The sequence below is a fragment of the Euphorbia lathyris genome, chromosome 5, assembly GCF_963576675.1.
Source record: "Euphorbia lathyris chromosome 5, ddEupLath1.1, whole genome shotgun sequence".
Lineage (NCBI taxonomy): Eukaryota > Viridiplantae > Streptophyta > Magnoliopsida > Malpighiales > Euphorbiaceae > Euphorbia > Euphorbia lathyris.
Genome location: NC_088914.1, coordinates 94,651,864 through 94,723,952, shown reverse-complemented (window position 1 = coordinate 94,723,952; position 72,089 = coordinate 94,651,864). Strand labels below are relative to the sequence as shown.

At 39.1% G+C, this 72,089-nt stretch overlaps 1 long non-coding RNA gene and 1 other non-coding gene across 3 annotated transcripts; one reads left to right on the top strand and one right to left on the bottom strand.

Moving 5' to 3' along the window:
- Positions 1-111: 111 nt before the first annotated feature.
- Positions 112-218, bottom strand: LOC136231563 (small nucleolar RNA R71). Its single transcript, XR_010689936.1, has one exon. It is a non-coding gene; the product is annotated as a small nucleolar RNA R71 (small nucleolar RNA).
- Positions 219-53,349: 53,131 nt separating this feature from the next.
- On the top strand, positions 53,350-57,157 carry LOC136230380 (uncharacterized). 2 transcript variants are annotated; one of them, XR_010689360.1, is made up of 3 exons: positions 53,350-53,411; positions 56,062-56,229; positions 56,354-57,157. It is a non-coding gene; the product is annotated as an uncharacterized lncRNA (long non-coding RNA). The 2 variants fall into 2 exon arrangements; XR_010689359.1 differs by having other exon boundaries at positions 53,385-53,491.
- The last annotated feature ends 14,932 nt before the right edge of the window (positions 57,158-72,089 follow it).

Genomic DNA, 72,089 nt, shown 5'->3' with positions numbered 1-72,089 from the left:
AAGGATCGAGCCAAAGAATGGTTAACTTCTATGCCAGCCGCAACTTTTGCCACTTGGGAACAATTAGCCCAAGCGTTTTTATCTAAATATTTCCCTTTAGCAAAAACCGCAAGAGTCATAAAAGAGTTAACATCTTTTTCTCAAAATGATAATGAGACTCTTTATGAAACTTGGGAATGTTTTAAAGAACTTCAACGTTTATGCCCACACCACCAATTACCCGCTGAACTTTTAATGCAAACATTTTACAATGGACTAAATCCTACAACTAGGGGTTCATTAGATGCTATGTCGGGAGGGCTATTTATGAAGAAAACATCAGCCCAAGCGAGAGAACTTTTGGAGGAAATGGCAATCAACAGCAGTATGTGGCCCGCGGAACGTGGACATATGCCGGGGGCAAAACCATCATCCTCAACCACATCATCAGTTAAAGGTATAGTTGAACTTGATCCAGTCGCGATGCTACAAGCCTAATTTTCTGCGTTATCGCACAAAATTGACAAATTTATGGCACCACGTGATACTAATGGTAATCCAATCCAAACAGATGTGGATTACGAAAATATGAGTGAGATCGAACATGTAAATTTTGTCCAAGGGCAAAACCAAACTAATAATCCTTATTCTAATACCTATAATGCTGGATGGAGGAATCATCCTAACTTTAACTGGAAAGATAACAATAACAATAATACAAGTGCTAATCAAAATCGTACCACTAATTATCAAAATCAGTCAAGAGATACGATTAGCACTTTATCTTCTAAAATCGACAAGTTTATAGATGCTATCAGTGGAAAAATAAGTAATCACGACGATGGTTTTAAACGGATCGAAAGTAAATTCGATCAGCTTATTAAAAACCACTCATCTAGCATCCATAATTTGGAGGTTCAAATTGGTCAACTTGCTAAATCAATTCCATCCCGAAAAGAGGGAAGTCTTCCCAGCCATACGGAAGAAAATCCGAAAGAGCAGGTGAAAGCTATTACTCTTCGTTCAGGAAAAAATTATCAAGGGCCTGAAATGCCCAAAGATGCAACATTACCAGGAACTGATTTACCAAAGTCCAAAGAAGATATCTTAAACACAAATAGTTCACCATTTGACACAAGTACCAAAACTTTTGTACCCAAGCCACCTTTTCCGCACAAAGTCCAAAATAAGGACTATGATAAACAACTTCTAACGTTTTTGGATAAATTTAAAAATTTTCACATCAATTTGACATTTATGGATGCAATCACACAAATTCCTAACTATGGTAAGTTTTTTAAAGGATTTGATTTCGAAGAAAATTAGTTGGGAAGGAATTTCATCCATTTCGTTAACTGAAGACTGTAGTTCAATAGTATCAAGTAATTTGCCCACTAAACTCAAAGATCCCGGATGTTTTACTATTCCGTGTAAATTGGGAGATATTGAATTCCCAAGTTGTCTTTGTGATTTAGGAGCAAGTATAAACTTAATGCCATTGTCTATTTTTAACAAGTTAGGTTTAGAAGAAGATATCAAACGTACCAATATGGTTTTGCAATTAGCGGATCAAACCACTAAGAGGCCATATGGTATAATTGAAGATGTTTTAGTCAAAGTCGATAAATTTATTTTTCCTACCGATTTTGTTATATTAGACTTTGCATATGATATAAATTGCCCTTTAATTTTTGGTAGACCGTTTATGAACACGGGACGCGCTCTAGTAGATGTGTCGGAAGGGAAGGTAGTTTTAAGGATAGGAGAAGATAAGGTCGAGTTTAATATGAACAAAGCGATGAAATACCCTATGGAGGAATTCGCTTGTATGAAACTTGATTTAGTCGAGGAATGTGTCAATGATGTTATTCAGAGTGAAGAAATAATTGAACCTATAATAGGTGAGGAATTAGAAGATAAGGACCCATAGCCTTTGATTCGAGAAGATGGACCAGTTCCGCCTTCAATTGTAACACCCCCTAAATTAGAACTTAAAGAGTTACCCAGTCATTTGAGGTACGCTTTCTTAGGCGAAGCCGATTCTCTACCTATAATTATTTCTAACAAATTAACAAACGATCAAGAAGAAAAATTGAAAGAAGTTGTTAGAAATAGGATAGGAAGTATGGGTGTTATCTTGCATTTTAATATAGTTTTTAATATATTTTAATTATAATAATCATACATGTTAAGATAGTTTTTAATATTTTTTTAATTGTTTTATGTTTAGTTTTGTGTTTCAAGAACTAATGCTTGTTCCATATGTTTTTAGGTATTATTTGGGGCAAAAATGCAATTATGGAATCATTATTCAAGTAAATAAAGTTGCACAGTTAGAACTCCTTCTAGTTGGTGACCTCGTAGCAGTTGAAGAATGAAGACTCGTGACTCTTTAAATAAATCCTTATTGTCATAAATTCCTTAAATAACTATCCAAGGAATGTTATGAAAGTTAAAGAGTCTTTTGAATGCTCAAGAAGGAGTTACACTACTCAATGCTCCCTTTAATTACATGAAAGTTAAAAAGTTGCAAAGAAGAATTCAACTCTCCATATGTTTAAGAAGTTAAAGCAAAGAATTCAATCCTCCATTAATCTTCTCTTTAATAGCATTAAAGTTGGAGGTTACAATGAATGCATGAAGGCATGTGCAACTATAAATACCTACATTGGGAAGCATGAAAGCAGACCTGGAACAATGGAACAGGCCTCACCACACTCTCTTAGCTCTCTCTTTTAGATTTTTTATAGTTTCTTTTTGTTCATTTTCTTTCTACCTTTGTAACTGATTCTAGTTTTATTTCAAAGTTTATTCTCCTTCATCTTTTCTTTTCTTTTCTTTAATTATGTTTTCTAGTTTGTTTTCTATTAAATTTCTTGTTTTCTTTCCATCTACCATGAACTAACTCCTCCATAGCTAGAGCTATGGCGGATCCTAATCGAAGTAGATGATTTACTTTCAATCCTATTTCAGGTTCATGATTTATTAATTAGAGAATTAAACTATGGAGCTTAATTTCCTAGTTAGATATCTGATCAATATTTAGCTAAATTACAATTAATGATTTTGGTTGACCGACACTAAGATAATTAATGGAACTACATAGTTTAGACCTGTGTCTATGCGGTGCGGTTTTTCAGGGTTTAGTTTCACGACTTAACTTTGGGGTTATTTCAGAGAACTTAATGCTTTCATTATACCTTTATTCTTGACTGGGCCAAAGCTAGGATAATTGTATGTGAAATAGGATTAAACTTGACTAGACCAAAGCTTGGTTAATTACTTTAGGAAATAATCACCGTCTCTAGATTAAAACTTAAGAACTTGGATAGGATTGAGTGTGGATTATATACATTAGGGTAGGTGAAGCCTTGCTCTAGTGATTTACATCGTATTTAAATTCATTTTATTTCCCTTCTTTATTTACTTTATTTAATTGTTTTAAATTTATTAGTTTAATATCACAACCAATTCAAGTTTTGATTGCTTAGATAATAGAAATTCACAAAAATCAATAGATATAAACACAATCCTCGAGGGAATGATACTCTACTTATTCTTTATTACTTGATCACGATGGGGTGCACTTGCCTTTAGTTTTGCACGATACATATTTCGTCCATCAAGTTTTTGGCGCCGTTGCCGGGGATTGTTTGTTTTATAATTTTGATTTAGTTGAAGTTCTATTAATTTAAGCATTTTTTTATATTTTGTTCCTTTTTATCTTTTTTATTTTATGTTTATTTTGCAAGGTGATGGACAAAAATAGTTATCCATGGTGGTTGAATGCTCCAACATTCAACAACCACTTAGAGATGCAAGCTCAAGCCAATGAGGATAAATTTTTGATGTTTATGAAGGATAACTTTCCAGATGTCTCTCTTCGCGATGCGGCATGTATACATTGCGGGGGTTTACATTTTGAACTGGATTGTCAATATCAAAATTCAAATCTTTATACACATTCTTGCTATATGGATGATCAATATGAGCTGCCTAGAGAAGAAATTTCAAGCACGTTTTCCCCATATTGGGAGAATGGTTATGTGTGTCATCAAGATTTTCAAACCTTATCACCAAATTTTGAGCATGAGAAGGATCCACAATGGAATGAAATAATCGATATTATTGAGCAGATAAATAATAAATTCTCTTCATTGAAGACTTTTACCAAAAATATCGATGCTTCTCAGAGAAATATAATGAAAACTTTAGAAGATCTGATTGCAATTACGTCAATTGATGAACCATATTCAGATTTTTCGAGTGAAGCATATAACTTGATTGAACCTCAACATGAAGAAGTCCTTGAGGAATGTTTAGATATATGTTTGGTGATAAGTTGTGAAGATAAATCAATAGGAGAAAAGGAGCTGGAAATTTCAAATCAAGTGGAAAGTTCCATCACCCGAATAGATGAGATCACCACACCTGAACTTGTGGTGCAGAAATCCATGATTGAAGAGTTTGAAACAATCCCGACTGAAGAATTTTACGTGTTATATGACTTACCAAAAGAGTCAAAAAGGGAGACATCTAAACTCTTTCATAACTTTTATAAATTTATGTCATGGATTTTGTTGATTTATTTTGAAGCTAAAAATCCAATTTGCATTCATAGAATATTTATTAAAGAATTTGGATTCCTTATAAGGCTTCATTCATTTACATAAAATGGAGGTTTGTAGTCAAGCTAAACGACTATAATCTTAGCGCTTCCGGGAGGCAACCCGAGTTTTTTTTTTTTAATTTCTCTTTTATTTACAATATTTCTTTAAGTAAGTTTTATTTTTATTTTATTTTATTTATTTATTTTGCAGGTAAACCAAAAAAAAAAAAAAAAAAAAAACTGGAAAAACAAACAAATTGGCCCCACAGTTAAAGTGAACGATCTCTACCACATTCGGTTTAAGGGAGTTTTTCTTTAACCCTTTTACTTTTTCACTTTACCTTTTATCGCATTTTTGGGAGTAAATGCATGCTCTAAAGTGTGAGGAAGGGTAAAAAGGGTTTTATCTATCTTAGTTTAAGTTTTTTTTTATTTTTTATTTATTGTTTATGTTTGTGTTTATTGTTTTTTTAGGATAATTTCATTTAGTTGCATGCTTCCTTACATGTTAAAATCATTGTCTTTGCTTTTCAAGGATTTGAGATGGACTTAGAAAGAAAACTCGTAAACAATTGACCCTTAATAGGATGAAACTTCACCATGGCAGTCATAAATTTTGAAATTACATTTTTTTTATAGAATTACGAAACTAAGGAACTTTGGATTAAAATGGGAGTTCCGGAGACTACACTTGTGGACTGAAAATAAGCATTGAACTTGTCATTTGGTTAAACGTTTTGGTACAAATATTAACCCGAACATATGTGAGATTTTGAGACCAAATATTTGAGCATTTTATTACACATTGCTCGGTTTGTTTTTTTCTTGAGTGTGCTCATACTTGCTATTGTCTATAGAATTTGCATCAAATGCTAGTCGAAACCTCGTGCATCCAGTTGGAACTTGGCGTGATCAAGGCAATTAAGTGTAGCCCTTTGTTAATGTTAAAACTTATTTTTTCTTGTTTAAACCCAAAACCCTTTTACATCGTGTTTAGTTAAGCCCCGTTGAAGCCTACGTATACCACTTTCTTTGTTTCACCACATTACAAACCCCTAACGTCTTAAATACCATTTTCACACCCGTGAATTTACAATTATTGTGCACAAATAAGAATGTTTTAGGGAGCTCAAGATTTGTGGAAAATAGGAAGCCGAGAATTATTTTTGCTACTTTATGTGCTATTGCTCAAAAAAAAAAAGAGGAAAAAAATAATAATAAAGAAAAAGACTCAAAAAAAAAGAAAAAAAAAGAAAAAGAATTGGGTTGAGTCATTTAGTTCGAGCTTGAGATTCATGCACAATCGATCTAAAAAAATGCATTTGAAGCAAGGAATTGTAATCTGTAATAATAAGATAAGAACAAGGATAAACGAGTGAATACTCAACATTATTGGTTGCAGTCTTGGAGATAGAAGTGAGTAAGAAAAAAAAAGCGATTCTCATGCGCTTTCTTATGGAACTCTTGCTTCTGGTCTTGTTCTGGAATCAACACCTAATAAAGGAAAAAAAAAGGGAAAATTGTTTTCTCATCAGTAGCACATGTTATGTTTATCGGCTAATCTTTGAAGAGCTTCGAGTCTTATTGTATCTATTTTGCACAACTAGTTGTTTATTCACTTTCCACATATTTTCCTTATCCAAACCTGTCCCTAAACCAACATTACAACCCGTAAAAGACCTTGGGATCTTGTTTCTGACTAGATAAGCATAATGGTAACGACTGGATGACAATGCAAATTCAACATAGTCAAAGCTAGTATAGAGCTTGAGAGACAAAATTTACACCTAAACACTTGAGTGAAATGAGTGACCACTAGTGAGGTACCAAAATAGTTTGCCTTTTGATGTTGTGATATGATTGAAGATATGTTTACTTGTGTTGGTTTGCGGAGAAACGATTAGAATCTTTTAGCGTCCAAACCTTTTGTTTTTCATCCAAACTTGTGAAATTGAGATCTATGAATGCCAAGTGAAGTAAATCGTGTTATTGTGTGAATTATTTATAGTGAGTATTCTAAAGTTTGTTTTGAGTCTAAGGCTTGCTTGAGGACAAGCAAGGTTCAAAGTGTGAGGAAGTAATGCATAGAATCATTTATGAATTTCAGACTTAAAAGGAATAAATCCTAGTATAGTAATGCATAGAATTCACTTAGAAGAGGATAAGCCACCTAAAGCGGATAGGCAAAGACGCTTAAATCCGAACATGAAAGAAGTAGTCAAAAATGAGATTACTAAACTTTTAGACAATGGAATCATTTATCCGATCTCGGATAGTGAATGGATTAGTCCAATCCATTGTGTACCCAAAAAAGGAGGCATAACTGTTGTAAGAAATGATGAAGGTGAACTGATACCTACACGAACCACCACCGGTTGGAGGGTTTGTATAGACTATAGGAACCTAAACAAAGCAACTAGGAAAGATCATTTTCCTCTACCTTTCATTGATCAAATGATCGAAAGGATAGCCGGTCATGCATTTTATTGTTTCCTAGACGGTTATTCCGGATTCTTTCAAATTTACATTTACCCGGATGACCAAGACAAAACAACCTTCACGTGTCCTTACGGAACATTTGCATATAGGAGAATGCCTTTTGGTCTATGTAATGCACCAACAACATTTCAACGATGTATGACAGCAATATTTAATGACTTTATTGAAGACATAATGGAAGTTTTCATGGATGATTTTTCAGTTTATGGAGATTCTTTCGATGCATGTTTACAGAACTTAGATAAAGTATTGTCTAGATGTGAGGAAACGAATTTAGTATTAAATTGGGAAAAATGTCATTTTATGGTAGACGAAGGAATTGTTCTAGGTCATAAGATATCTGAAAAAGGTTTAGAAGTGGACAAAGCAAAGACTTCAGTTATAGAAAAATTACCCCCACCAACCACTGTTAAGGGAGTAAGATCATTTTTAGGTCATGCAGGTTTTTACAGAAGGTTTATAAAGAACTTTTCTGTAATCTCCAAACCACTTACTAATTTGCTTATGAAAGATTCAACTTTTGATTTTAATAAAGATTGTTTACAAGCTTTCAATACTCTGAAAACAGCTTTAGTCAGTACACCTATAATATCGAAACCCGATTGGAATTTACCTTTCGAAATTATGTGTGATGCGAGTGACTTAGCTGTAGGATGTGTATTAGGTCAAAGGAAGGATAAGAAACTTCATGTTATATATTATGCGAGTCACACATTTTCCGGTGCACAGTTAAATTACACCACAACTGAAAAAGAAATGTTAGCAGTAGTTTTTGCATGTGATAAGTTCCGATCTTATTTGTTAGGTTCTAAAGTCATCATTTATACAGATCATGCAGCTTTACGATATTTATTTGCTAAGAAAGATGCAAAACCACGTCTTATTAGATGGGTTTTACTATTCCAAGAATTTGACATTGAGATTAAAGACAAAAAAGGAGTAGAAAACCTGGTCGCCGATCATCTATCAAGACTTGAGGATGAAAATGGTCCCATCGGTGAAACATCAGGCATTCGAGATGATTTCCCCGATGAACATCTCATGCAAGTACAAAGTGTCATAGCTCCATGGTACGCGGACATTGCCAATTACTTAGCTGCATATGTTGTGCCAGATGGATTGACTTCTCAGCAAAAGAAGAAATTCTTTTCAGAAGCTAAGAAATATTTTTGGGAAGATCCATTCTTGTTCAAAACATGCGGCGATGGAATACTTAGGAGATGTGTTAGTGAGTTTGAATATGACTCTATAATGTTAGAATGTCATGCTAGCGTTTACGGAGGTCATAATAGCGTAAGCAAAATAGCAGCTAGAATACTTGAATGCAGATTCTTTTGGCCTACTCTGTTTAAAGATGTCCGTTCATTTATTACCCGCTGTGATAAATGTCAAAGAACAGGGAATATAGGAAGGAAAGATGAGATGCCTCTTACGAACATATTGGAAGTTGAAATCTTCGACGTATGGGGAATTGATTTCATGGGTCCTTTTCCTCCTTCTTTTGGCAAAAATTATATATTAGTAGCCGTAGATTATGTTTCAAAGTGGGTTGAAGCAATTGCAACCCCGACAAATGATTCTAAAGTAGTTGTTAAGTTTTTAAATTCAATATTCTGTCGATTTGGAGTTCCTAGAGTTATGGTAAGTGACGGTGGTACTCATTTCGTAAATAGAGCTTTTGAGTCACTTATGAAAAAATACGGAGTACACCACTGTATCTCTACACCGTACCATCCTTAAACGAATGGTCAGGCAGAAATTTCAAATAGAGAACTCAAATGGATACTTGAGAAAACAGTTTCGTCTTCTAGAAGAGACTGGGCACATAAACTTAACGATGCATTATGGGCATACCGTACTGCATTTAAAACACCTATCGGAATGACACCTTATAGATTAGTCTATGGTAAAGCTTGTCATTTGCCGGTTGAATTAGAACATAAAGCATATTGGGCTATAAGAACCCTTAATTATGATTTGCAAAGCGCAGGGAAAAAGCGTTTGTTCGACTTAAACGAGTTGGATGAATTACGCTATTTGTCCTACGAAAATGCAAGAATTTATAAGGAAAAAATTAAAAAGTGGCATGATGCCAAAATCAAAATTAAGAACTTTAATATTGGGGATAAAGTCTTACTTTTTAATTCGAGATTAAAGTTATTTCCAGGTAAGCTAAAATCTAGATGGGCTGGACCATTTTTGGTTGTTAAAACATTTGATTACGGAACTTTGGAGCTAGAAAAGTCTAATGGCGATCGATTTAAGGTTAATGGTAATCGTTGCAAGATTTATTTCGACGGAGCTCCAATTCAAGCAATTGAATCCGTGGATAAATTCTACGAAAATTAATTTATTTAGTTTTCATGTTTTAAATTTATAGTTTTTTCTTGTTTTATGTTCATCATTCTTATTCTTTTTCTTTTTAATTTATTTATTTTTATTTTTAATTTATTTACTTTAATTTTTATTTTTGTATTTATTTTTGTGTATAAATGAGTTTTGTTAACATTAAAATTTTAATTTAGTCATGTTTTGAAAGTTTCATTAAGTTTTAAGTGTTATTGAGAAATTAAATATGCAGAAATCTCAGTTGAGATTTTCCATGTTTCAGGATTTGGAAATCTCAGTTGAAATTCCGAAAATCTCAGTTGAGATTTTCTGTTTTTTTGCATTTGAAATAACTGTAAGGGATTACAGTCTTCTTTCTTGCAATTTCTGTCAGTTGAATCAAAGAGGTATCACTTTGGCACCTTTTTCTTTTTAACAGACACAACCTTTCACTTATAGGTCTTATATATTCCTGTAGGATCAGACTTCAATCATTTCATTTTATCTTTCTGACTTTCTTTCTAAAATTCTCAAATCCTACAGACTTCATTTTCTTCTCTCTCACAGACATGACTAAGTCTTTGAAAAATGTTCAAAAGCACACTTCTGCTCAAAGCGGGAAAGTTGATATCTCCGATCGTTATGGTGCATGGTTTCCCATTTATAACCATGACGAGGGGAAACACTTTCTGCAATTCAGATATGCTCAATTCTTTAGCATGATGTATCTGGACGAGTTTCTGAACGAGGAACTCGGGATAAGCGAAGACATTGATCGTTATCTGACTAATTTGGGTTGGACAAAATTTGTTTCTATGAAATTTCCTATTATTGGAAATTGGGTTCTGGAATTTTTTTCCACCGTTAGGTTCGTCAACAAGAGACGTGTTCGTCTCAGTTTTCGTTGTGAGGGGGAGGTATTCACTTTTGGATATCCAGAACTACATAATTGGTTTGGATTTCCACCCCGAGACACAACTCAGCACCATCCTGGAAGGGATATGACTTCTAGGGATATATGGAGGATGTTAACAGGATTTTGGCGATTCAATCCACGTCTTGCCTTCAACAAATCCATCAATTCTAATTCCATGCTGTATCTGCATAAATTCCTCTGTCACAGCCTTTTTGGTCGAGTCAGTAGCAATATTGTGAAAGATACTGATCTTTATGTGTTGGGCGACATTTTCCAAGGCAACTCAGTGAACTCCTCGAAGATTCTAATGGAGGGGTTAGTTGCTGCTTCCCGTTCGAAGAAACGGAAGATTGGGTTCGCCAACATCATTTGTGGAATAATTTTAGGATCCAAGGGAACCATTTCTATCCCTTGGACTGATACAGAACCATTCCCTATTCTAGACTACGAGTTCTTGGAGAACGAGGGGCTTGTCAAACGAGTTTTCCGTTCTGGTCCAACATTCCTTTCTACACCAGAGAGGCAAGTCTTCATTCAAACAAAGATTAACCGGGCCACTGCACGTCGTCTGTCAACTACTTAGGGATATATTATGCGTTTCTGTTTGTTGTTTTATTATATGAGTGTTTTGTTTTTATGAGTAAGATGTTCTTATGTAATATATAATATGGTATTGCTTATATTTTGTTTATAATTAATAAAAGTACATCAATTCATTAGTTTATTTCTTTTATTTAAGGAACAACCTTTGGTTTTTCTTTAATTTAATGTTTCAGTTTTGTTTATCTCAGTTTCAGGGATTAATATTCACATTAATGTCACTTAATTATAAGAGGAATTGGTTTAGAAGTGTTAAAATCATCAAAAACAGTCCCAATTTTATCCAGATTTTCCAAAATCTCAGTTGAGACAGCAGAGGACAAAATTCAGCAAAAATTCGTCCCCCTACCTACTTGCTATCGCGACTGAGATTTTGAAAATCTCAGTCGCGACTTACGACCTACAGGGACGGGATTGGGGGCGAATTTTGGTTCTTTTCCTATTCCTACTCTAAATACTTACCTATTCAACTATCCTAATCAATACTTATTACTTACACCTATTTAAATCACCTCTTTTTACACCAATCAATCATCTTTTCTCTTCCCAATACCAAGATTCACTCATCTTCCCCATAAATCTTTACCCTATTCATCTTCTTCTTCCCCAATTCACCACCATTATCTTTTACTCTTACTTTTATCCTTTCATATTTTCTTCATCCCATTCACCAACTTTCACTTCAAAAAATGCCTAGACAAAAGACCGTTGCTAACAAAGCTAAGGCCACCGAAGTCAATCGATTACGGGTTCAATATGGAGCACCGTTCGATATTGCGACGGAAGCCGAAGGACGCAAATTTCATCGTTTTTCTAATAGCCAAATAGAGTTCGTCGACATGCTTTTTCTTGACACCGACACGGTAAATACACTTTCTTTTACCGAACGTATTGATGAATTTCTTTCCGTTCTTGGTTGGAAACAATTTGCTAGTATGCGTTTTCCGAGTCTTAAATCACATATTATTGAGTTTTTGGTTACTCTAACATATGACAAGAAGAAAGGAGTTATCTCTTTTCGGAGTGATGGAGTTCGTTATGATGTTGGGTATGCGGCCATGAACCGTTGGTTTGGTTTTCCTACTCGGAATTTTTATTCTAAGCCAAAGCCTTTTAATTCACACACGGTTTGGCAATCTTTAACCGGTTTAGATGTTTTTAGTCCAAAGAATACATCTAGTAAGCTACTTAAGGATGATTGTATCTTCTTCTTTCACAAGTTTTTATCATTCTCCTTATTTGGTCGGGTTGAAAGTTCCAAAGTGCAAGTTCGTGATTTGGTTGTGTTAGATGCTATTTTTAAGGGTTTGACCATTGATAGTATTGAGATGATATTCGATCTTCCAAGTCCCGCAATAAGCAAGTGCCTATGGGTAATTTAATTACCGGCATTGTTTTGGGCGCTCGAGGTGAATTAGCGGATTATCAAAACATGCCTCATGTTGGTTTACCTTTCTTGGATCTCACGGCACTTCAAAGGGCCAATTTATTGAAGAAAATGGGACCACCCTCCTTTATCTCTTATGCGGATCGCACAAGACGTGTTTTTGCTACCATGGGTAGTGAAGCCTTGGGTTCTCAAGGTTTAGGTGCCCAAGATGATGATGAGGACGATGAAGAGGAGTTTGATGACGAGGAAGCGGAGGAGGAGCATGTTGATGTTAATGCCAACGAGCAAGCAAATGTAGAACCGAATGTTGATGACCAAGTTGGATGGCAACGTGTTTTGACACAAATGAACGAGCATAACCGTCACATGCATTTGCGGTTAGATGAAGTTGTTGCTACTGTTAGACAAGGTGCCGAACGGCCTAATCTCCCGGGCGGACCGGGGGTTGGACACCTCATGGCGACGTAAGCGGTGATTGGCGCCGAAAGCAACCAATCGTGGAATCAAGCTGCTCGGCAGGACCGGAGCTCGGAGTATGGAAGAGTCGCCACCCACGAATGGGAAAATGAACACCGATCCCTTGCGGGAGACCGGTGAGGGTTTGGGAAACTTAGGTACGAGCCGAGAAGGCTATCTCCTTTCCGGAGAAAGGCTACTAGGCACCCCGACATCGCTCGGTTATGAACCACCGGCCTCCTACTCAGCGTGTTAGGCGATAACGGACTAATCGCATATTTCTTTAAGTTTAAAATTCATTTGAAACCTTTTCTTTCTCGCTTTGAAAACTGTTTTGAACATGTTATTGAAAGCCATTTTATTAAAGAATCACCCATTTTGCATGAATTTAAAGCGTATAGGAGAGAGAAGGGGAGAAGAAAGAATTGATTTATTCACGGTGTGATTTATGCTTCAATTTATACATTAACTCTAAACTAACCTCATTCCCCAAAAACGAGTTTATTTACACGGTTCGTACCTTAATCGCCGTTGGAACGATTTAGGTACGTTTCAAAACCCCGTTAATTTACATGACATCGACTCGAATCGTCGTTGGAACGACTCGAGCGTTTGAAAACGTGGGATAAGAAGTTTTAACGAAAAACGTGATTAAGCATACAAGTCCATTTCTTTTTCTACAAAACCGTTTAGTTTGGAAAACCATTCAAAACTCTATTATTTAGAAAGAACAACGATTTTAATTACAAGATTCGCTTAATCCGTCGTTGGAACGAATTAAGGTTTTAAAACGTGATATTTTGGAAATCAATTGAAAGTGATAACGAACCCGAAATCTTTTATTTATTAGAAAAACCTATAGAGTACTTTTTAATTAAAAACTCAAATTAAAACCCCCTTTTTTACCTTTTAACTCCTCCCTTTAGACTTGAGCCCCTCTTTATCTAATTAAACCCCATGAATGTAATTACAATATATAACCCATTAGACCCACAAATCACCTAGTCCATAATTACCCAAAAATATATACTTATATAGTCTAAGAATAAAAGTAACTAGTAAATATACACATAATAAAAAATAATAATTATAACTATAAGTTAATAATGAAAATAGAGTAAAGGAATGATATATACTATAGATATATGTGTATAAATAAAAGTAAAAATATGGCTATGTATATTGTACTTTAATCCAAATAAAAATATGTGAAAATACTAAATAATATTAATAGATAGAAAAACTAATATTTGACCCAAAACACCCCCAAAATAGTATTTGTACATAAAATGTGCCAAAAATAATCAAGTAAATACACCCTCAATATTAATAAACCCAAAAATGCTAATACCATAAAAATATCAATTAATTAATTAACCCAAAAATAATTAAAATGAAAAGATAGAAAAAGCAACCTCATCCATACCAAAAAAATATATGTATGGACAACCCTAAAATTGAGAATAAAATGTATTAAGTATCCTATCATACCCATATCCCTATATTTACAATATTTCAACCCACCAAGACATACCCAAATAATTAATAAAGACTTAATAACCTAAAAAGTATAAAGAAAAACTCATAAACAGTCCCTATTTTAACTAAGAATCTCAAATGAACCCAAAATAATGACTATAAAAAAATCCATAAATAAATAACTAATTATATAATAATGATAAACTAAATACACCCATCACCCCGCCATATATATATACTTAACATAATAAACTAATTCCCCCACCTCTGCCGTATATATATGTATAATGGCAAATATCAGGATCAGTCCCTGATTTATTTAAAAATTCAGAAAAGGACCCAAAACACAATAAAACAAAAAGATAAAAATATCAGAAACAGTCCTTTTGAAGTTTCAGATTTATAAAAAATATTAGATCTAGTCTATTTTGTCATTTTAGCCCCCCAACTACCCAAATCGGGTCATGGCTTGTAACGGAGGATTCTAAAACGACGTTTTATTGAAAACAATGGTTCAAAACATTTGTAAACACACGGATCTACGACATTTGGATCCCGAACTACCCTTAAATCGGGTCACGGTTCGTATTGGGATCCAAACGAAGTTTTTTATTTCAAAACCAAAACCAAATATTTGTTCAAATGCAAAACGAAAAATTAATTTAACAAATCAAAATAATCAAAGTGCAAAAACAAATAAATAAGTAGATCTAAACAATAAAAATGTAATAAAGAATGAAATGGGTCTAGTTCCTCGGATTGTTACCTTTCAATCGGTAACGGAGTCCAAATCAAGTCGATTGATTAGTGTTTTAGAGTCGGATTTTTTGGTTTTTTTGAGAGGATTCGGGTCTCGATGAAATTTGCCAGGGGTTCGGGTCTCAATTTCCCCTCCCCAATGCTTTGGGCTCCATCCTATTTATAGGCATGGAGCCTTAATAATTAAGCTACCTTGGCTTGGAGCCAAGGGTAGGCTCCAAGCAAAGCTAAATTAGCTTACAAGGTAAGCTAATTTGGCTTAATTTCATTTATTGTATTTTACTCTTTGTCTTTTTCTTTTTCTTTTTCTTTTTTTTTTTAAATTAGTGCACTTGGCATTCGGCCAAGTGCAGCAAAATACACTTGGCCGAAGCCAAGTGCCATGGGGCTGGGCTTGGGCGGCCCAGCCCCCGTCACGGGCCGTCCAACGGCCCGTGACGAAAAAACGGCCCCCCAATATATAAATAAATAAAAATAAACTTAACTAAAACTAAAAAAATGATTTTTATCAAAAACGATTTTTACCAAAACTGATTTTATAAAATTAGCTTTTATAAAATCGGTCTTTTTACAAAACTCTCTTTTTATTTTTCGAGTTTTAAAACAAAACCCTTATTGACCCGAAATTTTATTAATAATAAAATTAATAAGAAAATGACATGAAATACTCCGAACTCGACGAGACGATTTAAGATTTCATTTGCGGAACCGATTCGACCGTCGCTCGATTTAATTTCCGAATTCAATCAAGCCAGCCTCCACGGTTCCTTCGAACAACGTTTTTTTATTTATTATTTTTATCGACTCATATTTTAATCGACTGATTCGGATCCCTTTTTATAATTTTTCTTCATCGGTCCTCCGACCCCGGTGTCTACAGTTGCCCCTACTTTTCTATTTTTGACAGTGACGTGTGTGCTTTTTCGAAAACCATTTTCGTAAATTCAACACATGCAATGCGAAATATATTAAAGTAAAAGACACCTATAGAGTGGGAGGAGAAATACCTGATCTTCATGTCGCAAGTTCCTATCTTGTCTTCAATCTTCACTTTGGCTGTCCCGTCATTGCCTATGAATCGGCTGCCGGCGAACGCTCCTTCTGGGGCCCCTAGTCTCTAAATCGACCGCATGTAAAATGGCTCTTTCTAGCAACCCTAGTCTAAATCGACCGCAGGTAAATGGCTTTTTCTAGCGACCCTAGTCTAAATCGACCGCAGGTAAATAGCTTTTTCTAGTGACCCTAGTCTAAATCGACCGCAGGTAAATGGCTTTTTCTAGCGACCCTAGTCTTCACATCGACCGCAGGTAAAGTTGCTTTTTCTAGCGACCCTAGTCTTTATCTCGACCGCAGGTAAAGTTGCTTTTTCTAGCGACCCTAGTCTTTATCTCGACCGCAGGTAAAGTTGCTTTTTCTAGCGACCCTAGTCTTTATCTCGACCGCATGTACTCTTTCATTTTGAAATTAATCATTCAACCCTAATCTCTACATCGATCGCAGGCATTTTCATGTATTGCAGACCTCCAAATCGAACATCCGACCCTAATCTATACATCGATCACAGGCGTCCTTTCGTTTGCATATCTCCAAATCCATCGTTCGACCCTAATCTCTACATCGATCGCAGGCGTTTCCTTGTATTGCAGATCTCCAAATCGAACATCTGACCTTAATCTATACATCGATCACAGGCGTTTGCTTGTTTCGCATATCTCCAAATTAACCGTTCGACCTTAATCTCTATATCGATCGTAGGTGCTCTTCGTTGATGATAGCTGGGCTTTATCACTCGTCCGAGAGTTGGAATTGAGACCTCGTCCAAGAGGTTTTGACCGCAGTCGCTTTGATATTTGGGCTTTATCACTCGTCCGAGAGTTTGTGACCGCAGTCGCTTCATGCCGTAGACTAGAGTCCGTAGTGGGGCCTGTGCCCATTGATAATGCCGTAGACCGCAGTCCGTAGCGAGGCCTATGCCCATTGATAATGCCATAGACCGCAGTCCGTAGCGGGGCATGTGCTCATTGACGATGCCATGGACCGCAGTCCGTAGTGGGGCCTGTGCCCATAGATCGAATCCTAATTTGCCTATCGAAGCCTGCCTAGACTTGCACAAATTTCGTGGAGCTATCCAAGTATTTATGCGTGCGGCTTGACTTAAGTCACGCCCATCATCTGGTGAGTATTGTATAACCTAGTGTAGTGATATGTATGCACATGATTATGAATGAATGTATGTATATTTTCTCTCTTTTTTTGTTTTTTCTTCTTTCTCTTTTTTACATTGCTTCCCTCCTATTTTTCTTTACAGGGAGGCCTCCATTCTATGGACCGAAGAGTACAAGAGGGCGTGGCGGCCGGGCGAGGAGAGTCACTACGGAATGATGATGCTCAGATCGTACATCGTTATCGAGAGATGGAGGATGAGTGCTCCAGCTGGGAGGAGCGAGGCCGGGCAACCGAGGAGAGGAGCCGTGTGGGTATAGAGGTCCAGTGAGCTGCTGAGGAGAGTTTGCGGATTGCGGTAAAGGGTCATCGGGTTGCCGAGGAGGCCTTAGCCGAGGAGTGGGCACCTTACTTTAGAGGCTTTGATTCGCTTGAGGGCTTTTGGGACTTTGGGGTTCCTCCTCCTTGATAGTCCCGTCATTGTTTTGGTTTACGACTTTATTAGTACTACCGTCATGTATAGTGGGTATATGTGAAAAAGATGTTTGTGTAGGCTTTTTATTTGGTGGTGGGGAAAAGAAATGTATAACTCATGACTTGTAATACCATACATTCAGTCGATCATAATCATTTCAAACATTCTCTTCGAATATATTCATGCCTTTATTTATTTACAAGCAACAGAAATACTTAGCCACTTACACATTATTTCCATAATTGCTCAAGATATAACTACTGTTACCAGGACCCGCCTTTTTTCGGTTTTCAGATCCCAGCGATTTTTCAACTCTCCTTTTATTATCCCGGAATTTTCAAATGAGCGCCCTCTTGGGTTTTCACTCATTGGGATGTCCCTTATTGTTGCATAGATCGCCCTTTGCGGGTTTTCAACCTATCGGGAATTTTTATTTCTTTTTTTTTTCTTTTTTTTTTTACGAAAAGTATTTCTTAAGCCTATCCCGATTGGTAGGTTCGAAGAACTCCATGCCGTCCATAGTAGTAAGCTTCACCGCCCCTTTGCTTAGGATTTTCTTCACGAGGAATGGTCCTTCCCAGTTTGGCCTGAACTTGCCCCTAGGGTCGGTGTGCGTCACTCGGATCTGTTTCGGCACCAGGTCCCCTTCTTTGATAGGGCTGGCCTTGACCTTTTTGTTGAAGGCTCGGGCCATCCTTCTCTGATATAACTGCACATGGTAAAGGGCCTCCATCCTTTTCTCGTCCACCAATGCTAACTGCTCATATCGCTTCTTCACCCATTCCGTCTCAGGAATCTCTGCTTCTACTGCGATTCTTAACGATCGCTTTTCAATCTCAATTGGGAGGACGACTTCGGCCCCATATACCAAGGAGAACGGCGTTGCCCCGGTAGATGTTCTAATGGTGGTGCGATAGGCCCACAAAGCAAGTGGAAGCTGCTCGTGCCAATTCCGATGCGACTCCACTGTCTTTACAAGGATCCTCTTAAGGTTCTTATTTGCCGCTTCTACTGCCCCGTTAGCTTGCGGGCGATATGGAGAAGACCTATGATGCTCAATACCGTATTCTTGGAATAGACTTCTCACTTCTCCTTGAAACTGGACCCCATTATCCGTGATCATGTGATGAGGCACTCCGAACCTGGTGATCAAGTGCTTTTCAATGAACTTCCTCATCTGTTTAGACCCCAACTTGTTAAATGATTCTGCCTCTACCCACTTGGTGAAGTAATCAATGGCGACTGCAATGAATTTGTGTCCGCTTGACGCATTAGGCCTCACCTCCCCGATGATATCAATGCCCAAGCCGCAAACGGCCAAATGGGTGCTAACACGTGCAGTTCCATAGCTGGTAAGTGATTATAATCTCCGTGTGACAATCATGGCATTTTTTCGCATATTCGTTACAATCTCTTTCCATGGTGAGCCAATAGAAGCCTTGCCTTATGATTTTCCTTGCTAATACTGCTCCTCCCATATGGGCTCCACAAATTCCCGAGTGTACTGTCTTCATTGCCTCACGGGCTTCTCCCGCATCCAAGCACCTCAATTGTAAACCATCGGCATGTCTTTTGTAAAGCAAGTCATTGTGGATGACAAATTGCTGAGCTAACCTTCTGATCACAGCCTGATCCCTAAGTTCTGATTCTGCCAAGTATGTTCCACTTTTCATGAAGTTTACGATATCGAAATACCAAGGCTTTTCATCTGCCCCCAACAGCTTTACATCTTCGTAGCATGGTTTGTGAGACCTCCTCAATGCCAAAGGCTTTGAGGCAAGATTCCGGGGATTATCCCATACCGACACCAAAGTGGCCAAAGCATCCGCTGCCTGATTCTGTGCTCGAGGAATGTGGTAAAAACGACACTCGATGAATCTCTGCGCCAATCCCTCCAACTGGTCTAGGTATGGATGCAACCTTTCTTTCCTTACTTCCCAGTTTCCCTGTGCTTGTTTGATAATCAGTTTTGAGTCGCCCCAGATTTCAACATATGATGCTGCCAGCGCTGCTAACGACTCTAACCCGTAGATGCATGCTTCATACTCGGCCATATTATTGGTGAGAGGGAAGGATAACTTCTTTGTCATTGGGACCCTTTCTCCTTCTGGTGAGATAAGTAGCACTCCTACCCCGGCTCCATTTGAGTTAACCGCTCCATCGAAGAACATTTTCCACGGTATAACTTCTATTGCGTTCAAGTGCTCATCGGGGAAATCATAGTTTATCTCCTCCTCTTCTGCGTTCAGAGGCTGATTGGCCAGAAATTCTGCTACGGCTCTCCCCTTAATAACCTTCTTCGTTACATATTCGATATCAAATTCGGACAAGAGCAACAACCATCGGGCTAGCTTCCCTGTTAGAGACGGAGTTCGGTATAGATACTTCACGGGATCCATCCGAGAAATAATGATCACTTCGTAAGATTGAAAATAGTGCCATAGTTTCTTTGTTAGCCATACTACTACCACGCACGTCTTTTCGATCATGTTATACTTAAGCTCATATTCCAGGAACTTCTTACTCAGATAATACACCGCGTGCTCCACACCGGTGTCCCTTTCCTGGGCCAGCATTGCCCCAATTGATCGCTCCTCGATTGCCACATATAGAAGAAGTGGTTTCCCGAGTTTAGGTGGCCTCAAAACTGGTGGATTAGTCAAATAGGTGCGGACACTCTCCAACGCATGCTGACACTTATCGTTCCAAACCGTGGGTTGATCTTTCCGTAGCAGCTTAAAGATGGGTTCGCAGATTGTGGTGAGTCATGTTATAAATCGACTGATATACTGAACCTGCCCCAGGAATCCTCTCACTTCTTTCTCATTCTTCGGTGCTGGCATTTCCTGTATGGCTTTTACTTTATCGGGATCCAACTCAATCCCTTTGTTACTGATTACGTAGCCTAGGATTTTCTCCGACGAAACGCCAAAGAAACACTTCTTCGGGTTCAACCTTAGCTTGAATTCTGCGATTCGGGCTAAAAACTTCTCAAGTGCTACGAAGTGCCCTTCTCTTGTATCCGAATTGACCATTATGTCATCCACATAGACCTCCACCTCTTTGTGTATCATGTCGTGGAACAGTGCCGTAGCCATTTGCTGATAAGTTGCCCCGGTGTTTTTTTTTTAACCAAATGGCACTACTCTATAGCAACATGTCCCCCACTCAGTAGTGAACGAGGTCTTTGCTTTGTGCTTCTTGGCCATCTGAACCTGTATGTAGCCCATGAAGCCACCCACATTCGTGTGCAAGACGCTTAATGTTGCACTATCGATCAATACATCGATGTGAGGCAATGCGAATTCATCTTCAAGCCTTGTTGAGATCTCTATAGTCGACGCACATTCGCACCTTACCGTCCTTCTTTGCAATGGCACTACATTTGCCACCCAAGGGGGATAGTCGATTACTTCGATGAACCATGCTTCTAACTGTTTCTTCACTTCCTCTCTGATCTTATCCGCCCATTCCGGCCTCATGCATCGAAGTTTCTGTTTTACGGGCTTAGCATCGGGGTATGTTGGAATACGGTGAGTTACGATTGATTGATCGATTCCTGGCATGTCTTCGTACGTCCAAGCAAACACTGTTTCATATTTTTTTTTGATTATTCTCTCAAATTCTTTTCTCTCTTCAATAGTTAATTCTTGAGCAATTTGTATAAGTTTAGGATTTTCATCCGTGCCAAGATTTAAAGTTGACATTTCTATTGCATTGATTTCAAATGTAGGCATGTTATATGAATGAGAATGCATGGAATGATCATAATCAACATTAAGCAAGTAAGCAAAATCAGAATTCATTTCATTGATAGTTTTGGTGAGTACATCATCGGATTCAAACAAAGCAGTAACATAGTTGTCATCATCGGGGTTCTCGGGGTTTTCATGGGCCTTGGAGGTGTTTGGTTCATCCACCGCCCCCACGGTTATCTATGTAGTGATAACTTGCTCCTCAGCATTCAGGTCAAGCATCATGATCCCCTCTATGAAGCAGCTTGCCTTTCCTTTGCCCCAGTCAGTAACATCGTTGAAGATCTTAAATCCGGGCAGATTCTTTCCCTCGGTGCCTCGGCCCGACTCTACCATTACGGCAATTTCCGGCTCGTCATCAGACTCATCCCAGATATGGATTGGAGCTTTCTGATTGATACCTTCCTCTTCCGAGGAACTTCCCCAGATATCCACAACAATCAGATCCATCACGTGAGGGACGTTCGGATTTACGTAGGAAGGGTCCGACGATCCATACCGAGCCCATCCTATAAGCTCATCATAATCCTTCAAGAACACCCTGCTCAACCTCTTTGCCACAAGTGGAATAGCACCCTTTCGGATGCACATGAGTTGCTCCTGATCGCTCAAGGTGACCTGACATGAAGCATACTTGAACCTCCACCTTCTTGCGTAATCCACAAATGCTTCTTCGGGAAACTGCTTGATCCTTTCTAAATCTTCCAACGACCCCATCCACGGAATGTATGTCTCATATCTCCGCACAAAGGCTTCCATGAGGGATCCCCAATCCCCTTTTGTCTTCCCCGAGAGCATTCGGTGCCACATCAAAGCTTCCCCCGTGAGTGTCTTTGGGAAATGCTGAATCAACTCACTTCGATGGAGTCCTGCATCATACATGTGAGTGTGGAAACGGTTTACATGATCGATGGGGTTCTCATCTCCCTTGTACTTAGCCATGGTTAATACTGCCTCAGGTGTCTCCTCATCGGGTGACTCAGGCATTTCCTCTGGATGTCCCCATGCGGTGCATTTCTTGATGAATCTCTTAGTCATTTCAGCCCAGTCCACCTTAACATTCATCGGAAGAGACATATACCACACCAGCGATTCTTCTGCCAACGAGTTGCAAAACAAACTCGTGATTTCCTCCTCTTTGAAGCCCAACGGCCCCATCACTGACAAGTAGAAGTGCAAATGCTCCATAGGGACTTTGTTGCCGTTATACTTACTAACTGCTGGCAACGGGCGCTTGATGGGCCCAACCTGCATTGCGCTACTTTCTGTCGCTCTCTCTTTAGCCTTCTTATACTTTTCCAAGAATAAACTTGCCAATTGTGACCAATCACCCTTGATGGAATCAGGCAAGGATCGAAACCACTCCAAAGGCTCGCCTATCAACGAATGGTGGAACCACTGAGAGATCTCATTAATCCCAAACGGTTCAACGAACATAGCACACATATACTCATACGGGTGGACCTCAGGGTCCTCCACCCCACTGAATATCTTTAACTCAGGAATAATTCTCTGAGATGACCCCTGCCCGGTCTCTTCGGTGTCATCTTCGTCATATGGCGCTCTATCGCCCAATTCCTCATCTATCATCTCGCCCGCTGGTTCCTCTCCCAGAAAAGACACATACAATCCGCTTCCTATCGTCATTTTCTCACCGGAGTCCAACAGCTCCTCTTCATCCTCCTCAAAGGATTCTACCACCCTACTCTCCTCAAGCCCGGATTCGATCATACTTACCCTATGATTAGGAAATGGATTGCGCCTAGTGGAAAGGTTTGCTGATGATGGATCAACTATCTTTTTCTCCTCAATCAAATTTTGAATCTCATGCTTCAACCTCTCACAGTTCTCAATAGTGTGCCCGTAGTTGCTATGGAACTCACAGTACCCCCTAGCTTGCATTTGAGGAGTAGACGGTGCTTTGCCATTAGGAGTGAGGGCTTTCAACAATCCCCTTTTCTGCAATCGTTCGAAAACTTTTGCGTAGCTTTGATCAAACTTGGCGAACTGCCTCTTCTCGATAGCGTTAAGTTCAAGCACTTTCACTCCGGCTGATTCTGTACTCGCACTTGGCCCTCTGGCACTATATCCAGACTTCGTCCACTTAGTGTAAGCTTTCTTCGGCTCTCCATCCCCCTCAACTGTCAAGGCACAACTATACATCTGATTGAAATGGGTAAAAGGCATATACCGCAGCTCATTCTTAATATACGGAAACGTGTTACCAACTACCATTCGGATCTGATCCTGCTCAAGCGGCTTCTGCTTCATGATTGTCGCCTTAGCTCTCCACCTCCTCACAAAATCGGAAAAAGACTCACCAATTTGTTGCTTAGTACTCTCCAGCTCCTTCAGAGTAACCTCAAGCATAGTGTTGAAACTATATTGGGCGATGAATGACTTTGCCAACTCCTTCCAATCTCTCTTCGTCACCAGCGGCAACGCATGAAACCATACGAGGGCCGCTCCCTCCAGATAGGTATTGAATAGTCTCAGGACTTGATCCTCAGTTAGGATCGTGTGCTTCATTACTGCGACATACTGATTCATGTGAGCCGTGGGATCCCCGGTTCCATCGAACTTCTTCATGTCCGGGAGCCAGAATTTCAAGGGCAAAGCCATTGCCGACAAGCAGTTCTTCAAATTATAAAAGTCTTGACTCCCGAAACTTCCCCCACGCAGATCCTGCACTTCCTGAGTGATGTGCTGCTTCCACTCCTCTTCCTTAGCCTTCTCTTTCTCAAGCTGTTTCTGGATATAATCCTGATAGTCATCCTCGTTCCCGAAGCGGGGACCAGTGTTTACCTCATTCTCAGCACGCTTACTACCACTCTTGTTATCCTTCAATGCCAGCTCAGCTAGCTGGGCCAAAATTGCGGCCAACTAATCGTTAATGTTGTTCACAGAGTTTTCCAATTCGGCCACCTTTTCGTCAGTCGCAGACATACTGGCAGAAGACTGAGTATACTCGGACGAAGATGATTCAGAAGCCACAACTGCTGATTCGGAATTGTCAATTTGTAGCTGATCAAACTGCCTGACTAGCCGGTTACTCTCGTGAAACCACAACCGCTTAATGATGAAGTCTGCGAAAAAGGTATCCATTAGTATGTATGCATGATTTTATATGCATGATTCGTGGTGTGTGCGTTTATTATTTACGGATATATAAGATAAGAAGAACAAATGTTAGTCTAATTACACGTATCACAACATCTCTCTTCCACCCTTATTCCTCCACACACTCGTTGGTCCAAGTCTCTTTCCTAGGACTTTGGTTTGGGCCCACATTGCGATCCAGGGGACGCGTGATACCGTCGATTATTGCAGAAAAGTAAATCATTCATCAGACAATACAGTTCGTTTTGACATATCAACGTTTAGTGACTAAGATATCGACCAAGTTGGATTGTCCTTTCGGGATAACTCGTCTTTTGTCATTTTGCGAGACGCATTAGTTTGGGTTTTGACTCCCTTTGAGCGCATCTCGGATTTTAGACGTGGTACAAGTTATTCTTCTAGTTCAATCATTCGTTATTGATAATGACTCGTTCCCTTTTATTCGCGTGGGTTCGTGTCTCGATTTTTGGATTACGACGGGATCTTTTGGATCTATCGAGAGATGCAACCACGTGTTTGTTTAGTGAGGAAATCACTTTTCGGATTTTTTCCTTAGGGAACGGACTCATCGCGTAACGCGTTTGTTTTTAGCGTCAAGGATCCGCTCGCTCGTTTTGGCTACGTAAAAAAGATGGCGAGTCTTATTCGAGCGCACGATAATCCTTCGGCTATTAACAACTCTTTATTTCTTCCAATTTACGGGATATACTATCCTAGCGTGGTTATAGAAAATCAACGTTTCGTTGAATCGCATGCTTATTCGAAGCAGGGATATTACCGCTCTCCTCATTTAGACACGAATTGAGCAAACACGCCAATTGGGCCATATTTCTTGTGGTTTTGGTAACGGTCGAAATGATCGAGCCATTAGTCAAACCCACAGTCTCGTCCATATGGTGCGATAATGCGGTTTTTTAGCTTAATTCGGCTTCGTGATTTTAAACGGCGTATATACCAGTTTGAGGCACGTATTTAACGACATTGGTTCATTTTCTTTAACTACTCTCAGGATTGATATACATCGTAGATACGGAATGATTTTGGTCGTTTGTTTATTTTGCTTTTATTTTCTTAGTCACCTTCGCGGATACACCCATTTCTCTTAAGAACAACACAAGGCGTAACGTAAGAGTTCATTTTTTATTCAGAAGGGACGGGCCACGTTTATGAAACTCTTTACGTTACAACGGGGTCATTCGAAACAGAAATTTCTTTGTTTTTGTTTTGTCATAATTTCGTTTTATCCCAACCTATTTAAAGAATGTGAATAACGGCTACTGTTAATATAGTCTTTTGAATCGAGATATAACTATCCTTAATACCAAACCAATTCATACTAATACGTGCTTACGTCATAGCGTATTTCCTGAACATGTGCCTTCTTCGGGACACGGAAAGGGACCAGGCGGGTCGCACAAGTTCATTCATACGAGATGACTAAGTCGTCTTTAGTTCGAATCGTTTCGATGTTTTGGGGTAGTTTGTATATCGGTTTAAGAGTATATATTAACGTATCGTTTCATTTTCTTTACATATTTTAGGATTAGACACGTATCATGGCAATTTGAAAACACGAACTGATTCATTTATCACATCAAAAATGGTAACGGGTAATCCTATGGCAACTTCTAAGGCTACTATATGCTGACACGGCTGATCGCGGGACCTCACAGGACCGCACAAATTCGCCCCTAACGAATGGATGGGGACCCTTTGGCGCCTTACTGTAAGGGGGAACTTACGCTAGCCTCTTTCGAGCGACGAATGGACTCTCGCTGGAGGTTTCGCGGAAATTACCCAAAAGGTTTGCAATAATGCTTATGAATGCATACGAAAAGAAATAATACGATCCGTCCCCGTTAAGGGCTTAATACACGCCTTCCGGAATCAAATTTCTCGCTTCCCCAGCAGAGTCGCCACTTGTTAGACAAGGTGCCGAACGGCCTAATCTCTCGGGCGGACCGGGGGGTGGACACCTCATGGCGACGTAAGCGGTGATTGGCGCCGAAAGCAACCAATCGTGGAATCAAGCTGCTCGGTAGGACCGGAGCTCGGAGTATGGAAGAGTCGCCACCCACGAATGGGAAAATGAACACCGATCCCTTGCGGGAGACCGGTGAGGGTTCGGGAAACTTAGGTACGAGCCGAGAAGGCCAGCTCCTTTCTGGAGAAAGGCTACTAGGCACCCCGACATCGCCCGGTTATGAACCACCGGCCTCCTACTCAGCGTGTTAGGCGATAACGGACTAATCGCATATTTCTTTAAGTTTAAAATTCATTTGAAACCTTTTCTTTCTCGCTTTGAAAACCGTTTTGAGCATGTTATTGAAAGCCATTTTATTAAAGAATCACCCATTTTGCATGAATTTAAAGCGTATAGGAGAGAGAAGGGGAGAAGAAAGAATTGATTTATTCACGGTGTGATTTATGCTTCAATTTATACATTAACTCTAAACTAACCTCATTCCCCAAAAACGAGTTTATTTACACGGTTCGTACCTTAATCGTCGTTGGAACGATTTAGGTACGTTTCAAAACCCCGTTAATTTACATGACATCGACTCGAATCGCCGTTGGAACGACTCGAGCGTTTAAAAACGTGGGATAAGAAGTTTTAACGAAAAACGTGATTAAGCATACAAGTCCATTTCTTTTTCTACAAAACCGTTTAGTTTGGAAAACGATTCAAAACTCTATTATTTAGAAAGAAAAACGATTTTAATTACAAGATTCGCTTAATCCGTCGTTGGAACGAATTAAGGTTTTAAAACGTGATATTTTGGAAATCAATTGAAAGTGATAACGAACCCGAAATCTTTTATTTATTAGAAAAACCTATAGAGTACTTTTTAATTAAAAACTCAAATTAAAACCCCCTTTTTTACCTTTTAACTCCTCCCTTTAGACTTGAGCCCCTCTTTATCTAATTAAACCCCATGAATGTAATTACAATATATAACCCATTAGACCCACAAATCACCTAGTCCATAATTACCCAAAAATATATAATTATATAGTCTAAGAATAAGAGTAACTAGTAAATATACACATAATAAAAAATAATAATTATAACTATAAGTTAATAATGAAAATAGAGTAAAGGAATGATATATACTATGGATATATATGTGTATAAATAAAAGTAAAAATATGGCTATGTATATTGTACTTTAATCCAAATAAAAATATGTGAAAATACTAAATAATATTAATAGATAGAAAAACTAATATTTGACCCAAAACACCCCCAAAATAGTATTTGTACATAAAATGTGCCAAAAATAATCAAGTAAATACACCCTCAATATTAATAAACCCAAAAATGCTAATACCATAAAAATATCAATTAATTAATCAACCCAAAAATAATTAAAATGAAAAGATAGAAAAAGCAACCTCATCCATACCAAAAAAATATATGTATGGACAACCCTAAAATTGAGAATAAAAAGTATTAAGTATCCTATCATACCCATATCCCTATATTTATAATATTTCAACCCACCAAGACATACCCAAATAATTAATAAAGACTTAATAACCCAAAAAGGTATAAAGAAAAACTCATAAACAGTCCCTATTTTAACTAAGAATCTCAAATGAACCCAAAATAATGACTATAAAAAATCCATAAATAAATAACTAATTATATAATAATGATAAACTAAATACACCCATCACCCCGCCATATATATATACTTAACATAATAAACTAATTCCCCCACCTCTGCCGTATATATATGTATAATGGCAAATATCAGGATCAGCCCCTGATTTATTTAAAAATTCAGAAAATGACCCAAAACACAATAAAACAAAAAGCTAAAAATATCAGAAACAGTCCTTTTGAAGTTTCAGATTTATAAAAAATATTAGATCTAGTCTATTTTTTCATTTTAGCCCCCCAACTACCCAAATCGGGTCATGGCTTGTAACGGAGGATTCTAAAACGACGTTTTATTGAAAACAATGGTTCAAAACATTTGTAAACACACGGATCTACGACATTTGGATCCCGAACTACCCTTAAATCGGGTCACGGTTCGTATTGGGATCCAAACGAAGTTTTTTATTTAAAAACCAAAACCAAATACTTGTTCAAATGCAAAACGAAAAATTAATTTAACAAATCAAAATAATCAAAGTGAAAAAACAAATAAATAAGTAGATCTAAACAATAAAAATATAATAAAGAATGAAATGGGTCTAGTTCCTCGGATTGTTACCTTTCAATCGGTAACGGAGTCCAAATCAAGTCGATTGATTAGTGTTTTAGAGTCGGATTTTTTGGTTTTTTTGAGAGGATTCGGGTCTCGGTGAAATTTGCCAGGGGTTCGGGTCTCAATTTCCCCTCCCCAATGCTTTGGGCTCCATCCTATTTATAGGCATGGAGCCTTAATAATTAAGCTACCTTGGCTTGGAGCCAAGGGTAGGCTCCAAGCAAAGCTAAATTAGCTTACAAGGTAAGCTAATTTGGCTTAATTTCATTTATTGTATTTTACTCTTTGTCTTTTTCTTTTTCTTTTTCTTTTTCTTTTTTTTTTTTAAATTAGTGCACTTGGCATTCGGCCAAGTGCAGCAAAATGCACTTGGCCGAAGCCAAGTGCCATGGGGCTGGGCTTGGGCGGCCCAGCCCCCGTCACGGGCCGTCCAACGGTCCGTGACGAAAAAACGGCCCCCCAGGTCGTATATATAAAAATATATAAATAAATAAAAATAAACTTAACTAAAACTAAAAAAATGATTTTTATCAAAAACGATTTTATAAAATTAGCTTTTATAAAATCGGTCTTTTTACAAAACTATCTTTTTACTTTTCGAGTTTTAAAACAAAACCCTTATTGACCCGAAATTTTATTAATAAGAAAATGACATGAAATACTCCGAACTCGGCGAGACGATTTAAGATTTCATTCGCGGAACCGATTCGACCGTCGCTCGATTTAATTTCCGAATTCAATCAAGCCAGCCTCCACGGTTCCTTCGAACAACGTTTTTTTATTTATTATTTTTATCGACTCATATTTTAATCGACTGATTCGGATCCCTTTTTATAATTTTTCTTCATCGGTCCTCCGACCCCGGTGTCTACAGCTACCAATCCCGAAATGAGTTCAAGGATAACCACGGTGGATGCCAATATCACTACATTGAGACGTGAGCACAAATCTACTCGTCGCCGGTTGCTATCTTTCTTCCGACGCCAAGGAGTTGAGACTACGCCTTCTCCACCACCTTCACCTTGATAGGTTTTATCCTTTCTATCTTTACCTCATTTTCGTTATTATTATTATGTCTTGTTCAATTTGGTACAATATTTACAATTATGTTTGGTACACTTTTCTTTCTTATTATGTTTGAATGTTATCGTATTATTATTTTCAATTCTAATTCGTATGGTTTATTTCGTACTATTTTTCGTGTTTTATCAATTTTTGCACCAATGAGGACATGGTCCAAATTAAGTGTGGGAGGAGATATTTCATATTCATTTTAATCATTTTAATTTTAAGTACGAATGAATGCCACGAATGAGAATGAATGTTATTTATTTAAAGTATAAATGCATATTGTTATTCAATTGTTATTCAAGTTTAAGTCAAGTATAATATGCAACATTTTTCAAAAACAAATGCAACAATTTTTTATTTATTTAAAAAGTGCAACACTTTTCATAAATAATAGTTATTTTTCATAAACATATATTTTTGTTAACTATATATTTCATATGTTTCAAACACTTTAACTCTCAAAAATAATGTTAAGCATATTTTAAGGTTATCATTATTGATAGAAATAATATTTCTATACGGGCTATATTTTTAACAAATATTTTTACAAATCTCCGATACGATTTTATCAAAAACGTCTCGAGTAAATGTATATAAGTAAAATTTCTTTAGTTTCAAATCTCTATTTTATATCATGAATTCATGATAAATATAAATCTTATTTTCAATTTTCAATTAGGTTTATAGGCATAAATCAAACTAACAACTTTAGCTTTTTAGCTCGATATGATTTTTCGTCTTACATTAAAAACCAATTGAAGTTTTTAAGGAAACTTTAGCCATAATACATGTTGAATTTCAAGTCAATATAGGATGAATGTGCTATTTTTCTTTTCCCAATTTATAATTTTAATTTTTATAATTCGTGTTAATTAAATCAAGTAGTCGTATTCTTAACTTTTGGCCACGATTGAGACCAACCTTATCACAATCGAGGTATGAAAGGGAAGAACATTAAGTACCGTTTACTTTTGGCCACGATTGCGACCAACCTTATCACAATCGAGGTATGAAAGGGAAGAACATTAAGTACTGTTTACTTTTGGCCACGATTGCGACCACCCTTATCACGGTCGAGGTATGAAAGGAACGTTAAAAATTAAAGCAAAATTAAACGTGTTTAAAGTTTTAAGTAACGATTGCGTCCACCCATGATATGGTCGGTACCTCTTAAACGAACACGAAAGCAAATAAAATGCGTATAAAGTTACGATCGAGACCACCCTTATCACGGGCGTAACTAAGCAAATATATTAAACCTAAGTCCTTAATAAATCCATATTTGTAATAGTTTAGGTTTGGGAAAGGAAATTTTGTGCTTAGAAATGCCTTGAGACGAAAGATTCAAAAACATGCGTGCTTACACCATCCCGAATACTTCAATATAAAAATTGAAATACAATACGAATGATATATCTCTTTTACACTAGCTAGTTTGATACTTTGCGTATAAATTTACCATGAAAAAGTTTATCTTTTGGTTTAACTAATTTAAAGAGGAATATATGGATATATGTTCTATTTATAAAGAGATTGATTAAAGAATAAATTCAGTAAAATTTTGCTCGGGACTAGCAAAAGCTTAAGTGTGGGAGTTTGTTAAGCCCAAAATATACCTAAAATATCATACATAAATACGTTAAATTTACATTGAAATCGTGCTAATTATATTCATTTAGAATACTTTTACGTCTTTATTTACTTCTTTGATGCAAGGTACTTAATTATTTGGTTAAATCTAAATAGGAGCGAAAACGGAGCAAAAACGGAGCTAAAATGGAGGAAAAACCTAAAAAACGTACCGAGAATGCATATCAATCAGAAGAACGCTCAAGGAGGACGAAAAGCAGTCAAGAGACAGCGAAAATTCTCTCTGTCACGACTGAGATTTTCATAATCTCAGTCGCGACTTACGGAAGCCAGCTCGGGAGAAAGACGAAGTCTTCAACTCGCCCCTGTATCCCCTGTCGCGACTGAGATTTTCTACAAGCGTTCGATATCTTTTATTACTACAAGCGTATACCGTGCACTTGTGGAAATCGCTCAACAATGGGGCAGAAGCAGTCCTGCCGATTGAGATTGAAAAGCGATCGTTGAGAATCGCGGTAGAAGCAGAAATTCCCAAAGCGGAATGGGTGAAGAAGCGGTATGAACAGTTGGCATTGGTCGACGAGAAAAGAATGGAGGCCCTTTACCATGTGCAGCTGTATCAGAGGAGGATGGCCCGAGCCTTCAACAAAAAGGTTAAGGTTAATCCTATCAAAGAAGGGGATATGGTGAAGAAACAGATCCGAATGACGCACACCGACCCTAGGGGCAAGTTTAGGCCAAACTAGGAAGGACCATTTTTCGTGAAGAAGATCCTAAGCAAAGGGGCGGTGAAGCTAACTACTATGGACGGCATGGAGTTCTCCGAACTTACCAATCTGGATAGGCTTAAGAAATACTTTTCGTAAATAAGAAAAAAAAGAAAGAAATAAAAATTCCCGATAGGTTGAAAACCTGCAAAGGGCGACCTATGCAAAAATAAGGGACATCCCAATGGGTGAAAACCCGAAAGGGCACTCATTTGAAAATTCCGGGATAATAAAAGGAGAGTTGAAAAATCGATGGGATCTGAAAACCGAAAAAAGGCGGGTCCTGGTAACAATAGTTATATCTTGAGCAATCATAAAAATAATGTATAAGCGGCTAAGTATTTCTGTTGTTTGTAAATAAATAAAGGCATGAATATATTTGAAGATGATGATTGGAATCATTATAATCTACTGAATGCATTGTATTATGAATCATGAGTTATACATTTCCTACCTCTTTCACATAAAAAGCCTACATCCTATCCACCCCTCTCCCTATATACAAGCTATACATCGGGGTAATACTAATGAGAAAACTACGAATAATAGGCCTATCAAGGAGGAAAATCCCAGAAGTCCTCGAAGTCCCTCAGATGTGAAGCCCGCTCTGCGGCTAAGGCCTCCTCGGCAACCCGACGACCCTCCTCAGAGGCAAGACGCCCCTCGGTCTCCACTCGTATCATCTCCGCCCAATAAGCATCTCTCTCTCGGTAGACGCATCTGACCCTAGCATCAGCATCCCGCTGCGACTCGCTGAACCGCTGATCATTAGCATGAAGATCACTCTGCAAATAAAAAAAAGAAAAGAGAAAAAAAACACCAAAATAGACAACAACGGAAGTTATACATACATAGGCACATCACATGCATACATTTCACTACACTATAACAAAATAAGAAAATTTACCAGGTGGCTGGCGCAACGCAGGTTGAGCCGCTCTCGAAAATAATCGGATAATCCCACGAAGTCGGTGCACGTCTCCCTCGAGGTATGGAGGGCATCAGGGGGATCGAACGGCACCATCGAGGTGAAAACCGGAGGGGCTGTCTCAACGTCGGAGTAGGCCACGCCCGCCTCGCCATAACGAACCACCGAATACTCTCTCCCTGAGGTCGGGAAGGGTGCGCCAAGGTAGAGCTGCTCTGGTCGGGCGGCGCCTGAGGACTCGCCCGCATGATATGAAGGCTCGCTCGCAGATGTCCGGGCTCGGGTACCATCAAAAAAATCCGACGTCCGAGCAATCCTCAAGGAACCCTCCTGCAAGCAAAGGCAAAATGAGTACCCCTAACTATCTCGTAAATAAAGAATAAATAAGTCAAGCACTCACCGGAACCTCCTCTAGGCCGAAAACCTCAGCGACGGCTGCCACTGAAAACACGTCTTCCGCAGGATCCACGTCCATCGGGACCTCAGGAGGGTCCATCGGAGTCAACAGTGTCGATAAATAGTGGGCGCGACCCCCTGCGTGGTCCCACACGTCCCGAGGCGCAAATCGGCGAGTCAAATCACAACGTATCTCCTGCAGGGGCATGATCCTCACCGCGAACATGGACACGGGGATTTCGCCTAGAGTCCAATGTGTGGCATCAACCCTAGTAAAACTCCTATCGCCCAAATACGACGCACGCACGCACGGGCCGGTGAGTACACACTGCTGCCTCTGGATGCGGGTGACATAAGCGTAATCAGGACCGAAGTCGAGGTCGTCCCATCTGAAAGAGATCTGAAACATAAGAAAAGTCAGACAAGAACGAACAAAAATTCAGCATAGTCAGGAGACGTTCACCTGTCCCAGGCTCTGTGTGTCAATCCATGATAGGAATCATGCCACCGTCCGCCTCCTCTCGGCGCTCAAGTCAAAGTCCCTCCACCTCTCCATAAGTGGAAGCGTAGCCTCGCGCGGTCTACTCCTGCGGGCGCTCGGGAGAATCCTCCTCTCATAGGCCCAAACCTGCTCGTAAAAACCGACGTCAGAAGCGGAAATCATGAAAAGAATAAAGGATAAGCCAGGGATAGAAAACACACTAGGAGGGCGAAAGTATAACCACCGAAGTCCTTGCGCCTCCGGCAAGTCAGATCCAGGAATCGGTAAAGGTACCCCAAGCCGGCTCCAGCCCAATCGTATGAGGACACCGCATCTAAGTCACGGAAGGCCTGGATGAGACCTGCATGTATGGTCCCGCTCTTGGTGCGGAAAACCGTCTCGCCTAAGGCATACAGGAGAAAACTACGAGTGGCCCGATCAGTATCGTCTCGATCACAAAAGTCTCGACGACTCAACAAGCTGTAGGTGGTGATAAACTTCGCCGGTGTAGACCCGGCACCTGTGAAGACTCCGGGGCCAATCAATGCGGCCATCTCATCGGGGTCGACGCTGGGACGCACCATATCATAACAAAGAGGGACCGGAGTACCACTACCTCGTAATCCGGTCAGTAGGGAAAAGTCGCGAGGTGAGATCGTCATCTCTCCAAACGGAAGGTGAAAGGTGTGAGTCGAATCCACCCACCTCTCACAAAGGGCGCGCAAGCCGCACTTGTTGCACACGCCGTTGGCACGAGGCATAGCCAGAATAAAAGGCTCGAAACCCAACCCTCGCACGCGGAAGCAAGGCATACCAGGAGTGGATGCCCTCGGTAGATCCAGAAACACCAATAGTCTAGAAGAAACGGTACAAGTGAGAGATGGACTAAGCCTAAGTCATTCAGTTTACCTAGTCGTTCTTTAAACTTCGTCTAAATTTAACCTAGCAAGTTCTCGTGGTTAAGATAGTCATTCTCTAGAGTTTCGTCCATAGGGTCATTCGTTTAGGGTTTAATTCAATTCATTATTCTTTGGGGTTCCACTCTCTCGCATGCTTGCGGAGAGCTTAGGCCTATACAAGTTTTTAAGGATGGTTTAGCATTATTCACGTTTTACTATTCAAGTGCACTATTCACGTTTTACTATTCACGTGCATTATTCACGTGCACTATTCACGTTTTTACTATTCACGTGCACTATTCACATTTTTACTATCCACGTGCATTATTCACGTTTTTACTATTCACGTGCACTATTCACATTTTCACTATTCACGTGCACTATTCATGTTTTTACTGTTGGCATGCATTGTTCGCATTTTTACTATTCACATGTATATAGTTCACATTCTTTCCAAAAATCGTAAAGTATTGCTCACATGCATAAGAGTTCGTGTCTTCTAACTAAAAGGCCTAGAACCCGTTTTAAGGGTTAGCATGCGAATAACGTTCAAATGGGGTTGCTAAAGCCTAGAAGTCTTGACAAGTAAAAAATAAGGAGGTACTTACCCGGTTAATGTTGGTCCGACTAAGGTGAGAATCAGGGTTCTGGAAAGGAACCACTCTAGCCAAGTCCTCGAAAACCGCCTCCATACCCTTCGTGCCATCGTATCTACTCGACTCCATCACGAGAATACTCTAATGTTAGTGAGAGAGAGAGAAGAAGAGAGAGAAGGTGTGGGGTTGGAAATGAACCCCACCACCTTTTATAGGAAAAGGGAATGTCATTTTCGTAATAAGCGAAAAAGGTACGACGTGACATAAAGGTAAAAAGTAAATAATTAATTACCAGGTGCACAGACCTCCGATTTGCAGTCCGTTTCAGCCTGCGTTTCTACCAGGCAGTGACCAATACCCCAAGGAAGTGATTCTAGATGACAACCAAAATTTACAGGACAGTGACGCCAGTCAAAATACAGACAACAGTCAACAGAAAAATAATTTTTAGTCTAAAAAGTTCCAAACGAAAGGATAAGGACCTTCCTACCAACAACTCAAATACACGAGACAGTAGCTCCAGTCAAAAATGCAGACGTCAGTGTCTTGAAATTCAGAATTGCTAGAGAGAGCCATTTTACCTACGGTCGATGACCGAGGTTGCTATAGAGAGCCATTTTACCTACGGTTGATGACCGAGGTTGCTATAGAGAGCCACTTTACCCGCAGTCGATGACTAGGGTTGCTGGAGAGAGCCATTTTACCACGGTCGATGACCGAGGTTGCTATTGAGAGCCATTTTACCACGATCGATGACCGAGGTTGCTATAGAGAGCCATTTTACTTACGGTCGATGACCGAGGTTGCTAGAGAGAGCCATTTTACCTACGATCGATGACCGAGGTTGCTAGAGAGAGCCATTTTACCCGCGGTCGATGACTAGGGTTGCTAGAAAGAGCCATTTACCTGCAGTCGATTTAGACTAGGGTCCTCAGGAGGAGCGTCCGCCGGCAGCCGATTCAAAGGCAAGGACGGGACAGACAAGGTGAAGATCGAAGACAAGGCAGGAGCGTGCGGCGCGGAGATCAGGTATTCCTCCTCCTACTCTATATGTGTCTTTTACTTTAATATATTTCCATTGCATATGATGCGTTAGCGAAAAATGTTTTCAAAACACCCACATCACTGTCAAGATAGAAAAGTAGGGGCAACTGTAGACACCGAGTCGGAGGACCTGTGACAAAAACCCACGACAAACGGCTAAAGCGGTTGATTCCATTAATTAGGAAATTTAAAAATCAAGGGAAAACTCGGAGAGCCAGCATGTGATAGCCCCGCTAACAAATTCAGCGTCTCCTGAGTAAGGTCGGGCATGTTCATCGTCGTATCGATGTATGAGAAGGCCCCGGAAGTCGGGCATTGGCCGATGAATGACCAATGTCGCTCTCGGCGATAATCGTCGTTCCGTAAATAAATATTTTGGTAAAATATTTAACTTTTAGGAAATTCGGATTTTTTAGGAAAAAAAATATTTTTCCCAAAAAATTACTTTCTCACTCTAAAATGTTTTAGAGTGAGAGAGTCCCCAAAAATCCCCCCCCTAAATGCATGGGGATCCGTGCCTTTTATAGGCACGGATCCCAAGAAGATTTAGGCGTCGCCCGACGGGAATTGGGCGACGCCCAAATCATGTTGGGCGGATGCCCAAACTAGTTGGGCGAACGCCCAACTTACGTTGCACGAACGCCCAACTGCTGTTGGGCGCGCGTGCCCAACCACGTTGGGCACGCGCCCAACAGCCGTTGGGCATTCGCCCAACCTCGTCGGGCGTTGGCCCAACGAAGGTTGGGCGTTCGCCCGACACCGTGGGGCGTCCGCCCATCGAACATTGGGCGACGCCTAACAAATTCAGCGTCTCCTGAGTAAGGTCGGGCATGTTCATCGTCGTATCGATGTATGAGAAGGCCCCGGAAGTCGGGCATTGGCCGATGAATGACCAATGTCGCTCTCGGCGATAATCGTCGTTCCGTAAATAACGGCGCGCGACACGTCGAATGCCCGCCCGACGGGCCGGGTGTCGAAAGTCGCCCGTCGGATGAGGGGCTTCGCTCGTCGAATGTTGGGCGCAGCCCGAGGCACGTCGGCGTCGCCCAATGTTCGATGGGCGGACGCCCCACGGTGTCGGGCGAACGCCCAACCTTCGTTGGGCCAACGCCCGACGAGGTTGGGCGAATGCCCAACGGCTGTTGGGCGCGTGCCCAACGTGGTTGGGCACGCGCGCCCAACAGCAGTTGGGCGTTCGTGCAACGTAAGTTGGGCGTTCGCCCAACTAGTTTGGGCATCCGCCCAACATGATTTGGGCGTCGCCCAATTCCCGTCGGGCGACGCCTAAATCTTCTTGGGATCCGTGCCTATAAAAGGCACGGATCCCCATGCATTTAGGGGGGAGATTTTTGGGGACTCTCTCACTCTAAAACATTTTAGAGTGAGAAAGTAATTTTTTGGGAAAAATATTTTTTTTCCTAAAAAATCCGAATTTCCTAAAAGTTAAATATTTTACCAAAATATCAAAAACACCGAAAAATCATAATTCGTGGAATCAACCGACACCAGCTGTCAATACCAATCTTGAGGTATTATCCGAGGACTAGACTTGTTTTTATTTATTTCGTTTATTTGTTTATTTCCTTTATAGTTTTTATTTATTTGGTTAGTTATTTATTTATCACGTTTTATTTATTATTCCGTATTTATTTAATTTTCGTCTCGTAATAAATAAACGTTTGGGTTTGCTTTGAAATAAAAAAAAACATCGTTTTAACATCCCAATACGAACCGTGATCCGATTTAAGGGTAGTTCGGGATTAAAATGTTGTAATTATAAGTTTTGAAAATATTTCTAAATAACGTTTAAAAATAAAACATCGTTTTAGGAGTCTCCGTTATAGACTATGATCCAATTTGGGTAGTTCGGAGGTCCAAAACGATAGAATAGATCTAATCTAAAGTGTTTGAATAAATCTAGAAAGTATGGGGACTGCTGTTGATATTCTGCCTTTTCTGTCACTAACAGCAGATTAGCGACGGATTTTCCATCGGTAATCTGCTGGAATCCGAAAATTACCCTTTTAAACCCATTTTCTCAACTTTTTGGCTTTTGATTCTTGTATATATAAGTATATAATTATGTAATATATTTATGAAAATTATTTTTGGGTCCTATAACTATTAATTATGTATTATATAGCTATTTATTTCATGTTGAAATTTAATTCGTTTGGATTTAATCTTATAAAGTAATATATGTGTATATATATATAGTTTTTGGGTTATTTGGGTTATATTAGCTATTATTAGGTGAAACCATTTTGGGATAAATGATATTCTCTTATTTTGGAGTTTTGCCCATTATTTTTACATAGCTTTAACTAGGATAAAGAAGATATTATATTTAGTATTTCCTATTTTCATTATTATACGTATACTTAATAATGTAATATAGTATCTTTTATTTGTTTTTCTTTAAATCTATAGATATATCATTATTTTTAGTTAAATATATATATATATATATATATATATATGTATATATTCTTTTTCTTATTCTTTTGACATTTATGGGTATATATTTGATGTCCCATTAATGTCCCATTAATGGCGGTTACAGGTTACCCTTAAGTTGGCGGTTAGCTAATTGATAGCTCATTAATGGTCTTTACTGCTAGATCGGCCCAGCCGTTCTAATAGAAGATTGAGTGTTTATGGAGATTAGTCTCATAGGTTCGCCCGCGAGTCTCTTTTGGTGAGTCCTTGGAGATCCGTCCGCCGGATCTCTTTGTTTCCATACGCCGTGGTATTCCCGTTTTAGGTGATCAACACGTGGCGTTCTTTAGGCGAATATCCCTTTTGATCCTTGGGATAATCTCACAATGTTATTAGAAGCCCCCCCAAAGTTCCCTTAAAGTCCTTTAGGGCTTTTGAGCTTCTTTGCGCGCCGTCATGATTACCTGTATTAATGAGCACTTTGTTCGATGCCAATCATGGAGTGACACGTGTAGCAGGCGCACCGCCCGAGGAGAGAGAAGACACCTTCTTCCTTTTTCCTTTTCTCTTTCTTCCTCATTCGTTCTTCCTCTCCATTTTCCTTTGTGTCTTCTTTGCAGAGCTTCTTCGGAGTTTCAGAATCCTTTAAGCCTTTATTTTCCATGTAAGTTCATCTTTTCGTTCCATATATTGTGTTTTTGAATGTTTAGAAGCTCTTCTTCATCCTCCGGGTCAACCTATGAACTTTTTAATTTGACTTCTCCTTTTGAAATTGCAATTAGTTGGACCTCTTCTTCGTCGGAATATTCTCTTTCCTCCGAAGGTACGGTTAACTCCAATTTAGCTGAGTTGCTCGACTCGGCGTGTAATCGCGGTAGAACTCGTTTAGGTAGTAGTAGTCAAAACCTTTCTGTTTTTATCACTGGTATTGCTCCGGCCATAGATTCTAGGGGATTTTCCGGGATGGTGGCCTCTTCTTCCGCTCCGTCCAGGAAAAAGGCACCTCGTGCGGAGTCTACCTCCTCTCGCATGAGTGCCGCGGATCTAGCAGATCTGGCGAATAGATTCCCATGGATAAATAACTATGAGACCCAATTGGCGGAGGCTCATCAACGACCCGCCTGTCCGCCAAGCAGATTCTTGTCTGTGTACTATAGTCACGTAGAGAGAGGGTTCCGACTTCCTCTTCCAAAGATGATGGTGGACATCCTTTCTTACTTTGATATCACTGTCAGCCAATTACATCCTAATGGCTGGTTAGACATAGCTTTAGATTGCTATCTGGCCTCAAACTTAGGAGTAGTATACACTCCCCGTATTTTTAGAGCTTTTCATAAACCGTCGAAGCGAAAGTCTGAGTCTTTCCTTACTTTTGCAAAATTTGGAGTGTATTTTCCGTTTAGTGGCAAAATGTCCAACGTCCATTGTTGGGATGAAAAATTCTTCTACGTAAAGATAAACGAGGGAGAATCTCCAGGCTTCCCAACATACTGGAATCCCAAACCTTTGCATATGGCGGGAGATATGCGTATACTGACGAATAGTGATGAGATATTGGCGGAGCTCATGAAGAGTGTCAAGGCGGAGGCCTGGACATATGCTGACGCCTTAGACTTCATGATGAATGATATTCCCCTGATTCGTCGGGAAGGGGACAATTTTGTTTACTCAAAGATTGCCCAGTTTGATCAAGGTAACTTTGTGTTTTCTTTCTTTGAACCTTGATCGCTTTATTGTTCTCTTTGGCAGGGGTTTATCTAAGGCCAATCACGCTCTTGCAGAGAAGCGTAGGAAGTTGATGGAGGATGAGGCTCGCAAGAAAGATCAGGTGGCGAATCCCCAAAAGGGTGCAGGGAAACGTCTGGCTGATACAACGGCCGATCCGCCTCTGAAAAGGAGGAAGCCTGATGCCTCTGGCGGTCCAAAGTTTATGGCGGATGCCATGAAATCCGCCATGCCCGTGGTGGGGATGGAACAAGTAGGTTGTCTTTATCTTTTATCCGTTCGCTATGTTTGGAATCTAAGTTTTGATCCTTACATCTTTGTGCAGATGGCGAAGCCTGACCTAGGCGGATACTGGTTCGCCAAGTATGGTGTCTAGGGATCCTTGGAGAATGAGTCTGTTATCAATGACTTAGATGAGGCTCTAGGTCAGTTGGGTGAGGTACAAAGGAATCAGAACCAGATTCCAGGATCAACCCATGCTCAAAGGGGAAAGACGGAGCTTCTTACGGTAAGTCCCCTTGCTAGAAAGGATCTCTTTTTAGAAAAAGTTGTACCTTTGTTCTTTCATTTTGACAAAACTGTTTGCCTTTGACAGATGTATACTCGCATACGCGCCATGGAAGCTGAGCTTCTTCAAGGTGTGGCAGACAAGGCTACCATAGAAAGGTTGGAGAAAGAAATCGCTGATGCCAACGCGAATGTCGCATCCGCCGCGTCTGCCATTGCCCTCAAGGATGCCGAAATTAAAAAGCTAAAGGAGAAGATTGAGGCAGATGCCAAGGAGCATGAGAACGCTTTAGGAGAGGCAGAGTACATGGCTGGAGAGCAAGCTTTCTTTTACAGTGAACTGATCATGGCGTATTTCCAGCTGGCGCATCCCGAGATCGATTTTACAGATCCGCAGTTCGCCGTTCCGGACCCAGATGATGTTCTCAAATATAACAAAATCCCGGACATCAAGGACTACCTCCGTGACTATGTTCGGAAATGGATGAAGGGACCCGTCGAAGAAAGCAAGCCTTCCGTCAATGTCAAACTAGTGGATCTCGAGGAAGTATCTCCAAAGGCGGGTGAGGAGCTGATAACCGATGGCACCCTTCTTTCTGAGGGTACACCTTCTGTAGAAAAGGAAGTCTCCTTGGTGGGCATATCTGGAGCTATTGAGAAGGAAGTTTCCCAAGCAGGTGCCTCAGGCGAGAAGAATGTTAAGGAGAATGCTCCTGTTAATGTTTAGTTTTGTTGTTTGTAAAACTTAAGTACAATTTTTTAATCCTTATGGTTGCTATTTATTTTACCTTTACGTTTGCGTAAGTAAATATATAAGCTTTTAGGAGTTATTTTGGAGTAGGTGGCTAGCCATACTCCATTGTGCGAACCTTTGTGAAGGTTTGAAGCTGTTTTATTCCTTTAGAGGAAGTAAAGCTGCCTTTAGGGATCAACTTGCTACCTATCTTTGAGGTGAAGTGATCCGCCTTTAGGACTTGTGAACCCATCTTTGGGAAGGGTGCAAGAGAGTGTAAAGACCTTGCGTCCAATGAATGTTTTAACTCTATCTCAAATGGTGATCATCTACAGATGGATCCGCCCATGAGATTGTTCTCCTATCTTTGAGGAGAAAAAAGTAGCTATAAGATAGCAGTACTTTTTAATGTGGGAAGCGTTGATGCCCCCCTTCTTTTTGAGACTGGAATATTTATATTGCTGCAAGAAAATACTTAAAAAGAATATGGACAATAGAACAATTGCTTTTTATTGATAGAAGATACGCTTTATTACAGCAAGCGGGTCTCATATGTGAGCCTCATTAAAACCTTTAATAAGAAAAACCTCATGGGAAAAAGCTTATTAAAGGAAAAAGAGTACTCAAGACCTTTGTTTACATTCTATTTTCTGGCGAAGTATTTGCGGAGATTTTGGAGATTCCAAGTGCGCGGCAATGTATTTCCTTCCATGTCTTGAATCTTAAATGTGGCGAACCCAATTTTGTCCACTATTCGATATGGACCTGTCCAGGTGAGCCCTAGCTTGCCCTTCCCTTCTCTAGATTGGATTTTTCGGCCTTACGGAGCACGAGATCTCCCACATTCAGGTCTATAAGTTTGGCGTTTTTGTCATGATAAGCCGCGATCCGCTGCTTGTATGCCGCCATACGTACATATGCCTTGTCTCTCCTATCCTCCACTTGATCAAGACTTTCTTTCAATCTCTGACTATTTTCATCCTCGCAATAGAATGCAACTCTGTCACTCGGAACCAATATCTCGACTGGGATTACAGCCTCCACGCCATGAGAAAGGGCGAATGGGGTTTCGCCTGTGGCCGTGCGAGGAGTAGTACGATACGCCCATAAGACGCTTATTAGTTGATCCGCCCATTTCTTATCATGCTCACCTAGTCTTTTCTTTATTCCTTTTACGATTGTCCGATTCGTGACTTCGGTCATACCATTGGATTGTGGGTAATATACGGAGGCGAATCTGTTTAGAATGCCCAATTTTTCACAGAAAGCTTTGAACTCACCACAGTTGAACTGCGTTCCATTATCAGTGATGATCATGTGTGGAACTCCGTATCTTCCCACAATATTATCTTTGACGAACTCAACCATTCGTTCAACATTGATGGAGGAGACAGCTTCAGCCTCTACCCATTTAGTGAAATGATCTACTGCCACTACCACGTACTTCCTCTGTCTGCGAGTTGGGAGAAATGGTCCAACAATGTCAATTCCCCAGACAGCAAAGGGTCTACCTTCGATGATAGGCCTCTGGAGATGTTTGGCAGTATGAGATTCATTCGCATGAACCTGACAACTATGGCAAGATTCCACCAGTTCCTGTGCATCAAGTTCTGCTGTGGGCCAATAAAATCCTACTAGCCTAGACTTCTTCAAGATGGAAACGGATGCCTCATGGGCTCCACATATTCCCTCGTGCAGCTCCTTGAGAACATGTTGTTCCTCTTCTGGCAAAATGCATTTTAACCAAGGGTGGCTAAAAGATTTTCTATAGAGGCAATCATTTATCATGGAGAAGTAAGCCGCTTTCCTGACTATCCGCCGAGCTTCCTTCTTGTCCGTAGGTAGTGCTCCATCTAACAGATACTAGCGGATGGTCGACCTCCAATCACCTTCTACTGTCGTGAGTAGGGATACTTCCTCCGAGGCGAAGGCCGGAGCTGCTTTAACTTCGAACGGACATTGTGGTTCCGCCCAGTTCTCCTTGCTGGAAGCCATTTTAGCTAGATGATCCGCTTTTGTGTTTGATCCGCGAGGTACATGGATCAACTCCCATTTAGTTTCTTTGGCTTTAAGGTGATCCAGCAATTTTTTAACTTCAGCAACGTATTTGGCCAAAACGTCATCTTTTACTTCGTAATTTTTGATCACCTGGTTGACCATCAACTTGGAGTCACTATAGATCACGATCCGCTCGGGAGTGATTTCTTTCAGCAGACGCAGTCCTAATATTAAGGCCTCGTACTCCGCTGCATTGTTGGTTGCAATAAAATCCAATTTTGTTGCGTATCGTAGTTTTATATATTGAGGACCTGTGATTACGATGCCTATACCAGCTCCATCCGCTGAGGAGGCTCCATCTGTGTACATCGTCCATTCTTCGACTTGAGATTTAGGGAGATTCACCCCTTCTTCAGTGAATTCATTCACAAAGTCTGCCAAGACTTGACTCTTTAAGGCTGACCTGCTCTCGTATCGTACATCAAATTCTCCAAGGCGGATTGCCCACTCCATCAATCTCCCTGAAGTCTCTGGCTTTTGTAATACCTTCCTCATTGGTATATTTGTTCGAACTATAACAGTATGAGCCTGGAAGTAAGGCCTAAGGCGGATTGTCGTGGTGACAATAGCCAACGCCATTTTATCAAGCTTGGAATATCTGGTTTCAACATCCTTTAATACTTTGCTCACGTAATAGATTGGATACTGCTGGCCATCCTCTTCCCTTATCATGACCGTGCAAACAACTTTATCTGTAACCGAGACATACATGTAGAGATTCTCACCTTTCAGGGGTCGGCTCATCATGGGCGGTTCTGTGAGAAACCGTTTGATTCCCTCGAAAGCTTTTTCGCAATCCTCATTCCACTCAAATGCCTTTTGCTTCTTGATCACCTCATAAAAGGGCTGACATCTACGGGGTGAACAGGAGATAAACCTGCCCAAGGCTACGATCCGCCCGTTAAGGCGTTGCACTTCCCTGATGTTCCGTGGCGCTTGCATCTCCAGAACGGCCTTAATCTTGTCAGGATTTGGGCTCACTCCTTTCTCGCTAATCATGAATCCCAAGAACTTTCCATATGTTGCACCAAAGGTACATTTTTCCGGGTTCAGTTTAATATTGTGACGTCGGAGTATGCCCAGTACCTCCCTTACATCATCTGCATGCTTTTCCACAGTGGTGCTCTTGATGATCATGTCATCCACATAGACGGAGTAGTTATCACCTTTGCTTTCCACGAATATCTTGTTCATCATCCGTTGATAGGTTGCACCTGCGTTCTTAAGCCCAAAGGGCATGACTTTGAAGCAATAAGTGGCTTGATGAGTCACGAACGAGGTCTTGATTCTATCTGAAGGCTCCATTGGGATTTGGTGATAACTTGACTTTACATCTGTGAAGGAGTACATAGCGTGTCCTGCGGTTCCATCTACGAGGATGTCGATACACGGCAAAGGGTAGTTGTCCTTTGGACAAGCTTTATTGAGATCTGTAAAGTCAACACACATGTGGTATGATCCGCCCACTTTCTTCACTAGAACTACATTCGCCAACCATTGTGTATAAAGTACCTCTTTAATGGCATCCGCCCGCTGGAGTTTGGTGATTTCCTCCTCTATCACCTTCTATCTTTCAAGGCCATGGTTTCTCCGTTTTTGGGCAACCGGAACCGCGTTCTTATCGATGTTGAGTTTGTGAGTGATAACATCTGGACTAATCCCAGGGAGGATCTCATCCTTCCAGGCAAAGACATCTTCTGCTTCATGGAGAACCTTGGTGATTGCTTCTTTAATTTCTCCCTTGAGCCCTTTCGCCATCCGTACATGCTTTTCATCCGCTATGAGGTACATTTCTATTTCACCTAAGGCCATTGTGACGAGTTCTTCTTCGTCTTCTTCCTTTGACTAGGGGCGAATCGTTAGCGATGCCGAATATGTCTCCTGAGCCACCTTTTGACTTCCTCTGATCATTACACCTCCCTTGGCCGTGGGGATGTAAAGAGTTAAGTGGCGTATGGAGATAAGGGCCGCCGCTTCGGAGATAAAGGGTCGCCCAAGGATAATATTATAGGCCAACTGGCCATCCAAGCTAGAGAATTCCAGATCGCCTTTCCAGACTTGTTCTTCATCTGTTAACTCACAATCTAATGTTACCTGGCCTTTTGTACGAATGGTGTGTCCTGTCACTCCCAAGATGTCCATTACGGTGGTTTCCACCTAGATTGGGTCTACCATTAGTTTGGCAAATGCTCCCCTTGTGATGACATTGCACGAACTCCCAGTATCGATCATCACTCTTTTCATCTCCCAGCCTTTCACCATCATAGTAATGACCAAGGCATCCGCATGAGGAGAGATCTCTGGGCCAACATCTGCAAAAGGGCGATTAAGTGATGCCCTGTCAAGAGCGATGGTCTTTGCCTTTTTCAGTACAGGTTGGTACCCAGGTCCGCCTGCTATGACATTGATGGTCCCTTTTCCTTTCTTCTTCGGGTCATCTTTGGATCTATCACCATCTCCATTCTTGCCATCATTTTGGACGAACCGATCCAATTTGCCTCTCTCGATGAGACATTTTATTTCCCGGGCTAACTCCCAGCATGCATCTGTGTCATGGCCATTTTTCCTGTGATAGTTACAATAATTTTTGGGATTTTTCCCAGTGTTAGTGTACTCCCCCCTTTTGGTTCGGGGTATGAAATGCTCCATTTATGCTGACTGTTCTCGATCCACATGAGCACTTCACTTTTAGAGGCATTGAGTGGCGTAAATGATGAAACAAATGCCGATTTGTTCTTAGAGCCTCTTCGCCGACCTCTAGAGGATGAATCTTGGTACTTATCTTTCTCCCTCTCCTGACGGCGAGATTCGCCTTTATCCTTTTTGAGCGGAGAAACTGATTCTCGGCGGATATCATCCACCTCCATAAAGTCTTTGCAGCGTTCCATCAATTCTGCCATGCTGCTGGGCTTCTTTCGAATTAGATCCTCCTGCAAACTCTTACATGTTGTGTTCTTTACCAGAGATTCCACTGCCATGGAGATATCCACATCAACAATTTGTATACACAATTTGTTAAAATTGTTTACATACTCTCGAAGGGATTCGTTCGCCTTCTGTTTTAATTCAAAAAGCTTCCGCGACTTAACCACTGGAGGGATACATCCGGCGAATTTAGCACAAAACTCCCTGCTTAGTTGATCCCAACTGTCTATCGATCCAGGAGGTAAAGATTGGAACCAGTCATAAGCGGGACCTCCTAACATGGTAATAAACATCTTGCATAGCACCGGTTCCGTTGCACGGTTAAGACGAAGCAGTATTCGATATTTTCTGGCATGGGCCTCTAGGTTGTCAGCACCTGTGTATATTGGGAGATTAGGTATTTTAAAATGCCTATCCGTTTCCTCTGCTTCGATCCAAGCCGTAAAGGGCGAATCACGATTGGCGAATGGATTATGCCTGGCATTCTCCTCATTCATGCGGAGCACCGCAGCTCGAACTCTATCATCAAAATTCTCCGTACCCGCCCTTGGGCGTCCTCTCCGTGGAGATCTACTTAGAGAAGATGAAGAGCTGGATCCAGAAGATGGATCCGATGGTGAACGTCCGCCTCCGTTTCCACGCCCGCCTCCTCCTCCACCTCCACCTCCTCCTCCCTGTCCGCCCGGGGGAGCTTGATCATTACCCCCTCCATGGCCTCCTAAAGGAAGGTGCCTATCATCTCCTTGGTGTGGCGGTGGTGGTGGCCTATTCGAACGTGGTGTCTCTATTGGCCTTTTGCTCTGTCTACGTCTAGTAGATGGGGGTGATCTACCCTTACGGGAGGATCTCGATTTCCAAGGCGAAGGTGATTCGGACCGTCTACTTTTCTCTTTTCTACGCTTTTTGTGCCTTCGCCCTTCTGATCCACCCAAGGAGAGATTCGACCATGGCCGCCTTGGGATACTTGATCCGCCCAGGTTTATCCCCTGGCTTGCAGACCCGCCAGGAAGAGTTTGATCGTTCCTTTGACTTCCTCCTGCGCCAGCAGGGAATAATTCCCGATTGAGCGGTCGGTCCCCAAGCGCTGCCGTGGAAGTGACCAGGGATTTTGTATTATGAGCTTGGAGAAATGAAGAATTGAGGGCGTTTGATCCTATAGTCGCCTGGGGCCATGAAGATACCGTAGACGTGGGCATCATGCTCCAGAACGGAGGAATGATCATGAATGACCGTAGGCGATTACCCATCTCAGGGCCAAACTCCCTTTCTATTGCTTCTGCACACATGTTGATGAATGCGTCTGGTGGCACACTACCTTCAGCTTGTGTTGTGGGAGCACTTGAATTAGCACGACCAGCACTAGTTACAGGTTGGCTTGATGGTGTTACTAATGGTGTTTCTTCCCCCGATGTGGGGTTCGGTTCCCCATTTGCCATGTCCTTTTAAAGTGAACGAAAAACCCTTTATTTGATTAAGGATTCCACCTTCACCGCACCAATTGATGACTTGTCGAGAAATTCCGATCAGCTTCCGTCCCTGTGGGGACGTCGTTGGGTTCGACGGGGGGAAGCTCCGATGCCAAAGTCAGTAAGGAAGAACAAGAGAGCAAACTGAATTGACAAAGGGTAAGTGAATATGTACCTTGATAGCCTGAGACATAGGCTATATATAGTCATGAAGTTGTAACTTCTAGCAACTAGAAAGTCTCCATTAATGTCCCATTAATGGCGGTTACAGGTTACCCTTAAGTTGGCGGTTAGCTAATTGATAGCTCATTAATGGTCTTTACTGCTAGATCGGCCCAGCCGTTCTAATGGCGGATTGAGTGTTTATGGAGATTCGCCTCATAGGTTCGCCCGCGAGTCTCTTTTGGTGAGTCCTTGGAGATCCGCCCGCCGGATCTCTTTGTTTCCATACGCCGTGGTATTCCCGTTTTAGGTGATCAACACGTGGCGTTCCTTAGGCGAATATCCCTTTTGATCCTTGGGATAATATCACAATGTTATCAATATTTTAAATGGGTTTTACTTGGTGAATTTTGGTTTAATTGGTTCATTATTGTGATTATGTTTAAGTGAGGAGTAAATTGAGTGAAAAGGGGAAAATAAACCACAAAAAAGAGATTTTAACTTGATTATTTAAACTAATGGTTTCTAGAGGTTCCTAATGTGATTAAAAAGTTTCTTTCTAATTCCTTATCATTTTTCAAACGATTTCTCAAATATCACGTTTTAAAACCTTAATTCGTTCCAACGACGGATTAAGCGAACCTTGTAATTAAAATCATCTTTTAATTGTAAATAATAGATTTTTGAATCGTTTTCCCAACTAAACGGTTTTTGTACAAAGATAAATAGACTTGTATGCTTAATCACGTTTTTTTGTTAAAATTTCTTGTTCAAACGTTTTCAAATGCTCGAGTCGTTCCAACGGCGATTCGAGTGGACATCATGTAAATTAACAGGGTTTTGAAACGTACCTAAATCGTTTCAACGGCGATTAAGGTACGAACCGTGTAAATAAAAACTCATTTTTGGGGAATGAGATTAGCGTAGAAATAACATATAAATCGAAGCATAAATCACACTGTGAATAAATCAATTCTTTCTTCTATCCCCCTCTCTCCTATACGCTTTAATTCATGCAAAATGGGTGATTCTTTAATAAAATGGCTTTCAATAACATGCTCAAAACGGTTTTCAAAGCGAGAAAGAAAAGGTTTCAAATGAATTTTAAACTTAAAGAAATATACGATTAGTCCGTTATCGCCTAACATGCTAAGTAGGAGGTCGGTGGTTCATAACCGGGTGATGTCGGGGTGCCTGGTAGCCTTTCTCCGGAAAGGAGCTAGCCTTCTCGGCTAGTACCTAAGTTTCCCGAACCCTCACGGGTCTCCCGCAAGGGATCGGTGTTCATTTTCCCATTCGTGGGTGGCGACTCTTCCATACTCCAGGCTCCGGTCCTGCCAAGCAGCTTGATTCCGTGATTGGTTGCTTTCGGTGCCAATCACAGCATCTGTCGTCAACGGTGTCCACCCCCCGGTCCGTCCGGGCGAGGCCGCGGCACCTACAACGGCTGCCCTATCCGATATGCCGCGGAGATCGACGCCAAGTCTGCGGACACGATTATACTATGAGCGTCCTCGACAGCAAATGACTCGGGTCTTCTCGGACGGTTCGCCCGCTCGAAACGCCTACCATCGGTGCCCGATGCACCCGCCTGCCTCGTCCATATCTTAGACCTCATTTCTTCGTACAAAGTGCCCAGGTGACGTGTCAGCGTTATCAAGTTATCCGGCATAGTCACAACAACCTCCAACACACCAGGCCGAACGCCGCCAGCAGGTCTCTCCGAACTCGGGGCAGCCCTATCCACAACCGCCTTTCTCTTCTTCACTTTTACAGCAGGAGAGCTACTTTCCCCTTCCGACTCGGTCAGCTTCCTCCGTTTCGACGAGCGAGTACGCGACGCGTCACGAAGAATAAAGTCACCCGGAGTAACAGGTGGCAAACGTCTGAAGGCTCACCGGGAAGAACCCTCTGACATAATCTCTCTCCCCAAAGAAAACAGAAAAGCAAAGGAAAAGCAGAAAAAGCAAGGTTTAACTGACCTCCGACGAAGGCAAAACAAGACACGGCTAGAGGCAAGCTCCACCGGACGATACGAGGGACGTTGCGCTACCAGGCACCTTCTAAATCCGAACAAACGAACTCCGCAGTACGATAGGAAGATTTTTTGCTTCAAGATATTTCCAGATACAAGAGAAGCCCCCAAATAAAATCGCAAGCAAAAGAGAAGGGGAAGCCTTTTCTCCACTATTTATAATCACAGCATAAAGTGACAGCGCCGACAAAACACCATTTTCAATACATATGGCGGCGCATGCATGGGACAATAACTATCGTATTCAGTGCTACAACTGTAACCCCTAAATCAAGAAGCAAGAAAGTTTAGGGGTCTTCCTCATAATCGAAACAATCGGCTATCCGCTTCTACCATGTCGAAAAACACAACCACATCAACTCCAGGCCTTCAAATAGCTAAATCGCATGAAATGCTCGACATACCTGTTCGCGGGGGGGGGACTACATGATTCAGAATATATATATTTCCCGGCCCAAGAATAGGCCCAAGGGCCCGGGAGCCCACACCAATCTCCTATAAATACCCCTAACAAGGGAAGGGGAGGGGGAGGACTTCTTGAATTAACCTTCCGGGTAACCCCACATCTTCTTGAATATTTCCTTTATAAATCCCCTTTGAATATCTAACTGTCTTGATCGTCGGAGTGTTCCCAGGGACCGCTCCCCGCACAGAGATGACCCCCGAGGAGCTCGGAACTCCACGAAGAGAGCTCGGATCACTGTTCCACATATCCTAATTACCAATTAATATTGAGTTGATTGGTAAAAGACATCAAGTCTCTTAAACTAAAGATCTTGAATTTGAGTCTTAGTATACGTAAAAAATTAATTGCAAGAGAATCCTCCTAAAAGGTGTCTAACGAATCTTGAACCAAGCAATCAGATAAATTATATAAAAAATATTTTTGTACTAAAATATTGTGTAAAAATTAATTTGAAAATTTTCATAAATTATAATTTTACGCATTAGGTTAAAAAACATTAATAACTATTTAACTTATATTTCATTTAACCAATTATTATTTAATAAATTAGAAACTCAACAATGCATGTATAACAATTACCACGTAAAATAGATATTATATAAACGATATATTTAAATTATAATACTAAATTATTATAAAATTGATTATTTATTTCTAATTAAAAATACATTATATATAATTTTATTATTAATATTGTTTTTTATTCTTTAAAAAATATAAAAATTAAAATTAGATAAAACGTAATTAAACATATAAGAAAGTTAATATAAGAAAGTTAATTAGTGGTAGAAGAAAATCTTTTTTTTTTGTAATGCTTCCTTACTTTCATAATGCCCTTGGTTCCATTATCTCAAACCATGGAGTTATATTTTAGAAGTTTATTTGTATGTTTTTCAGAAATGATTCTTACACGTGGCTGAAAGGTGTCATTCGTATCTTCAGAGAATATGTATTTCTCTTGATCAAACAGTCCTTGCGAATCTTTCGGTTTTGAAGAGTGACATTGATCCACGTGTAAATAATATTTCCAAGAAATATTCCTCAAGACTTCATTATTTTTAATCAAGATATAGTATTGGTGAAAAATTCTGTAAAAAGAAAAAAAAGGTCTATTGATAATAATCAACAATGTTCATATGACTGTTAGATCTCGACTTATTAAATCGAAGTGTTATAATGATTTGAATCTCTACCTTAAAATTTTATAACAAATGTAGATCTAACGATGAATGGCCAAATACTGCATGGTTATTAAAATCCATATGATTTGAACCATTGCTTGATAGGTTTGAGGTTCGATTCCCCACTTCGTCAAAATTTAGCCTTCATTAGTAGGTGATCTGTAAATTCCGCTGTAAACCTTCATCGAGGTCTATGGTTTGCCCTGACCTTGGGAGTGGGTAGACCTACCCTTACCTAAACTTTTTTCTATAAAAAAAAGTGTAAATTTTTATCTTATAAATAGCAGAATAAGTTTTAAAAAACGTGAATGGGCAAAATGGATAGTGGAAGGTAACTGTCAATATTCTTTCTTAGGTATGATATAATTAAAATTAAGGGTAAATAATTATATGGTCCCTGTGTTTTTACATAATAAACTAATTAGTCCATATGTTTTTAGAAATAATTATATAGTCCTTTGGTTTTTATTTTTGTCAACTCTTTAATCCTTATATTTAAGTGAATGGTTAAATAAGACTAAATATAATTTAAAATACAAAAATTACCCTTTTTTATATGCTTTAATAATAAAATATCTATTTTTCCTATTTTATGTTTTTTTCTTCATAATAATAATCTTTCCACTATTAGTTAATTGTTTTATTAATTTTCATATAACAATAAATTTTAATTTAGTAGTGTAGAACTTATTCATTAAAAAAATGAATAACAAATATTGTAAAAAATTATCAAAATAGGAGTATAGCTATATAAAATTATAAAAGTGGCTTTTGTAAGAATGAGAAGTTATTTATTTGTATAATTAGGGATAATTTTGTACTTTTATGTATAAAAATAAATAAAGGGACTAAAGAGTTGATTAAGATAAAACGTAAGGACTTTATAATAATATGATGGACCTACTAGCGTGTTAAGTAAAAACACAGAGACCTTATAATTATTTACCCTAAAATTAATTATCTACAAAACTGTAGATAAATAATAAAATTTAAATTTTCTCGTAGATTTCCCATAATTAGTCAATGGGTTGGACTTTTATAGTTTGGGCTACATTGAATAGAAGCCCAACAAAATTTTATCTTGTTATTGCGTTGTAAAACCCTACTCACTCTTCTATAAATAAAATAGCTGCTCACTCCTTTCTTTCGTTCCAGCCGCTAGTCTATGTTTTCTTCATCGTCTTTGTCAATTTGGTATCCATTTTCTTTCTGTTTTGCAATTTTAGTTATTTACTTTCAGAAGGAAGATCGCACTGAAAACTCAGGAAATTGAGGTTGTGATGACGATCTTCTCTTCTTCTTTCGCTTAATTTTTCGATTCTGATTTGTTTTTTTCTGGAGTATATGGATTTGGAGAAAATTGAGGTTGCGATGAGGATCTCCTTCTCCATTTTCATATTTCGATCCATTTTATAGTTTCGTTCATTAGATTTTGATTCTAATCGAATAATTAGATTAATCATATCAGGTTTGCGTGTCATATTCCTGCTGACCTGAGTGATCTTCTATTTTTTCTTTCACTTAATTTTTCTATTCTGATTTGTTTTTTTTCTGGAGTATATGGATTTGGAGAAAATTGAGGTTGCGATGAGGATCTCCTTCTCCATTTTCATATTCCGATCCATTTTATAGTTTCGTTCATTAGATTTTTATTTCCTGGAAATATCAAAATCATTCTGCCGTCTATCAGGTTATCAGGTAGGGATAGTAAATTACAAAATCAATGTTTTTCGATGCTGACCTGAGCGATCTCTCCTTCTTTCGTTTAATTTTTCGATTCTGATTTGATTTGGGGGAAATTGAGGTTCCGATGAGGAAATCCGCTGTCAGATCCATTTTATAGTTTTGTTCATTAGATTTTGATTCTAATTGAACAATTAGATTAATTTTCTTGGTCCAAAAAAGCAGCTATTTAATTCTGCAAATACTGTTCATGCTTATGTTGTTTCAAATTATCATTCTATAAAATTTAAAATTCTATAAATACTTTTTTTCATATCCTGAAAATACGAAATTGTTCTCTCTTCTATTAAATCATATCAGCTAGTTTTTTTTGGTAGGAAAGGGAAGAAAAAACAAAACAAAGTCGCTTAATCCGGGATCAGACTGGGAAAGCTGGCCCCCACCAAATCATCCAAGATCAGGGACGAAATGAACAATGGAGAAGAAGAAAATGTCGTGAGACCCAACATCCTTTTATGACCTTCAACTGTGAGACGGTCCGCTACTCGATCATCTCACGGTTGAAGGTCATAAAAGGATGTTGGGTCTCTCAACCTTTTCTTCTCCTCCATCTTGGATGATTTGGTGGGGTCAGCTTTCCCTGATCTTGGGTTAAGCCGCTTTGTTTTGTTTTGTTTTTTCTTTCCTTTCCTACCAAAAAAATAAAAATAAACTAGCTGATTTTTTTTAGAGAAATTAGGATTTTAAAATCTAGAATTTATATTTTAGATTCTAGAGTTCATATTCATGTTGAATAATTTTTTTTTTAATTCTATAATTTATATTTTAGAGTCTTAAATAAATAATTAAATTTAAAAATTATTAGTTTAATCATTATGGTAATTTTATTAAAACCCCTAACCAAAAAATTATGGTAATTTTATTTTCAATTGATTATCTTATTTTATTTATAACTTTCGGTTAATTATTAATAAAAATATTTTAATCTATTTTTTATAAATTTAATGAAAACCAATCATTTTTTAATAATGAAATTTCCTTCGCAAATAATATGCACCTATATTTTAGGAATTAGAAAACTATTAAAACCATTTACTTGTTTTTATTTAAATATGTATTTTTATATTAATATTTCTATTCAAACTAATAGTAATTTTCACATAGACCGATTTGGTAATGCAAAAATTCGTTAAAAACGAAAAAATATTTTTGATAAATTTGAGGCTTATATTAACCTTTAGCCCTCACTCATTTTCTCATATTAATTTTTGATATAGCATGGTATAGTATTTTTTTTTAGTCTTTTCTTCAAGTCTTATTCATTATTTTTTTTCTAATTATTTAATTTCTCTTTTGTTTTTATGTTTAGTCGTATGTTAAATTGAAAGATTTTGAGTTTAAACTATGCTTAGCTCAAAGTTTAGGAATGCTTGGATTCTTACTAAGAGATACTGTTTTTATACAACACGCTATAGATGCGTGGGTTGAAATTTCAATTGAGTAAATTACCTCATACTATAGCTACAACAATATACAATCCCCTCAAAAGGATAATTGTATATTGTTGTGATGGCTATGGTACGGGGTAATTTACTCAATTGAGCTTTCAATGGAAGCGTCTATAGCGTGTTGTATGGAAATAATAAGTATTGGTGATATCTCAAGTCTTCCTAATCTTTGAGCTAGACGTAATCTAGACTCAAAAACTTTCATTTTAGTATTAGTTAAGCAAGCATAAGCCGCAAAAAAACAAAATAGAGATTAAAGAGTCGGAGAAATAAAAAAGAATGAGTACGTTTTGAAGAAACAAAATAAAGTTTAAAGATGTAGAGAAACAAATAATATGTAGGATTTGAAGAAATAACATTGTTTTGTTGATCAACAATGTTTGGTAGTATACGATGTATAAACTCATATTCTATCCCATGTTATATGAAAAAAATCATTCTCTATTGTCTATAGTTATATTTTGATTATGGGTAAGGTGCAAAAATACCCCTAACAATTTAGGTCATGAGTAATTTTACCCTCTAACGTCTAAAATAGTGCAATTTTACTCCTAACGTTGGAAGCTAAGAGCAATTTTATCCCTAATGGTGATAAATTGGGTCAATTTGAGAAATAATTCATCAAAAAAGAGCTTGACGAGATTCTTTTGCAGAGAGAAACCTATTGGAGGCAACGAGCGAAGCAAATGTGGCTTAGGGATGGAGACTCTAATTCCAAGTATTTCCACCTGGCTGCCACGACAAGAAGAAAAAAGAATATACTGAGTAGATTGAAGGGTACTGATGGAGCCTGGCACGAACGGGGTAGCGAATTAAATCAGGTACTGACCGACTATTTTCAAAATATTTTTACCTCTGATCAAAGTTAGGAGAATGCCATGCTGGACAATATCTCTAGTAAGCCGACAAGGGCTGATAATGAAAGCCTTACAAAGAAATTTACAGTTGCAGAGGTGAAAGAAGCAGTCTTCTCAATGCACCCGGATAAAAGCCCCGGACCGGATGGGTTCAATCCTTGTTTCTGTCAAAAGTTCTGGAATGTGGTAGGCGGAAGAGTGACAGAATCATGTTTACAATGGCTTAATGCTGGGCAATTTCCTGATGAAATTAATGAAACTACCCTGGTTCTCATTCCAAAAAAATCAATGCCAGAGTATGCTTCTGACTTTCGTCCTATTCCTAGAGAATCTATATTCCAACATTAGAATCAAATCAAAGTGTGAATAATATAATATTTCCCTAAATTCAAATTTATTTAATCAAACTTATTGCCATATAATCTCTGATTGATTCTAATGTGAATAATATAATATTTCCCTAAATTCAAAATTATTGCCATATAACTTCTCAAAAAAAAAAATATAGTCATATACTCTCTGTTGGACACAATCAATTCAAAATAGGCTCCCACCCGTTTCCCTTATTTATATTTGGCCAGAGATGCTCTAACCTTCTCTCTGCTAAACATTCTCTTACTCTCTAACCTTACCTTTGCTCTCTCTAACCTTCTCTCGGCTCAACAATTCATATCGACAATCCAACTCCGTCCTTGCCCTCTTGCTCCCGGGGGTTGTCTATCCATGAAGATTGCTAGAGTGACGAAGCTAGCTTCACTCTCATTGAAGTTTGGGGTCGTCGGAATTTGGAGCTCAATGTTGGCGTTCTTCGAGAGAAGGACTGGGAACAAGTTGCTTGAGAAGTAAATTGTAAACATAGAACCCAGAAAACAATCACCAAGTGTAACAATAGAATCGACACGCTAAAAAAAAATACAAGATAGAGAAATCTAAAGTTGAGTTCTCTAATGGAACGTCGCTTTAGTTTTATTATCAGGCGTTGGATTCTTTTATTCGACCTAAGGTTTCAACCTTAGGTCGAATAAAAGAATCCAACGCCTGATAATAAACCCAGGGCGACGTTCCATTAGAGGACTCAACTTTAGATTTCTCCATCTTGTATTTTTTTTAAGTGTGTCGATTCTATTCTTACACTGGGTGATTGTTTTCTGTGTTCTATGTCTACAATTTACTTCTCGAGCAACTTGTTCCCAGTCATTCTCTCGAAGAAGGCCAACATTAAGCTCCAAATTCCTACGGCCCTGATGCTCGTAAAGTATATAGCAGTTAATAGGACAAGTGTAACCTATCGAAACAAGTAATATAATGCTAAGCACAAGATCGATACAAAGACTATTATCCTAATTAGTTAATTCAATCGGTAAATCTATCTATTTAGCAGGGTTGAGAAGCAATTTGGTTTCAAACGAGTAAAATAAATAACTAACTAAGGAAAGCAATAAACAGAACAAGCCGCAGGGTGGATTGTGATTTATGGTAGTTACAACCTAGAAAGGGGAATTCATTGGTTAATTCCTAAGTATGGGTTTAAAGGACTTCAGGTTTAGGCTCTACTAATGATTGAAGGTAATTGTCCTAATGAGAAAGACAAATGTGATCAATATTCGTCCATCCTATTCACATGCATTCGGGTGACGGCTTGATTAGGCATATACCCTAGGTCATGCAAAGCATTAGGTCTTTTGACAATTAAGACTAAAGTCGTAGCCCAGTCACAAAGCCTTACTCCTAGTGGTCTCTAGCGAGGTCATATTAACACAGATTCCATATAGACAATTCTGTGCTCAGGTTTTCATCTATCTATAATCCTATCTAAGTCAGGTTCATAGGCATTAAAGCACATTATTTACACTAGGTAGGCTAGTTGATCATCATTGATTCTCATTCTAGCATTAATTCTATTTCTGACATTATCTAGGCATTAAGCATGCATAATCTGATTTAATCAAAAGCGAATACAATAAACCCTAAGCCCTAATCATACATAATCATTCAACCAATTTCATCCCCATCCTAGATTGGATGGGGATTAGCTCATAGACAAACTAATCATAATAGTCATGCAATTGAGAATAAACGAAGGCATTCTTGATTAAATGTAAATAAAGATAAAGGGAAGGAGAAAGAAATGCTAAAACCCGTTCATCTGATTACAATATAAACAAGGTAGATCAATCCTCCACCCTTTGAGCTTGTTCTTCAAAGAGTTAAAGCTAAACTGTAAGAACTGAATTAAAATTGGAAAGCTGAAATATATTTAAAGTAGCTAAAGAATGAAATCTGTCTAATCTCCCCGAAGAACTGAGATTAGCTCGTTATTTATAGACATAACGAGAAACCCTAGGTCTCCAGGGGGGTACATAGGTCATTTCCCATAATTAAAAAGGGTTTTTGGGACTTTACATTCGAGATTCCAGCAAGGGAGAGGCGTTTTTGCGATAGGTCATTTCCCATAGGTCATTTCCCATACTGATTTCTGTCTCGACGAGACAGGCACTAAATTGGGGCTGATTGTCCGGTTTTTCTTTCTTTTGGTCCCTGGGCTTCCGAAATTTGCTCTAATGGTCACTGACGAATCCCAGAAGTGCTCCGATGGTCCCCGAATTTTCCGGAAATGCTCCAAAAGGCTCGGGTCTGGTTCGGAAATGCTCAAATAGTTCTAAAAACACCTGAAAATACAGAAAATGCCATAAATAACGGAAATTGCTAATTTTAACTAAAAGATAACAAAATGATACTAAAATTGAGTGGAAACAAAGTGAAAACGAACTAAAACGATCCTAAAAACACTATAAAAATGGGAGCTATCAACCTCCCCACACTTGAATCTTACTTGTCCTCAAGCAAGAAAGAATCAAAAGCAGCGAAAAATCAACAAATAGCTCCCGTATACAGTTAAGGATCCATTGCACTTTTATAATCTTTACAGTTTCAAACTACTCAAGTTACTATTAAAAACAAAGTGAACCTCAGAAAAATCTCCAAATCTGATTAATTAGTTTTATCGACCAACACTTCACGAAAACGAAAGGCGAGGACTAAGATTGCTAGCTCACAGGTGGTCGCTCTTGCACTCAGGTGTTTGGGTGAATATGAATTTGGTAAACACTTTATCATTTATTGCACAGAATAGTCACGTTGGAATTGCATCATCCATCCGGTCGAAATTACGTATTACAATTAAACAAGATCATAGGTCTTTAAAGGGTTGTAACATAGGCTAAAGGTTTGGGGGTAGGAAAAATGGAATTTTAGGGAAAAAGTTAATGACTCAACTAGCTAGAATTTTTTGCAAAAAGGGCACTTTTTCCGCTATGTGTGAGATAATTAAAGCTCAAGGTTGTTTTGTATTTCCGTTCGGAAAGCAATTAAAGAATGTCTTTTATCCTTTCCTCTACACTTTATTTGATTTGGTTTTGAACCATATATTTTTTCTTTCTTTTTCTTTCTTTTCTTTCGAATAGAGGGGACAAAGAGTCAATTTTGAATGGGTTACTTCTTCTATTTAGAATTATAACCTTTCAATGGTAGCTAATGGAAATTTGAAGGATGTGTGCCTAAGGATTCTTTAACCGAAATTGAGTCAATGACTCAACTAGCTAGAATTTTTTGCAAAAAGGGCACTTTTTCCGCTATGTGTGAGATAATTAAAGCTCAAGGTTGTTTTGTATTTCCGTTCGGGAAGTAATTAAAGAATGTCTTTTATCCTTTCCTCTACACTTTATTTGATTTGGTTTTGAACCATATATTTTTTCTTTCTTTTTCTTTCTTTTCTTTCGAATAGAGGGGACAAAGAGTCAATTTTGAATGGGTTACTTCTTCTATTTAGAATTATAACCTTTCAATGGTAGCTAATGGAAATTTGAAGGATGTGTGCCTAAGGATTCTTTAACCAAAATTGAGTCAATTAACTTGGGTGAGAAAGGGTATTTAAGAAGGCTAAGGGCTTGTAACAAGGTTGATCAAAGAAATGGGTGAATATAGGCTCAAAGGAACTTATCTAGTGGAATTGGTAAGGGATTTTGGCTAAACAAAGAAATAGGCTAAATTCACAAAGGGCTATACCTAGATTTTTTTTGAATAGAAGTAGGAAGAGTGGCTTGAGCCGAAGACGGACATCCCAACTAGGTCGGCACCCCCACCAAAGGTCAAGCCACAAACCCGAATAATATAAATAAAGAATAAAAGAATTACAACCTAAAGAGAGAGTTATCTAAAACGTAAATGAGCTAGATTACAAATGTCATAAAAAAATGTAAGGTGTGCAGAAGTCAGGTGCCGAGCTCCACCACTGGATCCCAGTGCAGCCTGCTCCGAAGCTAGCAAGCGCGTCCGCTGCTCTATTTCCTTCCCGGTAGATGTGGGTTGTAACCACATCCATGGAGGTACACTGTGTGAGGCATTTTAGCCAAGCCTGCCGAATAGTCCAAGGCACCATATGGGATTTACTTCGCATCAAAGATACCACATAGGAAGAGTCAGTTTCGACCCAAACCTTAGTCCATTGGCTCTCCCAAGCGAGATCAATGGCGAATATAACGGCCTGCAGTTCTGCTAAGAAAGCATATGAATTTGGGATGGGGAATGCAAAACAACCTTTTGCGAAGCCTCGAGAATTCCTGAAAATTCTGCCAGCCCCAGCGTCTCCAGGAGCCCCACGTGCTAAACCATCCGTGTTCACTTTCGTCCAACCGGTCGGAGGGGAGACCCATCGGACAAAGATAATATTTGGTGCCGGGGGAGGACGGTGAGGGATAAGAAGCAAGCCCAAGGTTCTGATATCGGTATGTCAGTGCCCGCACGAGCCCGTGATGAGAGAGCTTGATTCCCTGATGCAAGATCTCAATTTGCGGACCAAAGTTTGGATTGAAGGGCGCTCATTTTTTAACACTGCTGCGTTTCGAGAAGACCATATGATCCAGAAGCTAGTAGATACCGCCAACTTCCATAGACCAGCCACAAAAGTGCTAAACTGAAATGCAAATAGATTGCCATAAAAAATATCCATGTTAACATTCATATCCAGGGTAATATCGAAGATGAACTCGATTTCTTTCCAGATTCCGAATCCGTGTGACACAGTTCACACCGGGATGCAAGATGATGAAGCCCTCGGAGTTGGAGACGATCCAAGGTTACTGCATCGCCATTTAAGATCCGCCAATTAGTTGCCGCGCGAGAAGGCAGAGTAAAATCATTCCAAATGAACCTTTTCCAAGGTACATGGGTCGTGTTGGAGCTTAGATGTTCATAATATATTTTCACGGTGAAACATCCCGATAAGTCCAATTCCCATATGCAGCGATCCTCCTCCTCATAACCACAGGCAACGTTAATCACATTCTGTTGCACAGATTCCGGAAGAGCATCCAGATTTTGCCAAGTATCGCCCGACAAAAAATCCTCCACATTACTATACAGTACTCGTTGCGAGTTCATAGGGAGATTAATTTGGTTTGCCACCGTCGGTTTAAGCCAGGTATCCGTCCATAAGTTCAGATTCGAGTTTCTACCAATCCACCACCGGACCTGCGAGTTCAATTCTGAAATTGTGTTTTTGCAGGATGACCAAATGGTAGAGGAGCCAACTATCGCCTTTGGAAGACCCGATTTAGAGAGGAAACGGGTTTTCAGTAAATCAATCACGAAGCCATTCCCCTGAATAAATTCCCAGCCAAGTTTCCCAAGCAGAGATTGATTGAAAGAGCCAAAATGTTTAATGCCAAGGCCGCCACCGGCCATACTTTTGCAGCAGGTGCTCCAAGATATCATAACCATCTTCCTGGTGTCTCTACAACCAGTCCAAAGGAAGTTCCGTATGCTTTTATTTAGCAGTTTTATCAATGAGTTTGGCCATTTGTAAATCATGAAAGAGTGAACCAGGGCCCCTGTTAGAACAGACTTGATCAATGTCAATCTTCCGGCGAATGAGAGAAGTTTCCCTTTCCAATGACTGAATACCGATAAAAAACGATCCGCTAGAGGACCAAGATGGCGAGCTTTTGGTGCGCCTTTGAACAACGGGACACCCAGGTATGTCATGGGTAAGTTGGCTTGTCGAATCCCCAAGTATGAGGCAAGGGAATTTGCTCTGTGGCTCGGGACCTTGCTACCAAAAAAGACATTTGATTTCTTCCAGCCAACTCGTTGACCAGATATATCTCCATAAAACCTAAACATTTCCTTGATAGTTCTGGCATTCTGTGAGGTTGCTTTGGCAAAGAGAATCATGTCATCAGCGTAGAGGAGATGAGAGGGGAAGGACTGACCTCTGGAGTAGAGCATGGGCGCAAGAGACCCGTTGGCTTCTAACCTGTGCATCCATCTAGTGAAGAAGTCTTCAGTAATACCGAATAGTATAGGGGAGAGGGGGTCCCCTTGTCTCACACCCCTAGAACAGCCAAAGTAGCCTTTAGGGGAGCCGGCAATTATGATGGAAATCCGAGCAGAAGAGAGAATGACAGAGATCCAATTCTGAAATTTGTTAGAGAAGCCGAATGCTTTCATCACCGCTAGTAAAAAGGACCAATCTAGTGTGTCAAAGGCTTTTTTTTTATGTCGATTTTTAGGGCCATGTTGCCTCTAAAACACTGTCTATCAAGAACATTGACTCCTTCTGATGCAGCAGCAATACAATGGTGAATGCTCCGGTTCTTAATAAATTCGAATTGGGTTGGGGACACAATTTTAGAGGCCAGGGGGGCAAGACGGTCCGCCAGAACTTTAGCGACGCATGATTCCCAAGAGGGAATCAGCGTGTCGCGACCGAGATTCCCCAATCTCGATCGCAACACGGGTCATTTTTGACCTGTATCCTTTCTTTCTCCTTTAGTTCATGCACCTTGCTGTACATTTCGAAAAATTAAGTTTTTTCATGTTCAAATGGTGTGAATTTACATTTTTAGTATTGGATTAGGATTTTACAAACAAAAAAAATGGTGTGAATTTACACCTTTTTAATCCCAACAGACATCTTGATTTGTCCTGGAATCATTATAAATAATTCAAGAAGATCAGAATTCTTTTACTTCCCATTTATTTTCATCTCTATCAGAATTCTGATTTCTTCTCAAATCTTTAAGAAAGTTACAAAACACCTTTTCCGAACATGACTACCTCTCTTAAATATTCCAAGAAAAATGTTGTTGCACGCAACAAGCGTACTGATATGTCAGAACGCTACGGAGCACTATTCTTTATTTATAATCATGATAAAGGAAGACGGTACTATCGATTCCGATACGCTATGTTCGTCGGACTAATGTATATGGACGAATTCTTGAATGATGAACTCAGGATTAGCAATGATATGGATTGCTATCTAAGGTCCAAGATACAGATTTGTATGTTTTGGGAGACATTTTCGAAGGCAACACAGTTATTTCCTCAAAATTCTTAATGGAGGGATTAGTTGCCGCATCACGTTCCAAGGACAAAAAAATTGGATACGGGAATATAATATGTGGAATTATTTTAGGAACCAAATGCGCCGTTTCGGTTCTATGAACTGATAAAGAGCCATTCCCTATCCTTGACTATGAATTCCTAGAAAGTGAGGGACTTGTCAAGAGAGTTATTTTTTTTTCAAGTTGGCCCACGATTTCTTTCTTCGGAAGAAAGACAGATCTTCGTGCAAGTGAAGATTGATCGTTGCCGGGCTATGAGAATCCCAATTCAAAGGGATGAAAATTTGGTTTAGATTGTTTAGTTTTATTTTGTTTTAATCTGTTTGTATATTTATGTATATAGGTTTGTTTTTTATTTTCCTTGTATATATATGTTCTTGTCAATTTATGTAAATATATGTTCATGCAATAAAATTTTAATTTCATTCCATAATTTCATCCCATAATTTCATCTTTTGTTCTGGTTTATATCTGTTTAATTTATAAACTATTATCAATGAATCCGTGTATATATATATATATTAAATGCTAATAAGCTATAATCATTATTATCTATTGAACAAGATAATGAAAATTCTTTTTATATGATACTTCTTATGTTTTGTTATGTATATACATGTTTTTATTTTTTAATAAATTATCAAGGTTAATTCTTAGTTGTTTTTTATTCAATTTTGTTAACATTGCTAATTTATATTATGGTTCATGTCATAAGATAAGGTACCAAGGGAAGTACTTTGGTGGGCCTTGATAAGGAAAGGCATTTCGCGGAAATATATTGACATCATAAAGGACATGTATGAGGGAGTATGCACGAGTGTACGTACTAGTGTTGGGAAAACTGAAGAGTTTCCTATTACGATTGGAGTGCATCAAGGTTCCGCACTAAGCCCATTTCTTTTTGCCATCGTTATGGATGAACTAACAAGTTCACTTCAAGATGGTATACCATGGTGCATGCTGTTTGCAGATGATATTGTGTTGGTTGATGAGACGAAAGAAGGAGTGGAGATGAAGTTGGAACTATGGAGGCAAACTCTAGAATCTAGAGGCTTTAAGTTGAGTCGAAGTAAGACAGAATATTTGGAGTGTAAGTTTAGCGGCCGTAGGAGTAGGGAGGCAGGGACAATCACCCTAGATGGGAGAGTTGTTCAGGCCTCGGATTGCTTCCGGTATTTAGGATCTATTATCCAAACGGATGGAGAAGTAGATGGAGATGTTGCCCATAGGATTAAAGCTGGTTGGTCGAAGTGGAAGAGTGCTACGGGTTTCCTTTGTGATCCCGGCATGCCTAATAGATTGAAGGGAAAATTCTACCGGACGGCAATTAGACCAGCATTGTTATATGGTACGGAGTGTTGGGCAGTGAAACACTGCCACATCCATAAGATGTCGGTGGCGGAGATGCGTATGTTGAGATGGATGTGTGGTCACACGAGAAAGGACCGGGTGCGTAATGAAATAATTAGGACAAAAGTAGGGGTTACATCTATTGAGAATAAAATGAGAGAAAACCGACTAAGGTGGTTTGGCCATGTGAGACGTAGAGCGCTTGATGCGCCGGTTAGGAGAACCGAAGAGTGGCAAAGGGATGTAGTGGTGAGGGGTAGGGGAAGACCTAAGCAAACTTGGAGGAGGGTGATCGAGAGTGATATGAGTTTATTGGAAATTGAGGAAAATATGGTAGTGGATAGGACGGAGTGGAGGGAGCGAATCTGTGTCGCTGACACGACTTGATTTTCACGGTTTTATATGATGGTTCATGTTAGCCGACCCCGAATCATTTCGGGACTAAGGCTTTGTTGTTGTTGTTGTTGTTGTTGTTAACATTGCTAATTATTAACATATATCAGTATAAACTGCTGAAATTAAATAGTATATCTTTTCATATGAATCTGTATGAAATTTAATTAATTTGCTTAAGTTTTAATGTTTAAGTTTTAACTTGAATAAGTGACTAATTGAACTTCCATTAATGTACATTTATTTATTACCTCTTAGAAGATTAATTTGCATTTAATACTTATTCATTTAACTTATGTGAATTAATGAACATTGATTATACATTACCTCTAATTAAGACATTTAATGTTTCATTTCTCACAATTTAATAAGGATAAACCTTTGGTTTACCTTGTATTTAATGTTTTACTTTGTGTTTTTAAGTTTCAGGTATACATTTATTTAATTATAGGACATATTTACACAGAAAATTGCACAAAATGGAGTTAATATGCGCGTTTTTCAGCAACCAGGTGCCGAATCTCGGTAGAGACTACCAGATCTCTACAAGTTCAGCAAAAACATGAGTTTTCAGGAGAGATTTTCTTCCTGAAAACGCCATGTCGCGACCTGTAGGATGGGTATAGGCACAAATTTATCCAATTTCTAACCTTTTCCTATTCCTACACTAATTCCAAATACTTATTTTCATACCTATATATACTTATCTCTTTCACAAACTTACATCACCTCCAATTTTCACCAATTACACGCTCAAAACTCTTCCCGTTACAATTACATTTTCTTCTTCCACAATCAATTCCACACCATATCACCTTTCCTTTTTACCAAATTTTTACCTATCAACATACTTCTTTCCCAAACACAAACTCCATACACTCCATTTTTCTATCTATCTCATAAATCCGACATTTAAACACCATGCCTAGATATAGGAAGGTTACTCACAAGGTTTCCTCGACCTTTAATAATTGTTTACATGTTGAAGATGAATCCATTCAACATTATTTCAGATGGGGACGGGCGGCGGTACAAGCACTTTTATGGACATAGCGCATAGTGAAACATACATTATTTACTTTTTGGTTACTCTTTCCTATGCTAAAAGAATGAGAGGATTACATTTAGGGATTTAAGTTAAATTTATGAAGTTGGATTAGATGAATTTAATTCCAAGCACACTTCTAGCAAGCTCACTAAGGATAATAGTAATTTCTATTTCAATCAATTTTTATCCTATTTTCTTTTTGGGCATGTTAAAAGGTACGGGTTTGAAGTCAGGATTTATTTGTTCATTTAGGATTACATCTTCAAGGGTTTTTCCGATGTTAGATTATGCCGCACTTTGAAGTATGATTAGAAGAGGAAAATTATTTCTTTACGAAATAATGGAATTAGATATGAGATTGTCTATGAAGCAATGGATGAGATGTTTGGTTTTCCTACTAGCACCTTTATTCCAAAATCGAAAACCTTTGATACACATACGGTTTGGCATTCTTTATCTAACCATGATACTTTTTATCCCAACAATACATCTAGCAAGTGGATTAGGGATAATTGTGTATTTTACTTTCACAAGTTTTTATCTTTCTCCTTTTTTGGGAGGGTTGAGAGTTATAAAATTCAACTTAGGGATTTGTTCATGCTAGATTGTATTTTTAAAGGTCTTCAAATTGATAGTATTGGCATGCTATTCGACAATTTACACCGTGCCGCCGCATCCCACACTAGGCCAGTGCCTATGGGTAATTTTATTACCGGGATTGTTATGGGAGCACGTGGTGAATTGACGGATTTTCCAAACCTCACTTACCAAGGGAATTTACCTCTTTTGGCTATTCCGGCTCTTCTTCGGGCCAATTTACCAAGATAATAATAGAGTTATATTTATAGAGAGAGTAAATCCAAGCCCGTTTTATCATTACTGAGCCTTTCTATTTATAGAAGTTGGACATCTGGTATAATGTCTTCAATTCCCTTAGGTTCTTGACTAGTTGGCCCATGAACTCATATTCTTCATCAATTAGTCTCCTCTTAATATGAGCAAACCATTTCGATGGGCGGTCAGGAGAGGGAAGGTGGAGTGTAGTGGTTGATGTTCTATCTAGTACTTTTAGTGCAGTGGTAGGTTATTACTGGTTTGTGTGAGCACCACATGTCACTCTGAGACGGTTGGTGATTGTGACTGGTAGTTGATGCGTGTTCTAAAAAAAACATGCACCATTAGGAGGCATATTAAAATATTGGGTTAGAGTGACATGTGGGTTGAGGTTACTGTTCTAAGTAATAAATAGCATGACCGTTGAGCTTCATGCCTTTTTGCTTATAAGAAGGATTGAATTTTTCTCGAAACAAATTTTCGCCATTTTTGAGTTTTACTTGAAAGCAAGAAAGGCCAAAAATAGCATAGGGAAAACCAAACCCTTGCAACTTCGTTCGTGGTAAGCGTCCTTTGGTCAAAGTAGGGCCATCTTCTTTGTTTGCAGTAAGTGATCGACAGAAAAGTGAGGTCAGTCCCCTCTCATTTTCTTTCTTAAATTTTGAGGTTTTTCGCGTGCTTTTGGGTGGATGGCGCTTGGTTGTCTCCTGCACGTGTATGTCTGGTGAACCTAGTGGGAAGAAGATATGACTACTAGGTGGTGTCCTCAAGGATTTGATCTTTATTGATACTAAATAGAGTGAGTCATAGGAAAATGAAAGAGGTCAAGGTTGGAGAGGTTGTGTTGGAGGGTGACCATAATGGTGGCCAAGAAACCTGGAAAGAGAAAACCACCATTAGTAAAAAGGAACCCCTTCCTACCGCCTATCGGATTGGGAGGCCATACAAATTGTCCGCTCTTCCTCAGGCTGCAAGGGATAATGACCTAGTGAATGCAAATGAGATGATTATCTATGAGGAGCATTTTGAGACCGAGATGTTCCTTCCTCTACTGCCTTTCTTTGTCGAAGTTTTAATGGAATTTGACATCTGCTCGGATAGATCTAATCGAGTGGATAGAGGATGATGGTGGGGTCCTATTCTCTTTGTTGGAAAACGGGTATGAGAGTGACCGATCTGGTGTTTAGGAAGTTTTCAAACCAACCAAATGGGACAAGTCTTAGCACATTACCTTTGCTCACCCCAAGTTTAATGTTTTTGGTGCCCTGTCAGACAAATTATCAGAGTGGAGATAGTGATTCTTTAAGATCTCCCTTACCGATCTGGAGTTTCTGCATTCGGTTAATTGGAACTATCTTGCGGCCGATCTTGGGTCTTGCCTGGTGGAGATGAAAATGACGGCGAATGTGCTGAAGGTGGTTGAGTATGTTGATAGCATCGCTACATCTCTAAAGAGAGATGTGCTGATAACGTCTAAAATAGTGCAATTTTACTCCTAACGTTGGAAGCTAAGAGCAATTTTATCCCTAATGTTGATAAATTGGATCAATTTGAGAAATAATTCATCAAACTGTCTACTCAGTCATGAATCTTCTCATCTACACTTCACACGTTGTCATTTTAGGGGTCAAATTGTTTTATATCTGTGTTTTATAATAGTGTTCGAAATTGACCCAATTTATCAATGTTAGGGGTCAAATTGTTATTGGCTTCTAACGTTAGGGGTAAAATTGTACTATTTTAAATGTTAGGGGTAAAATTGCTCATGGCTCAAAACGTTAGGGGTATTTTTGTACATTGACCCTTTGGTTAATAAATATGAGAAAGTGGGTGAGGGAATCATATTAGACATTTTGACAGTAAATATAAGTTTTAACTAAAGTCAAAAAATAATACTCTATTAAATCACAAAATAATTTTATACTATATCCTTGAAAATAAGATCACAACATAATTTATACTAAATCCTTGTTTTTCATATTAGTGTTTTCTATTTTTGTTTACGAGGCTCGAATGAGAGATGATTAGTTTTTATTTGGGAGAAATTTTATACTTCCATGTAATACACACGACCTATAAAAAAGACCATTTATGCATGTTTATTTCTTAACATCAATCATATCCCTTGAATTGATATTAATCTCTTTTTTTAATATGGCAGCATGACAGGCCTAGTCGTTTAACTGAAAGATTGAAACCGTGTGGGGAGTCGCTGCTTCTTTGGAGTGGTAATTGATACTAGCCATAGCACTTGATAAGTCAGTTGTGAATATGGGTACATGTTGTATACATGTGACTGGATCGATCCGCCCGAGAAAACTACATGGTGGTTGTGTCATTAGTTTTTCTTAAGTAGGTCTCTAACTATCTTCAGACCAGATTTCATTATAATATCAATATGGGATCCGGTTCACTTTGACATACGCCTAACAGGTCTGTAACAGGATGCTAAATACGGGTATGATTGGGTGAATAGGTGAACATGTTGGTATTGATATTGAAGTGATGGAATTACCACTCATGTAACAGTGAGATGATATCACAGGCCACTTGATAAGTGAGATTGATAAGTGTGTGGCCACACCCTGATAAGTAGTTTACTTATCGGATTCATTAATCTACTTAAGATCAAGAAATATCATAAACATCAGAGAGGATGACAGCCGCCATGCCTCTAGTTTATAATATCGATATCAAATGGTAAAAGAAGTTAAGAGATAACTACAGGGTCTGTGCATCTTTAGACTGCTGAAACTCTGTCTTGGTTAGGGGCAGTAATGGTTTGCTAGAACCCACTTACTGTCTGTGGGCCGTGAGCTCACTGCTAGCTAAGAACAGTCCCATAGGATCGTGCACATCGAACATCTGAGTTAGAACTTATAGAACGGTACATTGGAGAGATGAAATTAATTAATTGATAGTAAAATATCAAGGTAATTAATTGGTGGTTAATTAATTGATTAATTGATACTTTGTATCAAGGTAATTGATTAATGGTCTTAAGTGTTGAGTATTTAATTGATTAATTAGTTTACGGGATGTAATTAATTAATTTGTAAATTAATGAAATTGCGTTCGGTGAATAATTAATTAAACTAATACGTTAATTTATTAATTAGTGTTGTTTGTTTAATTGGGGTAATTAAATTTAATCTAATCATAATTAATTGCATAGAATAAATACTATTGATATTTATTTATGTAATTAGGATTGAATTAGTTTTGTAATTAACCAATTAACCCTAAACCAATTAGGTTTAGGAATACACTATATATATAAATTAAAACACTAAAACCCTAATTAACATACATCACATTCGGCCACCACCCACTTAATTCCAATTAGAAATTCCGCAGAAACAAGGAATTGGATTTGACAAAGTGGGATTTTCTTTGGCTAATATCACAATCTCTCCTGTTCTTCATCCGTTCTTCGGCTAGCACCGGTTCTGGCTCAATAGCTGTTCGTGCACCTGACTACGGAGATCTTACTACCTTGTGGATTCTTCAGCCGTCTCTAAAAGAGACAGTCTCGGTATGTTTATATCCTTAAACGGATCAAAAGGTTTTATTCAATCAATGGTTAACGGACAAAGATCAAACTCAAAGGGATTAGAAATAAATTTTAAACGGCAATTCCGCTGCGCTACAGTTGATTAACTGGCAATAATCCCTAACAGTGGTATCAGAGACATGGTTTAGTCCGTTTTGATTGATTGAAAAATTAATATGATTTGGTTTTATTATTTTTCCAAATCAAGTTTTTGAAATTTCCTATTAATTCCTCGTGTAGAAATTGTTCTAGGAAGTTTTCAATTTTATTTCTGGCTGTATTTTGTTGTGTTTGGTTCTGAAATTATTTTTTAGAATAATAAATTTAAAAAAAAAATACAGCAGCAGTTTTATTTATACAGTATAAAAAAATAGTTTCGAACACGAAATAGCAGTCGCGGGACTGCTGTCCGCGAACAGCAGCCCCGCGGCTGCTGTTGGGCGGACAGCAGCACTATTGCTGTCCGCCAGACAGTAGCCACGGGGCTGCTGTCCGCGGACAGCAGCCCCGTCGCTGTCCCGGGTCCGTTAAAAATTCAGAATTTGTTAATTTTGGATTAGACGGGACTGATTTTGGTTTTAAATTTTTCTCGGGTAATTTTAATAAAATCAGAGCCCTAATACCGTTTAATTTATTAAACATGTTTTAATAAAAACTAATTGGTATTAAAATGTTTTTGATTGGCATGCATATTTAATTTTAATCGAATTGATAATTTGTATAAATTTGAATATGGTTAATTTGTGAAATTGGCCCAATAGACCGTGACACCGGTTTAAATTGGGAGGGCTAAATTTTAGATATGTGACGACCCTAAAATTCAGTGGGAGCGAAATTGTAATTTTGCATACAAATGGATGTTAACCGTTTGGGCCTTTATGGGCCTTAGTCACATATGGTAAAATTGGTGATTTCACCCTAAGTAACTCGGCTTAACTTTATTAGATGATTTTGGAATGCCATGATCATGCATTATATTTATATGTCTTACCATGCAGCGATGTGTTATAGAGTTCTATGGGCCCTAAATTAAAGTCGGTTTGTAATTTAATTTATTTTGGGAAATATGGCCTGCGTGCCATTCTTTCATTAATGTAATTTTAGAATAGGTTCTGTTCATAATTGTAATTGGTCGTGAAGAAGCCCAGATGGTCCAAGCCCATGGTGGGAGCCCAAGGAGACTTGAAGCAAGCCCGTGAAGATTAGATAGTTTATCTAGTTTCACTAGGATGTATTATAA